This window comes from Onychomys torridus, chromosome 6, assembly GCF_903995425.1.
Source record: "Onychomys torridus chromosome 6, mOncTor1.1, whole genome shotgun sequence".
Lineage (NCBI taxonomy): Eukaryota > Metazoa > Chordata > Mammalia > Rodentia > Cricetidae > Onychomys > Onychomys torridus.
Genome location: NC_050448.1, coordinates 135,167,597 through 135,238,117, shown reverse-complemented (window position 1 = coordinate 135,238,117; position 70,521 = coordinate 135,167,597). Strand labels below are relative to the sequence as shown.

At 35.6% G+C, this 70,521-nt stretch overlaps 1 protein-coding gene across 3 annotated transcripts; it reads right to left on the bottom strand.

The window, feature by feature from the left end:
- Positions 1-23,892: 23,892 nt before the first annotated feature.
- Positions 23,893-53,450, bottom strand: Depdc1 (DEP domain containing 1). 3 transcript variants are annotated; one of them, XM_036191463.1, is made up of 12 exons: positions 53,403-53,450; positions 49,258-49,523; positions 36,926-37,082; positions 35,785-35,906; positions 35,258-35,388; positions 34,472-34,519; positions 31,755-31,895; positions 29,382-30,221; positions 28,789-28,961; positions 26,138-26,314; positions 24,629-24,814; positions 23,893-24,033 (listed from the first exon to the last, which is right to left on the bottom strand). In XM_036191463.1, the coding sequence occupies exons 1-12, from the start codon at positions 53,448-53,450 to the stop codon at positions 23,893-23,895; spliced, it is 2,430 nt and encodes an 809-aa protein (XP_036047356.1). The 3 variants fall into 3 exon arrangements, with proteins under 3 accessions (XP_036047356.1, XP_036047357.1, XP_036047358.1); XM_036191464.1 differs by having other exon boundaries at positions 23,893-24,027; XM_036191465.1 differs by lacking the exon at positions 29,382-30,221.
- Positions 53,451-70,521: the final 17,071 nt, after the last annotated feature.

The following is a 70,521-nucleotide window of genomic DNA, read 5'->3' as shown; positions in this document are numbered from 1 at the left end:
GGGTACTTCAAGGTCGTAGATAGAACAGCTAGGCCCTACAACAAACTTTCTAGGATAATTAAGAAATATAGGTTAATAGTCATCTATAACCATCAAATTTGTAGGCATGTTAGGTATGTTTTCAAGGTCAAACAGAGATATATTTTAGGTAGATATATGGTCTTCAAACACTTCAGAGATCTACAGAATATGGCATTTAAGATGTTTTAATAACATAAGCCTTTTCGTGATGGTGAGACATGGCTGCTTCAAGCAGCATCAAGAAAGGATGATGGACATCAGAGAACCTTCATATGGAGTTTGCTTTCATTTTTGATAAAGCTAGCCATTGAAGAAGAAACTGCCCTTGCCTCAACTGCTGACAGTATGCTAACTGTCATTCTAAGCTTATAGGCTAAAGGTGAATGCCCCAATGTTGCAGAAGTAACTTGGGTGGCTGTCTAGGCAGCCTAATGTCTCTGTAATTTTTATAGTTTTGGAAGTTGTTTATTTAGCCAAAATTATAACCTTCTTGGGTCTCTGATGGAGTTGAAGACTAGATATAGTTACAATTTCTCTGGTTACCAAATTCAGAAAAGAAACTCACAAAATAGCTGTAAACTGTATTAGTTTGAGAGACATGAAGCTTAAATTGTTTCTTTAAGAAAATGTTTTAAAGTTAATAAAGATAGTTTTGAGGTAGTAATACTAGTATGGATGGAAAGTGAATTAGGTACAAAACTTTGGACTCATCAAGATAGGTTAGATGATGGAGTATTCTCTCTGAATTTGCCAAATGAAAATGGATTGGACATTGTGAATGTAATTCTTGTGTGTGTGTGTGTGTGTGTGTGTGTGTGTGTGTGTGTGTGTGTGTAGCTGAGGATTGAACCTAGGGCCTTGCGCTGGCTAGTGAATGTAATTCTTTTTTTAAATTTTTTTTTATTATATTTGTGTTTTAATTTTACACATCATCCATGGGTTCCCCTGTCCTCCCCCCTCCCAGGCCCATGCCCTCCTTTCCCTCATCCCATCCCCTCCCTTCCCATCTCCTCCAGGGCCAAGACTCCCCTGGGGATTCATTTAAACCTGATGGATTCAGTATAGGCAGGTCCAGTCCCCTCTTTCCAAGCTGAGCAAAGTGTCCCTGTGTAAGCCCAAGGTTCCAAACAGCCAGTTCATGCACTAAGGACAGGTCCAGCTCCCACAGCCTGGATGCCTCCCAAACAGTTAAAGCTATCCAATTGTTTCACTTATCCAGAGGGCCTGATCCAGCTGGGGGCTCCACAGCCTTTGGTTCATAATCCATGTGTTTCCATTTGTTTGGCTATTTGTCCCTGTGCCTCTCCAATCTTGGTCTCAACAATTCACGCTCTTACAGTACCTCCTCTTTCTTGACAATTGGACTCTGGGAGCTCCACCTGGGGCCTGGCTGAGGATCTCAGCATCCACTTCCATCAGTTATTGGATGAGAGTTCCAAGATGACTGTTAGGGTGTTTGGCCATATGATTACCAGACTAGGTCAGACCAGGCTTTCTCTCGACCATTGCAAGCAGACTACAGAGGATATATCATTGTGGATTTCTGGGGACCTCTCGAGCACTCTGCCTATTTCTGTTCTCATGTGGTCTTCATTTATCATGGTCTGTTATTCCTCATTCTCCCTTTCTCTTCTTGATCCAGCTGGAGGATCCCCAATTTTCTAAGGAAGCACCATATTGATTTCCAAAGTGGCTGTACAAGCTTGCATTCCCACCAGCAGTGGAGGAGTGTTCCCCTTGCTCCACATCCTCTCCAGCATAAGCTGTCTTCTGTGTTTTTGATCTTAGCCATTCTGACAGGTGTAATGTGGTATCTCAGGGTCATTTTGATTTGCATTTCCCAGATAATTAGGGATGTTGAGCAATTCTTTAAATGTCTTTCAGCCATTTGAGCTTTTTCTGTTGAGAATTCTCTGTTTAACTCTATAGCCCATTTTTAAATTGGACTGTTGTATATTTTGATGTCTAATTTCTTGAATTCTTTATATATTCTGGATATCAGCCCTCTGTCAGATGTGGAGTTGGTGAAGACCTTTTCCCCTTCTGTAGGCAGTTGCTTTGTCTTGTTGACCGTGTCCTTTTCTCTACAAAAGCTTCTCAGTTTCAACAGATCCCATTGATTGATTGTTTCTCTCAGTGTCTGTGCTACTGGTATTATATTTAGAAAGTGATCTCTGGTGCCAATGCATTCAAGACTACTTCCTCCTTTCTCTTTTATCAGGTTCAGAGTAGCTGGATTTATGTTGAGGTCTTTGATCCACTTGGACTTAAGTTTTGTGCATGGTGACAGATATGGATCTATTTGCAGCCTTCTACACATTGACATCCAGTTATGCCAGCACCATTTGTTGAAGATGCTTTATTTTTTCCATTGTACATTTTTGGCTTCTTTCTCAAAAATTATATGTTCATAGGTGTGTGGGTTAATGTCAGGGATTTCAATTCGATTCCATTGGTCCACATGTTGGTTTTTATGCCAGTACCAAGCTGTTTTTATTATGGTAGCTCTATAGTAGAGCTTGAGGTCGGGGATTGTGATGCCTCCAGAGGTTGTTTTATAGTACAGGATTCTTTTGGCTACCCTGGGTTTTTTGTTTTTCCATCTGAAGTTGAGTATTATTCTTTCCAGATCAGCGAAGAATTGTGTTGGTAATTTGATGGGGACTGTGTTTAATCTGTAGATTGCTTTTGGTAAGATTGCCATTTTTACTATGTTAATCCTGCCTAACATTTCCACAGGAGTCCACTCAGCTCTTACACAGCCTTGGGGATATCTATCATTTGGCAATTCCTGCACAGTTACTGGATAAATTAAAGTTGGCTATTTGAAAGCCTTAGGCTGTTCTTCTCTAACCTTATAATGCAGTGCTAATATTGGTTCTTCTTTAAATTTCTCTGTCTGGGTCTGAATATCTCTATGACCTGTTTTAATAAGTTTTTCTAAAACTTGTATCTTGGCACTCATATTAACCAACTTTTTAAATGATGAAACAAAAATGATAAAACAGAAAATATCTGTAATTGACATTGTATTAATCCCATCTAAATTAATTATCCTCTTATCTAATTGCTCCATTTTCAAACTGAGCATCCTGCAATCATACAGAGACCTAATACTTTCCTTGTGACATGTGACAGTGAGATTCATCTGCTTTTTACAGCACCCATTTACTTCAAATATGATGATGGGCAACAAAGGACCTTCATATGGACTTTGCCCAAATGGCTAGCTTTTGCCATAAAGAAAGCAAAGAAACTGCTTTGTCTCAATCGCTGACAGTATACTATCCAAACTAGACCAGTAGTATGCAAAGGAAAGTGCCAAACTTTGCCAAGGCAAGGTAGTACAGTCTTTCAAAATTCCCTACTTCTCAGAAATGTTTGTCAGATATACCAAAACTGTAGGCCAAAGTTGGATGACTAAACAGTACAGAATAACCTAGGGTGACTCTCCAGGCAGTCAAATATTCCTTCCATTAGGTAACATTTCATCCTTTTGGAATCTTTGATGGAGTTACAGAATAATTATAAAGTTTTCTTTAGTTATGATAAAAAGGTAAATTAGACATGAAACTTTAGGCTCATAAAGATAAGATAGATAATAGAATATTTTCTATGATTTTGCCATATACAAAGACTGGATATTGTAACTGTAATTCTTACTTAATAACTGATTTTGTTGTATATAGTTTACTATGTTAAAGTTAAAACATTCCTTTTTATTATTTAGACATAAAGGGGGGCCAGATGGCAGTGGTGCATTCCTTTAATCCCAGCACCTGGGAGACTGAGCCAGGTGGATCTCTGTGGGTTCAAGGCCAGCCTGGTCTACAGAGTGAGATTAAGGACAGGCACCAAAACTACACATAGAAACCCAGTCTTGAAATAAAAGAGGGAGGAAATGCTGTGGAATAATTCTTCTGTACACTGTGTAAATTATGTTGTGCCTGATTTAATAAAGAAGCTGACTGGCCACTAGCTAAACAGGATAAGTTTAGGTGGGAAAACCAGACTAAGTATACTGGGAAGAAGGGCAGAGCCAGAGGAGTTGCTAGTTAGACATGGAAAGGAAACAGGAGGTGCAAGATAAAAGAGAGATTAATGCCACATGGCAGACTATAGATTAATATGAGTTAATTTAAGTTGTAATAGCTAGTTAGGAATAAGCCTGAGCTATCAGCTGAGCATTTATAGTTAATATTGAGTCTCTGTGTTCCTTATTTGGGATCTGGCAGATGTGTTCAGTTGATATCTCTGTTCTGGAGGGAAACAGAGGAGAAATAGACCTGGGGGAGAGGGGAGGTAGGGAGGTCTGGGAGGAGTGGAGGGAGTGGAAACTGTTGTTGGGATATATTATATGAGAGAAGGATATAAAAACAAACAAACAAACAAACACAGGAAAGACAATAGAAATCAATAAAAATCACTTATCATTTTTCTATCAGGAATTTTAAAAATATTTTTTCCTCAACTACTCTTCCTAGGGTCTAATGACCCTAATTTATTAGGAATAAGTTTCTAATTCTTTATGGCCAACAGCTTTGATATGACAAATCAAGGAGACCATATAATACTTGTCTTTCTTTACTTGGATTATTTCATTTTGCAGTGTTACCCATTTTCATCCACATTGTCACAAATGACATAGTGAATACTCTTTGCAAGTGAAAACTTCTCAATTAAGTGTATCTGTTACATTAAAAACATCAGATGTCTACTGAGCTTAAGTTCCAGGAAAACCAGGGCTACAGTGAAACCATCCTAAAAACAAAACAAACAAAAGAAACCCCAAATTATGTGTCTTTGTTTGTATCTGTGTTTGAACACAAAGAAGTATATGCAGGTGTCTGCAGAGAAGAGAAGATATGTCTTCTCAAACTTAGCTGGAGCATGTAACAAGAATCTTACAAGGTCTTATTAATGAATAGAACCCAGAGCCAGTTATTGGGAAGAAAGGTGGAAGATCAGAGACACAGAACAAGCCACCCATGTTCTTACCTCTATGAAATCCTCAGCCTCAAGAGCAAGATTTCCTGTTTACTCACACCCTATATACCTTTCTGTGCCCTGCCATCTTACTTACTTCTTAGTGCTGAAATTAAAAGCATTGTGCTTCCATATACTTGGTAGCAAAGGCATGAGATCTCAAGTGCTGGGATTAAAAGCGTGTGCTACCATGCTGGGCTCTGTTCCCAATGTGGCCTTGAGCTAACAGATCTGGATGGATCTCTGCCTCCTGAATGCTAGGATAAAGGCATGTACTACCACTGCATTTCCTTTATGTTTAATATAGTGAGTGGCTTTGTCCTCTGATCCCCAGGCAAGCTTTATTGGGGTACACAATATAGCACATTTTTTTCCTTTTTTCTCTGAAACAATAAAAGGTTATCAATAATATAAGAAAGCTATATACAATATCATAATAACTATATACAATATATACAGGCAATGCATACATCAACAATGTCTATTCCATTTGCATTTGACAAATTCACCAAAAATACTTAATTATCCATCCTATTTTGGTGAGTCCAAAAATGTACCTAATTCACTTTCTATCCTAACTTGTACTGCCGACTGAAAACTATCTTTTGATGTCTTTCAAACTTATACAATTTACACCTCTTTAGTGAGTTTCTGTTCTGAATTTTATCAAAGAAAAACTATAACTATCTAATCTTCAACTCCTGCAGAGACCTGAGAAGAAAATAATATTACTTGAGTAAGGAGGAAGTGCAAACAAGCAACTTCCAAAAAATGTGAGAAATGACAGAAACAGATGGCTGCCTAGACAGCATATATAATAGACTCATCTGTGAAGCAAGATTTTCTAAAGAGCCTTCTTACCTTGTCTTAACAAGGATCAGCAGTCCTTTCTTTTGTGTCCTGCTTATCCATTTTGGACAACATACTGTTAGTGGTTGAGGCAAGGGAACTTTGTTGCCCAGTGGCTAACTTTTGCCACAATGAAAGTAAATTCCATAAGGAGTTTCTTTGATGCTCATCATCTTCTCTGAGATAGACTGGTGCTGCCAGGAGCAGATATGTCTCAATTTCATAAAAAAAGAAAGAAAGAAATCTGTGCTATTAAAATATCTCAAATGACATATTCTATAAATCTGTAGTGTTTAAAGATGACCTGTATATCTAAGATATAGCTGTTTCATTTTAAAAACATACCTAACATAACTACAAATTGATTGTAATGAATATTAACTTTCATTCCTTTATATACTGAATTATTTTGTGATAATAACTTTCAAGAACTATCATTTTGTATTACATTGTTAAATGGACTGTATAGGTAGAATACCTTGAACAAGATTTTCTAACCAAATCAATTTCAAATTTGTATCAATATACATCATATATACACAAGATACAAAAAATTAAAATTAAAATATTTTAAACTAGTAGTTGCCTTTTAAAAGTAGATCCAATAATCTATCTTTTTACCTTATCATATCTATATCCTCTCTTTTTTTCTTTCCAGAGTAGATTCAATGATCCTATCATGTCTATATCAATTTTTTTTTCAGGGTAGGTTCAATAATCTACCTCTTATCTATATTTTCTTTTTTTCTCAAAACAAGAACCCTGAAACTAATCTCCTTCATAATCAAACACCCTAAACAAAGACTGTAATCCATAACCCATGTAATGACCAAAAAACCACCCACCCCACTTCTTGGGAATGTGGGCATTGTGTTCTTAAAATTACTTCTTGCTTATTGGTGGCAAATGCATCTTTAGGAGATCTTGAAAAGAAAATTTTGGGTTAATTTTAAAGTCCTGGGAGAGGTAGCTGTATCATTTTTTGTCCAATCTCTCTGCATAATGGGAAAGTACAGGGCATGTTTCAAGTCCTTGCTCAAGTAGTCTGTAAGGCTGAATAATATCAACTAGTCATCTCAAAATTGTCCTGAGCAGTTTGTAGTCCAAAGCTGATCTTTGGGTGGTGTTTGTCAGCTTAGTGGTATTATCATCCTGATGAAATCATCATTGTGGGGCCCGATCATCTTTTTGGAGACTTAAAAGTAGCTGTTAAGCAAGGTCATGGTTCTTTGCAGAATACTGATAGCGACTCTAACCTGAAATCAGATACAGGAAGCTAGATGAAGACTTTTTCCTCAGATTAGTTATTACTCTATATGGCCATTATTATCATGACAAAAAGTTATATATATAACTTTTTATATTTTATTATAAAATTCATACCTTAAGAAAAGTTTTAAAGAGTAAAAATAAAACCAAAGAATTATGAGATTAGTGGCAATAGAATAATCCTTAAATTTTGGTTTTGCTTCTGTCCCATATCAGGTGGCTCTTCTGAAGTGATACAGATATTTTGCATTTTCTTTCAACAAGCATTCTGAGGTTTAGAGAAACCTCCAACTTCAAAGACAGCTTTAATTTTTAATTGAACTGCGACTACCTAAAGACCATTTGCACTATGTGTCTGTTGAGAATAGCAGAAACAAACATTTAAGAAAATGTGAAAATTTTTCTGTTATATATGTGATATACCAATAGACCAATTTACCCTTTTCCTTGGGACTTTTTCTCTGAATGATTTGGGTTTTTTTCCTTCAGATCTCTCATTTGTTCAGTGTTCTTCAGACTCCTTAGCCTTTATTCTTCTGAAAGACAAAATCAAAAACATTTCCCCAATCCTAAATTTGGGGAGATTCCCTTTTGGCAAGTTATATCTAAATAAATAGAAAGCATTTGCTAGTGGTATAAATTAATTTAAATTGAATGGTCACACTGGTTGATGAACTATCACCTCTTCTAATTAAGAGGTCTCTCTTGTTCCAATTGAACTTTTGTCAATGCTGATGGTAGCCATAGCTTTTCTTCTCCTATAGAAACAAAACCAAAACCTCATCTCCAAAGTAATACATATCCTGGTTTCCATTCTGAGCTCAGCACATCTTTAAAGTATACAGGCTGATTTAATACTGTAGTTTTTTTTTTTTTCTATTATGCAATGTCTCTGCAGCTGTTGTTCCTTTCTCATTAACATTGAGAAAATTCAAAGTTAATAGAGCATTATGTAATCTTCTTCTTGGGGTTTTTGTTACCCATTTCTGTTTATTTAGCATACCCTTTAGAGTTCAATTTGATTTTTATGTGACTGCTTGGCCTGTAGGATTGTGTGGTATATCTGTAATATGCCTTATATTGTGATAAGCAAAAAATTGTTTCATTTTACCAGAGACATATGCTAGAATATTGTCACTTCTAATTTGTACATTTATGCCCATGATGGCCATAACTACTAGTGAATGTGTGATTATAAAATCAGCCTTTTCAGAACTCAGGGCAGTTGCCCATTAAAATCCTGAATAGGTATCAATCGTGTGTTGTATATGTTTCAGTTTTTCAAATTCTACAAAATGAAATACATCCATCTGCCAGATTTCATTCTTCTGAGTACCCGTTGGGTTTACATCCTGCTGGTAGTGGAGTTTGATTGTAAAAGAACAAGTAGGACTTATCCTTATAATTCCCTTGGCTTGTTGCCAGGTTATGAAAAATCCATTTTTAAATCCTTACTATTGACATGATGTTTTTATGAAACTCTGAGGCCGCTAACATATTTTCTTTCAATAGTTTATCAATCTCATCATTACCTTGTGCTAGAGGGCCTGACAGACACTTATAGGATCAGATGTGAGTTATATATAAGGGATAATTTCTATTCCTGATTATTTCTTGTAACTGAATAAGTAACAAAGTTAGTTATGACTCATCAGGTATAAATTCTGCAGTCAGTAACTATGTTTAGAGGTTCAGAAAAATCCATATCATCAGAATAGAATATATTTCTGATTTTTTAACAGAATTATAAGGACTTTGAACCACTTTACTTAAATTTTCTGATTTTTAACCTGCCTTTCCTTGTGTATTTTCATCTGTATAAAATGTAGGGGCTCCACATATGGGTATTTCCTGTACAATATGAGGTAAAATCCAGTTAGTTCTCTGTATAAGTTTAATTCCATGGCTTTGAGATTTTTGTTGTTAATTTCTCCCAAAAAATTACTGCAAGCTCTTTGCCAAGGTTTACTTTCTGCCCATAATTTGTCAAATCATCTTTAATTAAAGGTACTACAATTTCTGCTATGTCTATTCCTGCTAATTGACAAAGTCTCAATTTTCCTTTTAAAATTAACTCAGTGATATTTTCCACATAAGTTTTAAAATTTTTACTGTGTTTATTTGACAGAAATATCCATTCAAATGTATCTTCCCTTTTATTAAAATTCCTGTAGGAGAATTCTTAGAGGGTAAAATAACCAAAATGTAATCAAGCTTTGGATCCATATGATCCACACATGCTTCCTGTACATTCTTTTCTACTAAGGCCAATTCTCTCTCAGCTTCAGATGATAATTATCTTGTATTATTTAAGTCCTTGTCACCCTCTAAGGTTTTGAACAAATTATTCAGTTCATAATTTTTTAACTCCAAGAATAGTCTGTAGATGGAAAATGTCTTTAAACAATCTTTGAACATCATTAAGAGTCTATAATTGATCCCTCCTAATTTGCACCTTTTGGGATCTAATTTTTTTGTTTTGTTTTTTTCAAACTCAATTAAATTTCAGTTCAGGTAATTTCAAAGCTAATAAAAAATTTCCCTTAAAATACTAAGTTTAATCAGGTTATTTTTTCTTTTCTTTTTTTCATTTTTTTTATTTAGAAATTTTCTACTCACTTTACATACCACCCACAGATTCCTCCTCCTCTATCCTCCCACATTCCAGCCCTCCTCCCAAGCCACCCCACATCACCACATTCCTCAAATCAAGGTCTCCCATGAGGAGTCAGCAGAGCCTGGCACACTGAGCCTAGGCAGGTCCAAGCCCCTCCCCATTGCACCAAGGGTGCACAAAACATCACATCAAAGGCACTGGGTTCCACAAAGCCTGCCCATGCACCAGGGATGGATCCTGATCCTTGGGTTCTAAATTTTTGTAGACCTATTTTATATCCTGAATAATTAATAGAATCTCCTCTTTGTATCTTTTCAGGAGCAATTTTAATCCCCAACAAGGCAAAATTTTCTTTACTTCTTCAAACATTCTTTCTAAAGTATCTACATTTCAATCAGCTAGTAAAATGTCATCCATGTAATGGTAAATTGTAGATTTAAGAAATTGATCATGTATTACTTCCAATGACTGTCATACAAAATATTTGCACAGGGTTGGGGTATTTAACTTTCTCTGTTGTAGAACCATCCATTGATATCTCTTGACTGGCTGGAATTGTTATATGTACTATGAAGGCAAATTTTTCTCTGTCTTTTTCTTGTAAGAGTATTGAAAACAAAACAATCTTTTAAATTGATAACAATAAGAGTCCCTCCTTTGTGTAACAAAGTAGGCAAAGGAATTTCAGATTGTATAGAGCCCATTGACTGAATTACCTTGTTAATTGCTCTTAGACCTGTTACCATTCTCCACCTACCAGATTTCTTTTTAATAACAAATACAGAATTCCAAGGGCTCATTGATTCTTCAATATTTTGAGCATTTAACTGCTCTTCTACCAGCTCTTCTAAAGCCTGGAGTTTTTCTGTTGTTAAAGGTCATTGCTGAACTTATACAGTTTTGTCTGATAACCATTTTAAAGTTAGGGTTGTTGGTGTCTTTGGAAGATCAGCAGCTGTTTTGCCATGTTTTTGTACACTCCAGATGATCAGTGGCTGTTCTTTATAATACCTTCTAATATTTTTCTCAGAATCATATCTTAATTTATGTTTGTTTTTGAATTTTGAAGAATGTTAATCTGGGTATTCTATTTTTGTAATAAATCATAGCCCAATAGATTCATAGCTATATTAGCCACATATGGCTTTAATTTTCCTCTCTGTCCTTCTGGTCCTATATATTCTACCCATCTTGTGCTCTGTTTCACTTGAAATAATGTTCCAATCCCTAAAAGCTGAACATTTACCTCCTGAAAGGGCCCATTTGAAGCCAAGATTCTAGTGCAATTATTGTTATGTCTGCACATGTGTCTACAAGACCTTCAGTGTGAAAGTCATTTATTCATATTTTTAATTTTGGCCTTTGTTCATTTATAGAAGTTTGCCAAAAAATTCCATTATGATTTCTCCTGAATGTTTTTGTTCTCTCTGCTATAGGTCTTTTATCACCCCAAGAGGTATAGTTTTTTACAGTAGGCCTTTGGTTATTTAATTGCTCTGGGAAGAGTTTTCTTTTATGATGGCATTAAAGGGTGGAACTAAATTTGCCACAGGGGTCTACAAGATGCCCCCCCCGGGGAGTTTCCCAATGGCAAAGGCAAATGATTACCCTCTCTGTCCCTTGTTGATCTTCATTCAGTAGTCCAATGTTTGCCTTTACCACATCTTCTGCATAATATAGAAGAGAGGAACATTCTGTTGGGATTATTCCTTGAAAAAACCTTGTTTCTAGGACTGCCCTGTTTACAGTTCCCTTTTAGGTGACCTTGTTTACCACAATCAAAACACCTGGCATTACTATTTATCTTTAAACCTCTGGAAATCACCTCTTCTATTCAAGTATCATCATGGTCATGATATTCAATATTAATTGGATCTAGGATCCATTCCTCCAAGGGTGCTATCTTGCCTTTAATGGCCTAATTATTCTTTCACATTGTGCATTAGCATTTTCAAAGGCCAGAAATGCAATAATTTTCTGTGTAGCTACTGAATTTGGTATCATTATATTTACTGCTGAAGACAGACTTTGTAAGAAATCAGTTAAGGTTTCTTTTAGGCCCTGTATAACTTTTGTAAATGATTCAATTTTCTTTCCTACTTGTTCAATTCTTACCCAAGCATTCAAGGCTGCCATGCAGCATAAAATCAGGGTGTGGTCATCATATAAAGATTGTCTTTGTACATCAGAATAATCGCCTTCTCCCAGAAGTTGATCTTTGGAAATTTCCATACCTCTAGACCTACACCATTGTTTAATTGTCTTAGCCTCATCTTTCCACCAGGTCCTCCATTGTAACTGTGGACCAGCTTCTAGGACTGCTGTAACAAAATCTTTCCAGTCTTGAGGGGTAATTTTATTACAATTTGACCATGAGTTTAATATCTGCTTTACAAATGGGGAATGCATACCAAAATATATTATAGCATCTTTAAATCTCCTCAAATCTGACATTTGCCCAGGAGTCCAGGCAGCTCTTACATAGCCTTGAACATTTGGCAGCTCCTGTAAGGTTAAATGATAGATTAAGTTTGGCTGTTTGAATGAAAGCCTTAAGCTGTTTCTTTCTTTCTTTCTTTTTGGTTTTTCAAGACATGGTTTCTCTGTAGCTTTGGAGCCTGTCCTGGACTAGCTCTGTAGACCAGGCTGGCCTCGAACTCACAGAGATCACCTGCCTCTGCCTCTGCCTCCTGAGTGCTGGGATTACAGGCGAGTGCCACAATCACCCAGCAAGCTGTTTCTCTGTAACCATATAACACAATGCTAAGATTGGTTCATCTTTAAATTCTTCTGTCTTAGTCTGAATTTCTTTATGATTCATTTTAACAAGTTTTTATAACACTTGTATATTGGCATTCATATTATCCAAATTTTTAGTGGTAAAACAAAGATGATCAAACAAATTTATAGTTGATGTTGTATAAATTACATCAACATTAGTTATCCCCTCATTTAATTGTTCCATTTTCAGACTGCCTAATGTGTTATCAAACATAGACCAAATTCCCTCCATTGTAAAAAATGTTTCCCATTTTTTAATGTGGGAAAATCATCTCTTTTATCTAATTTCTCCTTTTAAGATATCTTAATTGACTCACCAAGTTTCCTAACTGTGATGATTCAGATGTGAGGCTGACTGCTTCTCTGTAGAATAGTAGAAGTTTGGGTGGGTTTTGAGGCAGCTACCTACTGTAGTAGCAGCCCAAGTTGGAGATTCAGGGAAAGCCCACAATTCACTAGGAGAGAAGAAGCCAAAGAGACTTTGGCCCAAGTGGGTGCAACTCAACTTTGTGCAGTTCAGGATTGAGCTGGGTCTTGCATGGCCACAGGCTATGGAGATAATGTATTCTCCAATATATTGTGCACTGCAATAAACTTACCTGGGGTCAGAGAACAGAACAGCCACTAGACATAGTGGCCAGAAAATGGTGGCACACACACCTTTAATCCTAGCATTCCAAAGGCAGAGATCCATTTGGATCTCTGTGAGTTCAAAGCCACACTGGTAACAGCCAGGCATGATGACACACACCTTTAATCCCAGGAAGTGATGGCAAGAAGCAGAAAGGTATATAAAGTGTGAGGACTAGCCTGGTTCAGCTTTTAGGTTTTTGAACAGTTCAGCTGAGATACATTCAGATGAGGACACAGAGGCTTCCAGTCTGAGGAAACAGGATCAGCTGAGGAACTGGCAAGGTGAGGTGGCTGTGGCTTTTTCTGCTTCTCTGATCTTCCAGCATTCACCCCAATATCTGGCTCCCATGTTTTTTTTATTAATAAGACCTTTTAAGATTCATGTTACAACAGGCAAGTGACCTTTTTTTGTGAATTTGTGCCACAAAAATGGAGTGCCAGATATAACATGAATCTTAAAAGGTCTTATAAATTAAAACAACAACAACAACAACAACAAAACCATAGCCAGACATTGGGGTGGAAGCTGCAAGTTCAGAGAAACAGAACAAAGCAGCCACATTCTTACCTCCATGAAATCATCCGTCTCAAAAGTGAGACTTCCTGTTTAATCATGCCTTTCATACCTTTCTGTGCCCTGCCATCTTCCTTTCTACTGCTGGGATTAAAGGTATATGGGCTTCCCAAATACTTGGTAGCAAAGGCATGAGATCTCAAGTGCTGGCTTTAAAGGCAAGTGCCACTATGCCTGACTCTGATCCCATTGTGGCCTAGAACTCAGAGATCTGCATAGATCTCTGCCTCCTGAATGCTAGGATTACAGGTATGTGCTAGCACTTCCTGACCTCTATGTTTAATATAGTGCCTGGCTTTGTTCTCTGATCCCCATGCAAGTTTTATTAGGGTACACTATATATCACCACAGAAGCAGGAGTTACAGATGATTGTAAGATGAGAAGCAGACTCTGATCCTCTGTAAGAGTAGAAAGTACTCTAACTTTCCTCTTTGTTTTTTTTTTTTTTCCATGTGGTTCTTATTTAGAAATCATTGCCTACCCCAATGTCATCAGGTTCTTTTTTTCTGTCTTATCATATCAGTTTCATAGTTTTCAATGGGTGTTCCATTTAGCTTCTTGATTCATTTTGACAATAAGAAAGATCTAATTCCATTCTTCTGCTATGACTGTTTTTTTTCTCAGCACATCTTATTGAAGAAACCATCCTTTATTCAATGCCCTTGGAGTCTTTGCCAGAAGTCAACCTGCTGTGCTGGATGCAATAGTCTTGGATACTCAGAAAGCTGAACTTAGAGGGTTATATATGTTCATAAGTTTGAGAAGAGCTAGGGCAAAATAGGGATCTCTGAGAAAACACAACAAAATAAAGCACACATGGGCTATAAATACATGTTTTCTGAAAATTTTCCTCCATTCCTTTGATTTTAATGTCTGTTTTTATGCCATCATTATACTATAATGATTACTGTAGTTTGCCTATGTGTTTGGAAACCTAGTATTTGATCTCAAATATTTACCTCAGGATTGCTGTTCTTATTTTAGGTACTCTATGGTTCCTATGAATTTATTTGCCTTTTCTCTAGAAAATGTCATTAGCATTTTGATGGGAAATATATGGAATATGTAAATAGCTTTGAGGAGTGTAGATATTAAAAATACCAATTATTTTAACCTATAAGCATGGATATCTTTCTATTTCTTATGAACTCCATAATTTCTTCCATTTTTTTGTAGATGTTTTTCACTTCCTGGCTTAAATTGACTCACAACTAATTTATTTTATTGTGTGTGTATATTGTGAATGGTGCCTGTTTTTTAAAATTTCTCATCCAGTTAGTTGGTATATAAAAGTATTTTTATGTTGATTTTGTTTATTGAAACTCCAGACATTGTTAATAGATTTGGGGTTCTCTACACAGAAGACAGATTTTGGAGCATTGGCTAGCCTATTGTATTATTATTTTTTTCTGTGTTTTTACTGGGAAGACTTTCAAGATTTATAACTAGTTTTTGGTGACATGGCTCTAGGTGCTGTGGTATGGTTGTATTTTGCTTGAGGTTACCTGAGGTTCTGTGGGCTTATGTCCTTTCTTGCATTAAAAAACAAAAGCCATACTTTTGCAAAGTATTTTTTGAATAACTCCTTCCCAATGTCAACCTACCCTCACCTCATTAACCATCTTTGTGTCTTTTACATAGCTTATTGAGGTGTTCATTTGTTTTATTTTTCTGTTTTGTAATGCTGGTTTCAAATTCAGACCTCTCTTCTTTTCTGCTGTATCTAATTTTCTTTCCCTCATTCTACACATTGAGCATGCTGTATATTTTAGCTCTAGAATTTGTACTTGTATCTTTATGTATGTGTACTTAGATCTTTATATCTTCTCTACTATATTTTATTTTCTTATTTGAGTATATGTATGTTCATAATAACTTCTAAAATTTGTTTTTCTAATAATTCCATTATCTCATTTATTTCTAAGTATGCCATTTTGATTAATTTTTTGTGCTGGTTATAGTTTTTTTTTTTTTTGATTGGACATTTGACATTTTCTTTTCTATACTGTTAAGAATTAAGCATAGACTTGTTAAGATATAAATAATGCCACAGCATGGAGCTTAAATATTCTTTCATGTGTGTTGGACTTATTGAAAGTGTCCTCTGGAGAGGTTGTGGGAACATTAAGAAGTGGGGTTTAATGGCAGTGGTTGGGTCTTCAGGTCATCAAAGGAATATATTTGAAATTGATATTGGGTCTCCAGCCTCTTCATTTTTCTCTCTGGCCAGGAGCTGAGGAGTTTTGCTCTACCATGTGCTCTGGCCATATTCTGCCCTACTACTGGCTGAAAAGCAATGTGGGGCCTATTGGTCACAGATTGAAGGTTCTACATTATTTCAGATATTTGTTACATTAATGGAACCCTAACACAAACTCACTGATTTTTAAATTTTTTCCTTTGTATGATCAGGAGTTTTGCCTGAATATATTTCTGTGCACTATGTGCATGCAGTGCCCACAAAGGCCAGAAGAGGGCAACAGATACCCTGGGGCTGGAGATGCAGATGGTTACCAGGCCCTGTATAGTTGCTGGGATTCAAACCTGCATCCTCTGGAAGATCAACTAGTGCCCTTAACTGTTGAGCCATCTCTTCAGCACACTCCACCCCATTACCTTCTTAAAAACTACACTTATTTCTGAGGTGTTCTGTTGTGTGACAAACTTTCCCTGGAGAGAAACACACTTTACTCATCTACAGAAAGGAAACCCATGATAACCAAAGTAACAATTGTACCAAAGTCCAACTTGGAGAACCAGTGAGATTCTTCTTTTTTGTTATTACTAAGAATACAGTGAGGAATTACTTACAGGAGCAGGAATGACTCAAAAGCAGCTGCATCACCAGTAACATGAGTGACCACTCACAAAAGCTGCAACCATAAAAGTTTCTATACAGCTTGCACAGAGCTGGTCATCTAAGAATCCTTCCTCTCTGAATCTTGCCTGCTCAATCTCTTCCCCTAGCAGTTATTTACTCCTTTTTGAACTGCTGGGGCAGGGATGGGTAGGTCCATGGAGAATCTTCCAGGTTTCTTTTTCCTACACCTATAACCTTTTGTTTAACTCATGAGTCTCATGAGCCTCTCTTCTCCTCTCTTAGAGGTGTGGTAGTATTGTGTTCCCCAAAATATTGTGCAGGCTAATAAACTTATCTGGGGTCAGAGAACAGGATGGCCACAATATTAAACATGAGGATAGGCAGTGGTAGAACACACCTTTAATCCTAGCATTCCAGAGACAGAAATCCCTGTGGATCTCTGTGAGTTCAAGGCCACATAGGAAACAGCCAGGCATGGTGACACACGCCTTTAATCCCAGGGAGTGATGACAGAAAGAGAAAGGCATGAAGACCAGAAACAAGTAGCATTTGGCTGGTTAAGTATTTGGCTGGTTAAGTATTTGGCTGGTTAAGCATTCAGGCTTTGGAGCAGGAGAGTTCAGCTGAGATTCATTTGGATGAGGACTCAAAAGCTTGCAGTGTGAGGAAACAAGACCAGCTGAGGAACTGGTGAGGTGAGGTAGCTGTGGCTTGTTCTGCCTCTCTGATCTTCTCCAGCATTCACCTCAATAACTGGCCTCAGGTTTGATTTTATTAATAAGTTCCTTTAAGATTCCTGCTACATAGAAGTAATGTTTTAATTCCAAGGAAACTGTCATAACTTACCCACATTTTTATCCACATTGTATAGATGAAGATACTCAGTTTCCCAAAGACAAAAAGGTAGTCAGTGGAAATCCCATACAATTTCCACAACTAAATGCAATACCAATCTCTGGACAGTGGAAGGATAGTAGATCATTATATGGTACCAATTAACAGAGGGATTAGGGATAATGGTGGCAATTACTTCTAGGATCAAAACTGTATAAATTGATCAGACATCTTTTGATCTGATGAAACCTATGCATGTCAATGTTTTTTAAAACGAGTATTTCATATATCTTTTTAGAGCAGATACTCAATCTACCTCTACTTTATCCCTGGAAGTTTGACTTTGATTCTTAGGTCAAGAAAAAGCAAATATAAATAAAAGAGAATTTCTATCTATAACTAAGTTCAAATTCTAGAAGTCAACCTATCTATAGCTCAACTTAAAGACTGTACCCATGAGATCCCTTCATGCTGCAGTGGCTTTAGGCTGTAATTGTGCATGAGACCTCATCAGCTTTTTGAGTCTAGAATATTGTTTTGAAAATATACATTCTTTTCTTTCCTCATCATATTTTTCTGCTCTACCAGATTAAAAATATCCAATAAGTATACATAATTAAAATCTTAGTGCCATGTAGTGGGTAGCTGTTCGAGCTTTGACCTGAAAGTACTACCTTGTGAGGTTTCTGGTAAATGGCATGCCTACCTATGACCTGCCCCTAGTGTGGAGCAAAGATGGGAGCCCTTAATAATCGAGATCCAGACATACTTGCTCTCTTGGTTCCTTGTGATCCTGGATGCTGGATGGTAGACCAAACAGAGTTCTCTAGAGAACACTGCTGGACTGCACTTCACCTCTCCCAGATCCTGTAACCAACCCCTTTACTGGCTGTAAGTTACTCCAAAATAAGCCTCCTTTTTAACTATATGGAGTTGCCTTAATAAATCCCCATAATAGTGCCAGCACTTAAAAAATAGTAACAATTGTTCATAATTTTGTTTTAATTTGTCAACCCAAAGTATCTGAACAGCTACAGTTGAATATCTTCTAATGTTGTAATTCTAGCAATAATAGCTAATAATTTAAAGTGCTTATTTGATGTCACTGTAAAACACTTTGATAATAGTCCCAAAGGAGGCACTATTATAATATTTATTGATCCAAGGGAACTGGAGCTTGAAGAAGTTAGTAACATATCTGAAATTATTAGCTTGTAAGTAACAGAATACTTTCAATCTGGAAGTTTTAGCATGCAAATAATTTCTATTACATCTAATTAATTTATAGACATGTTTTCTGAGCTGAAGATGTATATTTATCACTTTTTGTCTAAATACAAGATGAAACATAGTAGTGTTAAAGGGGACATTATCATTATTCATATCAATAGTGTAAAACCACATTGTAAAATAAGAATATTCATTAAACATCAAGAGTCTATTGCCTGTATTATATCTATTTTTATACTTAAGGGACTAGGTATTAAACATTTATTGAAAAAGAAAATGGAGAAACAATCGCTACTGATTGTACCAAGTCAATCTCTGGAAAACCTGTGCTAAATAGCATTGACACTGGGTATTTTCTTATAGTGATAGTATTTTTAGTGTGCTACCATTCTGACATTCAAACTTTTGTAAAAAAAAAAAAAAAAGTTTAGAATACTGATTCTCAATGTTAACTAAACAGTGTAATGATCTATAGAGTTTAAAAGCATAAATGTCTACCCATTAGTGGTGGCATATGCTTGTAAATGCAGCACTTGGAGGCTTAGGCAAGATGACAAGGTTAGATCAGTCTAAGCTATATAGTGAGGCTTTGTCTCAAAAATCCTTAAGTGTATTGTCTTAGGGTTTCTATTGCTGTGAAGAGACACCATGACCACAACAACTCTTATAAAGGAAAACATTTAATTGAGGCTAGCTTACAGTTCAGAGGTTTAGTCCATTATTGTCAGGGCAGGAAGCATGGCAGTACACAGGCAGATGTGCTGGAGAAGGAAATGAGAGCTAATACATCTTGATCCACAGTGAGCAAAAGGGTATGTGCCACAATGGGCATAGCTTGAGAATATAACAACACAAAGCCCACCCCCACAGTGACACACTTCATCTACCAAGACCACACCTACTCCATCAAGGCCACTTCTCCCAATAGTGCCACTCCCTATGGGCCAAGCATTCAAACCTGAGTCTAAAGGGATTACACCTATTCAAAACAACACAAGTACCAATGTCTTTGTAACATCTCTAAACTATAGACTTGACTGGCTTACCAGGACTTGGTAATTCCAATGTACTCCAGCTTAAAAACATTAGCTTAAAGAATTGTTCTCAGAACATCACCCTTTACAAGAGCCACAAATAATATAAAATACCATGGGGTAATTCTAACTAAGAAAGTGAAAGACCTGTATGTAGTTGGAGAGTTTCTCTCCAGGTGCCACCAAGCCCCCACGGTCCCTCAACCCATGTATAAAATAATCACACAGACACTTATATTATTTAAACTGCTTGGCCATACTCAGGCCTACCATTGTCTAGCTCTTAGCCTTATATTTAGCCCATTTCTATTAATCTATACTTTGCCATGTGGCTTGTGGCTTACCAGTACCTTACATCTTCCTTGTTATGGCGGCAGCTGGCAGTATCTCTCTACCCAGCCTTCCACTTCTCACAATTCTCCTCCTCCTTGTCCCGCCTACCCTATCCTTCCTGCCTGGCTACTGGCCAATTAGCACATTATTTATTTTAACCAATCAGCAACACATTTGGCATACAGAACATCCCACAGAAGCTGGAGAGAAGGTCTCCAACTACACCTGTATAATAAGAACTTTAAGTCTCTGAAGAAAGAAATTGAAGAAGATATCAGAAAATGGAAAGATCTCCCATACTCATGGATAGGTAGAATCAACATAGTAAAAATGACAATCTTACCAAAAGCAATATACAGATTCAAAGCAATCCCCATCAAAATCCCAACACAATTCTTCACAGACTTGGAAAGTACAATACTTAACTCTATATGGAAAAACAAAAAAACCTAGGATAGCTGAAACAATCCTGTATAATAAAGCAACCTCTGGAGGGATCATGATCCCTGACCTCAAGCTCTACTCTAGAGCTATAGTAATAAAAAATAGTTCGGCACTGGCATAAAAACCAACATATGGACCAATAAAATCAAATTGAAGATGCTGATATTAAACCACACACCTATGAACATAAGATTTTTGACAAAAATCCAAAACTGTACAATGGAAAACAGAAAGCATCTTCAACAAATGTTGCTGGCATAACTGGATCTCAACATATTGAAGATTGCAAATAGATCCAAATCTGTCACCATGTACAAAACTCAAGTCCAAGTAGATCAAAGACCTCAACCTAAATCCAGTTACACTGAACTTGATAGAAGAGAAAGTAGGAAGTAGTCTGGAATGAAATGGCATAGGAGACCACTTCCTAAATATAACACCAGTAGCACAGACACTGAGAGTGACAATTAGCAAATGGGACCTCCTGAAACTGAGAAGCTTTTGTAGAGCAAAGGACATGGTCAACAAGACAAAATGACGGCCTACAGAATGGGAAAAGATATTCACCAACTGCACATCTGACAGAGGGCTGATCTCCAAAATACATAAAGAACTCAAAAAGCTAGACATCAAAATACTGAACAATCCAATTTAAAAAAACGGGCCACAGAGCTTAACAGAGAATTCTCAACAGAAGTATCTCAAATGGCTGAAAGACATTCAAGGAATTGCTCAAGATCCTAAGTCATTAGGGGAATGCAAATCAAAATGACTGAGATACCATCTTACACCTGTCAGAATGGGTAAGATCAAAAACACTGAAGACAGCTTATGTTGGAGAGGATGTGAAGCAAGGGGAACACTCCTCCACTGCTGGTGGGAATGCAAACTTGTACAGCCACTCTGGAAATCAGTATGGCGGTTTCTCAGAAAATTGGGAATAATTCTTCCTCAAGACTCAGTTATACCACTCTTGGGCATATACCCAAGGAATGCTCAATCTTACCACAATGACACATGTTGAACTATGTTCATATCAGCATTTATTCATAATTGCAAGAACCTGGAAAAAAACCTAGATGCCCCTTAATTGAAGAATGGATATAGAAAATGTGGCGGGTTGGGGATTTAGCTCAGTGGTAGAGTGCTTGCTTAGCAAGTGCAAGGCCCTGGGTTTGATCCTCAGCTCCCCCCCCCAAAAAAAAAAGAGAAAAAAGAAAGAAAATATGGCACATATACACAACAGAGTACTACTCAGATGTAAAAAAAAAAAAAAAACAAAAAAACAAAGATATCATGAAATTTGCAGGCAAATGGATGGAACTAGAAAATATCATCTTGAGTGAGGTAACCCAGACTCAGAAGGACAAACAGTATGTACCTACTCATAAGTGGATATTAAATGTGTGGGAAGGGATGGCCAGACTGCAATCTACAACTCCAAAGAGGCTAGCTAACAGGGAAAGACCCTAAGAGGGACACATGGATAACCCTATGAAGAAGTGGATGAGATCTACATGGGTGGACTGCGTGTGGAGGGGTGGCAGAGGGCAAGGAGTGGGGGATGAGAATATAGGGAAATGGGAGGGTCAAGCTGGAACAGGGACAGAGTGGGAGGGGAGAGAGGAAGATACCATGATAGATGAGGACATCATGGGAGTGGGAGGAGGTAGGGTGCTGGGGAGGTTCTCAGGAATCCACAAGGATGACCCCATCTTGGTCTGCTGGCAGTGGTCCAGAGGGTGCCTGGACCAATCTACTCTGGTGACCAGTCTAACAAATAATCTAGCTGTCATCATAGAGCCTTTGTCCAATGACTGTTGGAGGCAGATGCAGAAAACCACAGCCAGGCATCAGGCTGAGTTCTGGGAATCCAATTGATGAAAGAAAGGAGAGATTCTGTAGGTAAGGGAGATGGATATCATGATGGGAGGATGTGCAGAGATGACTGGCCATACTAGTGGAAGACCATGAATTGTGGAATGCTGGCTATGGAGTCCCCTTGGGACTGGACTAGGCCCTCTGGATATGGAAGACAGTTGTTTGGCTCAAACTGTATGGGGGGGCATCCAAGCAGGGGGATCAGGATCTTTCCCTAGTTTATGGGCAGGCTTCTGGAATCTGGTGTCTGTGGTGTGACACCTTGCACAGCCTTGGTGCAGCAGGAAGGGGCTTGGACCTGCCTAGGCTCAGTGTGCTGGGCTCTTCTGACTCTCCATGGGTGACCTCAATTTAGGGGATGTGGGGATGGGAGGTGGCTTGGGAAAGAGGGCTGGGATGTGAAAGGAGGGAGGAGGAGGGATCTGTGGATAGTATGTAGAGTGAGTAGAAAATTTCTTTTCTGTCTTTTTTTTTTTTAAAGATTTATTTATTTAGTAGACAGAAGAGGGCGCCAGATCTCATTACAGATGGTTGTGAGCCACCATGTGGTTGCTGGGTATTGAACTCAGGACCTCTGGAAGAACAGTCAGTGCTCTTAACTTCTGAACCATCTCTCCAGCCCAAAAACTTTCTTAATAAAGAAAAATGAAAAAAAAAAAAAAAGAATTGTTCTCAGAGTCTTCAAATGAAGGAATCCCTATACCTCGATGTCAGCAAATACGTTATTTCTTTAAGGGCTTGAAAAATGTAGTTCCCTTGATTGAAAAAAAATAAATGTCTAAAGAGAAGAAATTTTGCCTTACTTATCATGGTCACCACATTTAAGAAACAATGAAAGGCACATTGTTGTTGCTAAATAACTATTATACATCTCTTTCAGTATTAGAATAGATGATAAATGTAAAGATTCAAAAGATATTTCTGGAAAAAAAGACTGAAGTAGTTGAGATAATGTTTAAGGGAAAACAAAACTACTACACAAAGATTTAAGAAAAATAAATACATATAAGCCAGGAATAGTGGTACACACGTGGATTCCTAATACTCAGGACTATAATGCAGGAGAAATGAGTTTGAGGAGTCAGAATGCAGTATGTAAGTGAGACTTTATCTCTAAAACTAACCCCCTTTGGTTCCCAATAAACCAAATTCCAATAAACTAAAACCAAGCTACAAGTGTGTGTTTATATACATTTAAATAGATCACAAGTATAAAAAGATTATACAAAAGAGTACAATATTCTTCATGTTCTGATACTTAAAAATAAAGAAGCAATCCTAAACCAGTTCTCTAGCTAATATCCATAAGCACACATATAGACACAGGTACATTTTCTTTCAAAACAGCACCACAATTTCATCTGCATAATATATTAAAAATATTGTTTCTAATTAAGATATTTGGTATAGGCTTTTGTTAGGTATTCTTAGCTGAGATCCAGTAGCTTTTGCAGCCTTGCATGGATAAAAAGACTATTTTGCCAACTCCTTATATAAGGTCCTTATAAGGGAAACAAAATTTTAATAGATTTACTTTTAAGTAGAAACATTCTCATGTATGACTTCATTTATTGAAGTTTTAAGTCAGTATCGCAGACTGTGAAGCTTTCGGTTCCTTAAATTCAGCACTGGTGGCTTGACTGTAGGCTTGTCATCCAAAAGTGCTGCTTCACTCTCAGTGGTCGGGAATCTTTTCTGATATATCAAGGGGTATTCCTTCTGGAACTTAAAAATGAGGGAGGGGAATATTAGAAGTTCTTGAATATTATTTCCCTAGATGAAGCTTGTCAAGTATCCTTTCATCTGACTCTTGCTTCTTTCTTCACATTTGTGAAGGGGACACCATAAGAGCCTTCGACTCCTGTCCATATTATAATTCCAGGATTTTTTTCTGTTAATTCTCACCCTAAAGTCAAATCTCTCATGTAGTCAAATCAAATCATGTAGTTATTGAGCTGTAGAGCTGAGAGTTCTAAACATTGGTAGAGATGAGTCATTCAGAGATAGGTATTATAATGAAGATTTTACATATGCTTTCCCAGGTAAATTCAAAGTTTAATTATACAATATATCAGTGAAATAAAAGAAAATAAATTAATATTACTGTAATTATTATAAATTTAAGATGGAATAAAAACAAATATATATTAATTCACATACTTTAAGTATATAATGAAGAACAATATATATTTATATATTTAAATTTATTGTTAAAATATTTAAAAGTTAAATTTCTATCTCAAAATGTCACAAGAAATAGCTATCACTGATCACACACTAGAAAAAAAGTGTAAGATGGAGAAGTTGTGCATTCTTGTACCTGTTTCAGTTTTCTTCTTTTCTCCTTTATAGGCAAGCTTTTACTTCTAAGAATATTCTCCAAAAGTTCTTCAATTGCAGCTTGAGAAGCTGAAATTTTCTGCTCATTAAATTCTTGAGTACTAATCTGCTTACAGTAAGAAAATGTTGGCAAAGGAACAACTTGCCCATCTCCAGAATTTTTAACCTGTCAGCAAAGAACCAAGACAGCGAAAATCTGTATGTTCTAGTCATATTTTTCCTGTGGAGAGCATTTTTGGTGGAATCTAATATCTATCATTTTGGCCTTAATAAAACATTCACCGTGTTAAGAAAACTGAATATTATACAGTAGAGGTAAGTGAGCAGGATCTAAATCCAAGCCTCACAGCCTACTATTTTATAGCATCAAATTAACTTCTGGTCTGTTTCCTCATCATTAAAATGAAGATTGCATGGGAAAATGTATATGAAAGCACTAAATGTAGCTATTATTCTCACTCTGAACCACGGATTTTATTATTTGAAGTATAAAACATAACAATTTAAATAATGTTTTAATTCAGTTTAAAACACCAATATTTTGACTTAGTAATGAAGTATTGACTTATTGTTTTTGAGAATCAGAACACTACCAGAGCCCATATATTTTAATAATGAAGTTTAAGGTATAGTAATAGTATTCAGGAGAAAAAGCACAAACAAAATGTGTTTATCAGCTAACACCGGAATATAGTAGATATCTGGTCCTTAGTGTTTTTTCCCCGTTTTCCTAGCAACTTTTTTCTATTCTATGTATTCTAACCTTTTTTTTTTTTTTTTTTAAAGAACAAATTCTATTTTAACTATATAGAATGTATTGGAATAAGACTCTATCAAACTTACTCTCTGACTTTCAAAAAATGGACATAGGACAAGAAAATCAAGAGTCCATATGTAGGGACTGGGGAGATGGCTTAATGGGTAAGATGTTTCCCAAGTAGGCATGAGGACTTGAGTTTGGATCCTCAGTACCTATGTAAAAACTGGGCACAGAAGGATGCTTTTGTAACCCTAGAGCTGACAGTAGATTCCTGGAGTTTTGTCTAGCCAAATTAACCAACTCCAAGTTTATAGAGAGACCCTATTTCAAAGTCAAGTTAGAGAATAATGGAGGAAGATAACTTAAGTTGATCTCTGGCCTCCACATGCACATGCACATGCACAGAGTCCATTATCAGAATTTTTTCCAATTGGAGGTTAAGGGATTGCTGTTTTCACTTTGGATTTCAAAAAACCCAATGCTGTGACACAGCAACTTCAATTATCATATTCCTCATAATGTAAAGAAAGCATTTGTCAACATATGACTGCAAAAGGGGAAAGGCCAAGAAGAGTCCCAGTGCTGTGAGTCTCCAGGCTCTATATATTCCTGATTTAGAGAATGTTTACATGATCTAATAAATGTTCATTTTTTTATGGGTTTACTTTAAGATGAATTTACTACTTGTGAATAACAAGTGCAGAGATTTTTAAGGCTCAAAATACCTACGTGGTCCTTTCTAATGTAGTCAAGATGTTCCTCCACTGCAGTCTGTAAATAAGTGGGTACTTGAAGAATTTCCTGATGATGATCCATTAGGAAAGAAACTAATCTTGAAGCTAGAAGCTCATCAAGATCCACTTCCTCAGCACAACACAGCACACACCGAGAAAAAGTATGTATCATCTACAAAAATATGGCAACTTATGAACCTAAGATTTCATATAAATGACAATGTCAATCATTTCCAATTTGCATTGTATGATGTGTGGGGATAAAGTAATAAGCAGACTTCAGTTTAGAACACATGGAAATAATTCATTATAGTTAGGAAGGTAAGAATTCTATTATAGTATAGTACTTTAATAAGCATTTGTTACGTATTTTTGTTAACGAAGTTCCAATAGAGTATATTTAATGGGTTCTTCTTTAATTTTTTATAGTTTTATTAATAAATACCTATTAATTAGGTATTCTATTAATATAGAGATTTAATCCTTAAGCCAAAAGCTGTTAGAGAACAAAGACTTATTAAACAAATTCCACAAAACCATAAACCAGGAGAATATACAACATATGGAACACATAAACAGCAGAAGTTGTAAAGTTGGCAGTATTTATCTTTTGAAACTTTGGGAAACAGCTGTTAGTGACTACTAGTGTTTAGATAGTGAGTTAATGCAAACATCGCCATTTCCATCATAAGGATTTTATAACTCTGGGAGAATTCTTGCTTCAAAACTCATTACTCTCATAGTCATATAATCCATATCTATAATACACAATAATTAGGATATTTGAATTCTATCTTAAATATTTGCACATAGTACATGAAGAACATATTTATTGATCTGAAATATTCTCTTTTAGTTCCAAGGCTCATTTCTCAGCTTTTTGTTCTTTGTCTATATTCTTCTTCTCATAGAACCCTTTTTACATTTGTTACTATTATCTTAATGCAGATGACTAAAAAAACTATCTTTTGCCCTGATTTTGCTTCACAAGGCTCATATTTCCAAAATTCAGTTGGATAAATTTTATTTAGATGCCCTAATAACTTTAAAACCAAAGTAGAAAACTAAAATTATCACCTTTTCAAACATCATCCCTTACTAATTTCTTATGCTTTTCAAAAATGACATAATTATTCAAGAATATTTTTCTTTTTTATCTGTTCTATCATTGTTACTGAACTGTCCCAGTGATGAGCAAAACAACTGAATAGAGCTGCCAGGCTCCTCATTGTAAGAATCTTTTATAGATTTTAGCTGGAGTCTAAAAAGTGACTATTTTTAAGAGAAACGAGAGACAGCGAGGGAATTTAAAAGATTTATTTATTTTTATCAATATCTGCATATAAATCCTTCTACCCTAATTCTCCAAGGATCCTGAATGGCAACATGCAAGGGACTGCTTGGCAACAGGTTGTTGTTGTTTTGTTTTTTGTTTTACACTTCTTGTCCACAATGATTTATTCTCATAAATCATCAGATACAATTTCCCCACTGCCATAGTCTCTGAAATTCTTTGCCATATTATACATTGATTGCTTACTCACTCTCTACTTCAGAGTTGTAGTATTTTTAGGTTTGAACAGTACCTACAAATCCTCTTCCCACTTCATCAGACAGAACTGATGATACTAGGTGATATAATATAGACTGACTGACTAGCTCAGTCACTGTGAGGTGTACAAAATGGTCAAGAAGGCAAAGGGTTCTAAGATTAATACAAGGTCAAAGTATAGTAGCCCAAGAACAAATAATTTGTGTAACACTATTTTCTCCTAGAAAAGGTCAAGTTTTTAGGGTTGTTTAGTTTTTAAATTTAACTAACTTTTAAATACAAATACTTGAAATAAAATAAAACAATGAACTGACCAATCATACAAAACAAATAAAAACTAAGAACTTAACCTTGGTAGAACACTGTGGAACTACTAAACTCTATATTGTTTTTTGGATACATGGCTTTACTTTTCTGGGGCTGCTTTGTTTTCTTTAAAGTGATTTAAAAATATTTTATGTATTATTTTATTTTTGAAAACTTTTCTAAGTCAAGTATTATAAGATAAAAATTAACATATGTAGTACTTTCAAATAGCTTGATCTTCTTTTAGTTGATAAATCAGGGCTTACTCTTTCCATTGTAAAAAATACTCCCTCCCCACCCCCAGCCTCAACACTGCTGTCACACATACACACCAAGATTCAGGGAACATTATGGAAGAGGCAGAGGTCAGGGGGAATTTGAATGAAACAGGGTCTGCTGGATATGGCAGAACTAATAACTTCATAAACTCACAGCATTGGTTGCCTGCACAAGACCAAACAAATCAACATTCCAGTAAAGTGGAGGGATTTACAAGCACCATTCAGAATTGAAGAGCTACTGGCAGCTGATGACTATTAGGGAAGGAAGATTCAGTTTTCTTTAGGTTCCAGCTAGGCCAATGATGCTCCAGTGAATAGCCCTATAGCCACGTATATATGGGCAACATAATTGGGCTCAATGAGTTATTTAAAAATGAGTATATAAAGTAGGGAGGAAGGGTGAGGAATAGGGGGTGAATATGGCCAAAATACATTGTATACATATATGAAATTCTTGAATAATATATAATAGATTATATAATAATATGATATTAAAAATCAACTTACCAATGTTCTTGTACCTACTTCTTCATGAAGTTTGGGCATATCAACATTTTGACTCATTCGAGAAATCATGCGCATTAAGAGTTGAAGCTTTCTACGATTTGATGGGGGAAGTAACAAGCAACATAACTGTAGAGCATTGATGGCAACTCTCTCTAAATGAGGTTGCAGTAAACCTAGAAGGCAAAGCCACCCCCATCCCCAAAAGCTCATCAGTGATAATAGTTCTCAAATGAATAAAATACACAATTATATAAAGAGGGTAATATAATATCTTAGCATTTTCCTTTTAATTAAGAGTTACAAATCTCCACAAACCTTAATAGTATAGTAAGATACTCTATTGTTTTACCACTTATTTTTAAGTAATAAAATCCTTCATTTATAAAGTGACATAGAATAAGTGATATTAGGGGAAAAGACATTACATGCTTTAAGTAGGGTAGAATAAAAGTTGCTTATTCCATGACTAAAGTCTTTTATAATAATTTCGTTTCAAGAAATAAAAAATCAATTCAGACAAGAAAAGCCAAGAATATAAAGCAGAGTTAGTAAACATTAAAAGTTAATACTGCATGCATTGAAAACAGCCTTACTTTGTGTGCCAGTCAACACAGAAGCAGCTGGAAGTAAAGAATTCTCTGAAAGTTCTACTGAGCTTTTGCACAGTCTTTTATTGATTGTGGTACTAGACTCTCCAAGCTCACTTCGTACACTTGTACTGCCTTGTCCAACATTTGGTTTCATTATAATTTCAGCCACAGGTGTATTGATATATCTATTCTGTCTTATACTACTTCTTAAAAGCAAACTCTGAGATCTACAAAGCTGTTTTGAATTATATTTTCCTTTACATAACTCCCCTTGGTCTTGAAGAGTCAAAGCGGAGGTTCTTTTAAAACCAACACAGTATGGTTGTTGAATATTTTCTTCTGAGTGAAGATTAAATAGAGATTTCTGTTTGGGCATTGGCACTAAAGATTGATTACTATTTTGTTCTTCTATGTTCAGAAAAGACTGGTAGAAGATACTGGACACCTTTTTATTTGAATTCCCTGGCATATCTATAATTCCTTCCAAAGAGGAGCACTTTGGTTTGATGTTAGAGGACAGGGCATGTGTATTACTTAAGCCTATTAAATTATGACAGCTTCCTCCCATTATGTCATTAGCACTAGCGCTTCTGTTTCTTAAATTAACTAGCTGCATTTTCTTGGCACATCTTTCTTGAAATCCTTGATCACTTCTTTGCAGTCTCTCAGTAGAATCCAATTCTTCACTGCCTTTGTCTTTGTGAAGCAGACTGAGAAGAAGACACTCAGTTGATTTGAAGGAATTCAAATTACTTAAACGATGGATTTTTGAAGACCGTGGATCATCATGGATTTTATGTATCGCACTCGTTCTATCTGAAACTGTGATGTAGCCACAAAGAACTACCAGAAAATGAAACAAAAATTAAGATGCAACTGCAAGACAGTGGACAAAAATAAAAAAATAAGTTAAAAAATAAAGCATCACTATAATATACACTGTTAGTAGAGAACACATGGAAATTGCTTAATTTGGAAGCCACTTCAATAGGACACATGCAACATTCTGTTATAAACATGCAAGACTGACTAGTGGTATTTCCACTTGTGACATAAATCATTTAAAAATTAATTTAGCTACCTAATTAGAAGGATTTAATCAGGGCACACTTAAAAATATTTGTTTTTAATACTACAAGTACTTGAAACCTTCCAATTAAAGACAACTGTATATAGAAGCACAGATATAGTCATCTTTGTATTAATGGGAAGACTGGTTCCAGGGATGTACATGGACAAAATCTGCAGATTTTAGTCTCCTATATAAAATGGTGTACCATGCACATACATATAACCTAGGAATTTATCAAAAAACTAAAATCATTCAATCAAACAAATAAACAACAACAAAAAAAAATCCTCAGGATTACTTATATAAGTAACACAAAGTAAGCATTATGTACATATTTATTGTTTAGAGAATAATGACAAGAAAAAAAACCCAGAAAATTCTATATAGCTACATTAAAAACAAAATATTTTTGATTGTGGATTGGTTGCACCCAGGGGTACATAAATAGCTCATGAAGACCAGTGACAATTGTACCTATATTTGGTTTCAGTTCTTGGTTACTGGCATAGAACTCCTAAAATGCTTGGAATTTCCTGAGTGATCAGTCTTGTTATTCATGAGGAGCTATTTCAACATACATGAGTTTGTGCTAATGTAGCTCATGGCTAGCCACAAATCAGCATTACCTCCAACCTTTTGGGAAGGGAAGGGGGATGGAGATTGAGTTCAATAGCGTAAAAATGAAAACTTAATCAATCATACCTAACTAAAAAAACTACTTAAAATTCTGAAACAGTGAAGCCAAGGCAGCTTTGGGTTGATAAACATACAGATGTTCAGGGTGTCTTTCCTGAGATAGTACAGAGACTCTCTGTCATCGTCATCCACCACGCCTTCCATGTGCATCTCTTCTCTTTGTCTGTCACACCCGAGTTCTATCCTTTTTAAAACAAAATAACAAACATACTTTCCAAGACTTCAGGAGTGAATCAGAGGGTTCAAATGAACCTTTTAATTGGTAGTTGGCTAAGCACAATTGTGGGAGCAAAGGGAACTTACTTGTTGTCAGTACCAGAAGTAAGGATAGTCCTGTGGATATAAGCCTTTCTCTTGTAGGATCAGTGCTAACTCTAGAGAGCTGTGTCAGAACTACACAGAACTATATGACAGTCAATTTCAGGGCAACTGGTATTAAAACATATTTGAACCATTTGAATTAGTATAACTATAGTATTTCTAAATTTGGAAATAGTTTATAGTTTACTTACCACATGCATATTTAACATGTATTTAGACCTTTAATCTTAAGGAAACTTAAAATTTTAATAGAATAAATTTAAATAATAAGTACAATTCATACATACCCAAAATGTTCACAAATAATTTATAATATTCATATGTAAGTAGAGGTTCAGGGAGATCTAGAAAATAATCTGCAATTGTTCTGAATACATCACGTTCAAATCCAACATAAGTTGGATTATTGGTGTCATTGCTTCTTGGCCCTAAGAAGCAGAAGGCAAAAGAAATGGGAAAAATGTATTTCAATTTAAAAACAGTTAAAAGTACACATAAGTTTAAACTTGTATTTCATGAGGGAGCTATAGTTAATAATTCATGTTAAAATATATGCAATTCACCAACTCATGTCTCATCCTTTCACTGAAAATCACTGTAAGCAGTCTCTGGTTAGTATTTTGTTTTAATATTATTTTAATATATGAAGAACTGTAACAAGGCAAAATTTATGGTGTTTTTTAAAAGCATCAATTATTTTAGTGAGATTTCATTGTAATTTATTTTGTGAAGACAAGAATAATAGAATACAAATAATTCTTCTAAACCATATTTTATATGTCAATACTTCCATGAATAAATTTATCCTTTAAAAATTCTTAATGATTTCAATATTTTGTCATCATTATTTTTAGACTTAATACTATTGAAAGAGTCATGACTATTAATAATTGTTGATTTATTGAAAATATACACAGGCTACAATCTACCAAGGGGAAGTTAGGGACTTACTGCCCTAGAATTATTTCCTCTGGGGTCTCTAAGTTAGTGTCTCTAAACTCTAACCTGGTACTCTTCCTTATAAACTGCATTGGAGTCTTGGAAACATCTCCCTAGTGAATGAACTTATATTTTAGAGTTATTATTACCAAAAACCTTTTTTCCTGAACCAAATAAAGTTTTTTTTCCTGTTTCCAAATTTTTGTATGGCTATACAAGTTGTAAGCATACACACTACAACATAATTAAAGAAAAAGCAAACCACATACATATATAATAGTTTAAAAGCTAATATTGATTTTTAAAAAGTATTTTTCTAAAGCAGACATAAGAAATATTTTAATATATACAAAAATAATCATTAGTAAGTTTTCTAATGTAGAAAACACAGGTTCACTAGAAAGAAAAACAAAGAATTGATAGTTAATTTGGGTTTGAGTTCTAGGTCTTTTGCATTAACAGAAGGTCCTGATAATTCTGATTTTCAACTTTGGAAAAAAAGTTGTTGGCAGTATTCTTCAGACTAATTCTCAAGATTATTCTTTCTATAGACCAGTGGTTCTCAACCTTCTTAATGCTGTGACCCTTTAATACAGTTCCTCATATTGTGATGACCCCCAACCATAAAATTATTTTAATTGCTACTTAAAGACCCTAATTTTGATGTTATAAATTATAATGTTAATATTTTGGGAGACAGAGGTTTGACAGAGGGGCTGCAACCCACAGGTTGATAACCACTGTTATAGATGCTAGTTAAATACATTACAATGAACTGAAATCCAATAAGTTATATATTTGTTATCATTTAGGTATAATATGAACTGGGAAGAGAGGGAAAACACAAATCCCAAAGGATGGAAGATAAATGCCTCTGAGGATACTTATCTGTGTTGTTAACCATGAGTCATAGGAGAGTAGGACAGTTGAGCAGAGAAGATATTCAAAATGCTTAACCTTAGGCTTTTTATCTTAATTCCTTGAATAAAATGTTTCTGTAACTTGTTTATATAATTGCTATTTATTTTGCTATTCTGTCATTCTGACATACAATAAGGAATATAATCATCAACATTTACAAACTCCCATTAAATTTTCAAAAATACTAACTTTAAAAGAACTAGAAAATGAATCTATCACTAGAATTTCTAAAATATATTTTAACTTTTGACAACTTAAAAGTGTGTAATATTTTGATTTCATTCTGAAAATAAAGTTTGCATTTTGTCAGAGTACAGAGCTAGCCATTAGCTGACCAAAATTAACCATAGAGGTTGGAGGACTATGGGCAGATAGGGGACAGGAAGTAGTAAGGTGGGGCTGAGAGAGGATCTCAGCCCTTTGGGATGGAGGAACAGAAGAAATAGGAAGTTATTGGTGGCTGCTCTGCAGCTTCTCTGATCTTTCAGGTTCCTTACTCCGATATCTGACTCCTGATTTTTATTGGTAAAGAATAATTAGATAAACGATTCATAAAAGCATATACCTCTGCCAATTTTTAAATTTTATTTTGAAATTAGTAAGATTTTTGTAAACCAGCCACTTTTTACTGAGAAAAAGGTTGAACAATAAAATGCTTAACACTGGTTTGTAGATTACAAACAATAGCTTTTTCTATTAACATATCCTATGAAGTAACCTGTCATGGAAAAGGAGGGACATGGGCTTTATGAAACTTTGTTTCTGATTTAATCTCTTCCAGTCCTGCTGTTTTATTTCTAAGCTGCCACCAATTAGCCTATAGGCCTCATTGTGTGCAGTCACTGTAGTTTAGATTTTACCTGAGTCCTTTCAATTCATATAAGCCTATGAGTTTATGATTTATAAATGACAGGTTATAATTAAAAAATCAGTTTTACACAGAAAATAGAGGTCATAATCAATTCTCCTTGACTGTCATTTGACTCATAATTTAAAATATTTTCTTCATTCTTGTTAAATACTTTCAATATAATACACCACACACACACACACACACACACACACACACACACACACACACACACGCACACACACGCACACACGCACACATGCACACACACATACTATTTGTGGTTTAACTTACAGTTTGCTAGGCACTTCATAGCAGATAATACCCAGTGTGGAAGATCCTCTAGATACAAAAATACAAAGAATGTATGTTAAGTCATACAGTTTTTATAATAGTATTTTTTCCAAAAAAATGTCATAGTTGGCTTCGCACCAAGGGCTTTTACCACCTGAGCTAACTACTATTTCAGGACAGATCAATATCTTAAAATACAAAAAAATTAAATTATAAATATCTAGAGTTTGATTCTGTCTATAATACATAAAACAAGTAGTACCCCAAGAATTAATTATATGGGAAGGGGTGATTTGGATATAAACTAATGCTCTATTTGCTCCACTACTTCTCTTTTACCCCACTTTAGTTCTATTGCTATGCTATGTGACTATTACTGATTTAGATGAAGCCTCTGACCAAAATTAACTATGTCTGAATATCAGAGTACTTTTACACGAAGGCTTGCTTAAAATATTTAAATTGGTACCATATCCAGCTTGCTCAATCATAAATCTTTAGCGAAATATCTGGCACATTGTAGGCCCTTAACACAAGTGTTGTTAATAAATTTTTGTCTACATTTTGGATGCTTATCCTTGTCATTTTTCTAAAGTCACATATTAACTCATATTAGCAACTAAATAATTTATGATAGCATGAATAATGTTTATTCCATTGTTATTACTAAGTGAATGTGGCCTTGGAAAGGGTTCTACTTTTATATCTAGGTCCCTACATTTCTCTATAAAGACAACTTTGGTTATCAAGTTTGAAAAGATTCCAAATTCTTTTCTAAATGCTTACCTGATTTATCTTGTAGCATAACCACTCCATGCTTATTTGTGTTAGCCATGTTATACATTACATATTGAGGGATTACTTGGTTTGGGTTTATGAGTTCTTCTATGGATGGTACACCTAAAATGGTTTGCAGGCTAAAAAGAAGAGTATGAATAATTTTTCCTTATAAAATAAAAGGAATAGAATATAAATGTAAGCATGACTTGTAAGAAACAAAACCACCAGAGTACTTTATTGTTTTTCTTAACAATTCAAGGATTATATTTACTGTCTACTTTTACATATATACTTAACAAAATTCAGAAGAATCCAATAGAAATATGAATCTACAGTGATGACTTTAATTTAAAGGGTGAAACTTTCCTTATAGTATACTGGATCTGCACCAAAATTAATTACCTGAAAACATACAAGCTTATTTAAATTCTAAGTTTTTAAAAGTAATGTTCTTATTCATTTACATATTTGGATGAAAAAAATCAGTAATCCACATACTTCAGAATCTTAACTATAGCTTAATTTTGTCTTACTAGATCATAATAATATATCTCCAAACTTCTTCAACATCTTCCTGGTTTATTTCTCTGTTGTCAGCTGAGTTTTCTTGGTCTTCATTGATTATCCTCTCATGATTTATGTTTTCTGTATTTTCCTTAAGGAAAAAAAAAAAGGTTTGTTTCAGCCTATACTCAAACTAAAGCAATGTTGAACACTTTTTAACACAGGATTTTTTCGTTTGTTTGGTTTGGGTTTTTTCTTTCTTTTTTTGTGAGTGTAGAACTGAAATTGACATTAGCTGTCTTCCTTGAATGATCTCTAATTTATTTATTGAGGCAGGATTTTTCATACTTAGTAGTTTTATTAGTTAAAGTCTACTGTGGCATTACAAAGTGTCTGAAAAGTAATGGGACACATAGCAATTGTTTTCAGTTTTGCACCTTTCCTAACACGTCCAAATCAACTTCATGTCTAGGTACTTTATAGTTTGGTTGTCATTATAAAAGACTAGGGACAGAGACAAGTTGAAGAGTTACATAATTATGCAGCTACTGTTTACATAATGAATATACTCAAATCACCCATATTGAAGTCTTAGTCTCTAACCTAGTCCTACTAGCTGGTGCCACCTTTAAGAGGCAGGGCCTGGTGCAAAGAAGTTGGATCATAGGCAACAGGTTTTTGGGGCAGCTATTAGTATCCCAGTTCAGGGTCCTTTTCCTCCTTTTACTGTCCAGTTTCCATAAGTAGCTTCCTCCCACACATGCTCTTATTATGATTGCAGTTTCTTGTCATAAGACCAAAAAAGTAACAGAGACTAGAGAATATGGACTGAAACTTCAGAAATCTAAGGTCTAACTTGCCTACTTGGAGATTGATTCTCCAAGATTGTTTTATCACTGTGGTGGATATCTGATTAACATTCCAAATAGGAATAATAACAAATGACAAATATTAAATTACAACAATCATTTTCATTTTTACCTCATTACTGTATTCAATACTGTTTCTGCAGGTTCCAAACACATTCACACTTAATTTTATTTTAGATTGTAATATAGGAGATTTCAGTTTTGGCTTCAAATATTAAAGCATCATTTACTTTTAACAATCTTATTGTCAAACACATAGTAATGCTATTTAAAACTACTGGTTAATAAAAGGATATTTTACCTGAGAGAAATGTAATCCACGCTTTTTAGGAGTTTTACAAGATAAATTTCGTAATTTAAAAATACTGTCTTTATCTTTGGAAAAGTACTCTTTGCTTGTTTTCCTGATTTCTGTATGTCTTTGTGGAAGAGTTTTAAGTGGAGAACTTGCAGGAAATCTGGTTAAAAAAATAATATGGAGTTAAATAGAATGTGATAAAATAAGCTTGTAGTGTATATTTGAAAAGTCACTCAAAGAATCTGATTTACTTTATCAAGTTTTGAAGATTCTAGATAAATCAATATCACCATTAAACCTTTAAAGTATTTTAATAGTTTCTTGCTTTCTTTAATATACACATTTCAGTTTTGCTTATGTACAATGCAGAGCTACAGTAAGGATTAATTTGGTTGAAGAAGTAATGCTTACATATAATAGCTCTGGAATACTGTTCTGTAAATCTCTTGAAAAAACAAACAAACAAAATCACAGCTTGGCAGTGGTGGCACACACCTTTAATCCCAGCACTCAGGAGGCAGAGGCAGGTCTGTGGGTACAGAGCAAGTTTCATGACAGCGAGGGCTACACAGAGGAAAATGTCTCAAAAAGCCAAAAAAGAAAAAAAAAAAAAAGGAAAAAAAATCATAGTTTGGATATATTTCCAGCCTTTTCGCCTTTTGATAGTTTGTTCCAATTTTAGAATTTGGAACTCAGTATCCTGCTTCTTTTGACTATGATGCATTTTATTTTTCATTTTAATATGAAATATTCCAATGATACAAATAAGAACAGACTATATACCAACACATATATATTTAGCCATTAAGCAACATAATTGTTGATTATTTTACCAAATAGTTGTCCTGTTTTTAAGTACAAGAAAGTCCTTGCCCATTTAAATTCTTACCCTTTCCTAAGGGAAATCACGAACTTATCTTTTTATTTAATGTGTTTAGACTTTCAGTAAATATATGTAAATGACATAGCCTTATATATTTTTCTGTTTTGGTATTTTTAATCACACACTAAATTTATATTTAATATTTTAGTTGCATTAGAAGCTCTTTACTACAATATTTTTAGATTATCTTATTAGATTTTTATTTTTCATAATGAAGTATTTAAAACAGGTATGTTTTGTTGTGAAAATATTTAATTTTAATTATGTATCATGCAAGTGTAGGTGCCTTCAGAGGCCACAGGCATTAGATTCACCTTCAGCTGGGAACTGAAATCAGATCCTCTGAAAGCATAGTTTGTGCTTGTAAGTGCTGCACTATCTCTCCAGCTGCAACCCACCTTTGAGGAACTGCCCCCAGGAGACCCTGCTGTAAGGCACTTTCTGATTTAGTGATTAAAAGGGTGGTGCTATCCTTGGGCTGGTGGTCCTTGATTACATAAGAAAGAAGACTGGGCAAGCCAGGGGAAGCAAGTCAATAAGCAGCTCCCTTCCATGGCCTCTGCATCCATTCCTGCCTCCAGGATCCTTCCCTATTTGAGTTCCTCTCCTGACTTCCTTCAGTGATGAACAATAATGCTGAACTGTAAACCAAGTAAGTCGTTTCCACTCCAACTTGCTTTTTTGGTCATGGTGTTTCATTACAGCAATAGGAACCCTAACTAAGACAATCATTGAAAGTCTAGAGGCAGTGAGATTAGTTGATAAGCTATAAAAATTCCAGTGAAGGGTGCTGGCTCAGTGGTTAAGAGCACTAGTTGAATGTCTAAAGAGCCTGGGTCTGATTCCCAGCACCCACATGGTGGCTTACAATCTAAGGGGATCCCATGCCCTTCTCTGGTTTTTGTCATCTCTGTACACATTTGGTATACAGGCATACATTCAGAAAAAACACCCATACACATAAAATACAATTTTAAAATTCAAGTAAGAAAAAAAAATCTAATAAAGGATATTCATATTGGAGGAAGAAATATACAGATCAGAGTACTAGGTAGTATAACAGAGTTTAATAATTACACCATATTTAAAGTGGAGAAGAGACTGAATGAAGGAAGGCAACTATAGGGAAGAAACAGAACATAAGAAGACAAAAACTTAGGTTAAAGATGATAGTGATTTTTATATGCTATATTTAAGTGTATATCTAATAGGAAATTTAAAAAATGACTCCAAAGCTTATGGTACACTTATTTTAGAAGTTTGATACCTACAGGAAAGCAAGACATGACATGAGACATTGAAGAAACAAGCCAAAAGTAAGGATAGGTCCCATACTGCAAAACTACTATGCTATAACTAAGAGGGGAAAAGAATGCCACACAATTGGTCCATTAATATGCTTGTTACTGAAATTCACTTGTATGTTGAAAATTCTTTGATACAAAGGTATTATATTGTGTCCCATCTGAAAGTCATGTGAAGTTGTATCCCTAGGGATAGTGGGGCCTTTAAGATGGATTAATGCTTCTTTTGAGGGAGTTCTGGATCCAGTATGACTCAAACACTACTACCAGAACATAAGCACCTTTTATGTTTGTTTTTTTTTTTTTTTGCATTATCTGTCCTTCTGCTTTTCTGCCAGGCTAACATGTAGCACAAGATGGAGCCAAGATCAGAGATTTGGAAGTTTATTAATATGATAAGTGTATACAGTACTTTAAGGAGAAAAAACTTTCAGAAAGATAAAGCGACATTTGTCAAAGTATGGTCTCAATATTCTCATTTGTAAATAGGGCTTAATTCATTCCTGATCAGCTTTCTTAGGGATTAAACTGGGAAGCACGTAATTAAGCAGTTTCAGGTACATGATTCTGTATCCTGTGGTTGATTTCCTGTTGTTTGTGTGTATCTGTGTGTGTGTGTGTGTATGAGTGTGTGTGTGTGTGTGTGTGTGTGTGTGTGTGTGTGTGTGTGTGTGTGTGTTGTGTTGGACCAAACCCAGGGCCTTGGGAATAGAGGACATGGAGGATAAGCACTCTACCAACGCCAGCACTAGGATTTGTTACATAAAATACTCTTATAATTTTATTATGTTATTATAATAATTATATATTATTTAAAGGCAAGGATCCATGAATTTGTTTTACAATTAGAGAATTTATGAAACTTAAGATAAATGATGTCATTGAAACGTTATGACTTCATAACATGCAAAATTACTAGTATATTTTATCCTTCCGACTTCCTACTTTATTGTATACTATTTAACACTCAAAAATTTTGAACTTTGTAGCTCACAACTTTCAACCATACAGTTTTTCTAGTTTTAAATTACTTAAGAGCAACAATACTTGGCAATCTCTAGACCTTCACTCTGCCTCTTCTCTTTCAAATCTAATCCCCTAGTCAAATCTTGAGCTCTGTAGTAAACCACCTATTTTGCCATTTCACCTTCCTCTCTGCTCCCATCTTTAGATCATGATCTTCTACATCTGCCCACCCCATCCCACACCTTTGTCTCAGCCTGTAGCTTCCATAGGCACTCCCTGGGAAGCAAATAAGCCAGGAAAGTAGGTAGGTAATCTTTAGATCTTCATTCTACCTCCTCTCCTTCAAACTCAACCCTCCTGTCTCATTCCCAACTCTGTAGCAGATCACCTTCTGTATGTAGCCTCTCATTCCTCTCTGCCCCAATTCCCACAGGTCTGAGCAGATACTGGTTGTACACCCTGCTTTTATTCCTCCTGTGGTTCCCCTCAGCATTCCTCATTTCTAGCACATCTCCATCTCGTAAGTATTAAGCTCCCAATACCAATAAAACACACTCTACCCAGAACCCTCAGTGGCTATACCTGGCAGGATCTCAGGAGGATTCCTATGAGGCAACTCATAGCCATCACATTGTCCTAAGAACCAGAGAACAATAGAAACCAAGGAATAGAACACCCACCCAACAAAGACAAGCCCAGATATCAGCACCTAGAATTATGATCATCCTAAATCCAAATGTCTAGACACAGCATAAAAACACAATCAAAATAGCCAGAACAATATTTCTCCACTAAAGCCAAGCAACCATACTACAATAGGCCCTGAGAAGTGCAATATAGCTGAAGCACAAGGAAAGGACTTCAAAATAGCCTTTATGAATATGTAAATATGTAGGAGGTCCTTAAAGAATAAATAAATTTCCCTTAAAAATCCATGAAAACACAAAACATTTGAGTGAAATGAAGAAAAAATTGAAGATTTGCAAGTAGAAATAGAATCATTAAAGAAAATCCAAATTGAGGGACAATTGGAAATGAAAAATTTAGGCACTCAGATGAAAAACTCATATGAAGGCCTCAACAACAGAATATAACAGATGGAAGAGACAGCCTCAGTTGTTGAAGGCAAAACAATAGAAGAAATGGATACCTTAGTCAACGAAAATGTTAAATCTTTGAAAATCCAGACACAAAGCATTCAGGAAATCTGGGACACCACAGAAAGACCAAATCAAATAGGAACAGAGGAAGGAAAAGAAACCCAGGTCAAAGGCACAGAAAATATTTTTTAAAAAATCATAGAAGAAAAATTACCCAACCTAAAGAAGGATGTACCTATCAAAGTACAAGGAGGATATAGAACACCAAATTTCCAGTATCACAGAATAATCAAGACATTAAATACAAGAACAAAGAAAGAATATTAAGAGCTGCAAGGGGAAAAGACAAAATACATATAAAAGCAGACCTTTTAGAAAAACACCTGGCTTTCCAATGGAGACTACAAAAGCCAGAAGGACCTTGAGAAATGTTCTACAAACTGTAGGTAGGAGACCACACATTTCAGTCCAGACTATTATACCATGCAAAACTTCCTATTACATTGGATGGAATAAGACATTCCATGATAAAACCAAATTTAAGCAGTGTCTATTTATAAATTCAGCTCTACAGAAGGTGCTAGAAGGAAAAACTCAAACTGAAGACTCTAACCCATACCGAAGAAAACATGAAGAATAAATATTAAACCAACAAATTAAGAAGGATGTGGAGGGGCATACCTTGACAACAAATACTGCTCATTGATAATGCAACATCAGGACTCAACTCTGGAAAAAAAAATACCAATGGATTCCAAAACAGAATCCGTTCTTCTGCTACATTCATAAAATACACCTTACTATTAAAGATAGATATCACCTCAGGGTAAAAGGATAGAAAAGATATTCAAAGGAATCTGGTGTAGCAATTTTAATATCTGACAAAACAGACCTCAAACTGAAACTAATCAGAAGTGTTAGGGAAGGACATCAAAGAAAAAATCTACCAAGAGAATATTACAATTTTTTTTTTTCGAGACAGGGTTTCTCTGTGTAGCTTTGTGCCTTTACTGGAACTCACTTGGTAACCCAGGCTAGCCTCGAACTCACAGAGATCAGCCTAGCTGTGCCTCCCGAGTACTAGGATTAAAGGCGTGAGCCACCACCGCCTGGCTACAATTGTTAACATCTATACATCAAACACAAGGAAACCATCTTAGGGTTTCTATTGCTGCAATGAAACACCATGACCAAAAAGCTAGTTGGGAAAGAAAAGGGTTTATTTGGCTTATACTTCCACAATGTTGTTCATCACTGAAGGTAGAACAGGGACTGAAACATGGCAGGATCCTGGAGATAGGAGCAGATGCAGAGGCCATGGAAGAGTTCTTACTGGCTTGCCCAGCCTGCTTTTTCATAGAACCCAGGATCACCAGCCCAGGGATGGTACCATCTACCATGGGCTATGCCCTCCCCTATTGATCACTAATTGAGAAAATGCCTTACAGCTGGGTCTCATGGAGGCCTTTCTTCAACTGAGGCTTCTTCCTCCCTGATGACTCTACCTTGTGTCAAGTTGACACACAAAACCAGCCAAAACAGAACCCAAATTCATAAAAGCACTACTACAGCTTAAATCACATATTGACCCTCACACAGTATTGGTGGGTAACTTCAAAACTCCACTCTTTTCCCAAACCAATTGACAGCTCATCCAGACAAAACTAAAGAGAGAAATGCTGGCACTAAGTGACATCATAAACCAGTTGGACCAAACAGATATGTATAGGACATTTTACTCAAACAAAAAAGAATGTACATTCTTCTCAGTAACTCATGAACAATTCTCCAAAACAGCACAGACTCAGACATAGCAAGTCTCAACAGATATAAGAAAACTGAAATAATACTCTCCATCCTATCTGACTATCGAAGATTAAAGCTGGCTATCACCAACAGAAACTACAGAAAGCTTACAAACTCATGGAAACTGAAACACTCTCTACTGAATTAAAAATGGGTCAAGGTGGAAATTAAGAAAGAAATTAAAAACTTTCTATAATCAAATGAAAATGAAAACACAACCTACCCAAACCTATGGAACACAATGAAGGCAATTCTAAGAGACAAGTTCATAGCACTAAGTGCCTACATATAAAACAAAAACAAAAACAAAAAACAACAACAAAAAAAAGAAAAACCAGAGAGATCACATACTAACAACAGCACACTTGAAAGCTCTAGAACAAAAAGAAGAAATAATACCCAGAAAGAATAGATGGCAAGAAAAATAAGGGCTGAAATAAAAACAGCAACAAAACAAAACACCAGTACAGACTCAATGAAACAAAGAGTTGGTTCTTTGAGGAGAGAAGATCCAAATTAAGTAATTAGAGACAAAAAGGGGGACATTAACAGACACCAAGGAAATACAAAGAATCACAAGAGAATACTTTAAATAGCTGTACACCACCAAATTGGAAAATCTAAAAGAAACAGATAGTTTTATTGTTATACACCACTTACCAAAGTTAAATCAAGATCAGATAAACAATTTAAACAGACCTATAATCTCTAATGAAATAGAAGCAGTAATTAAAATTTCCTAACCAAAATAAATTGAAGAGTCAGAAGGTTTTAGTATAAAATTTAGTAAACTTTCAAAGACTTAGCCCCAATACTCCTTGAATTATTTCAAAAAATAGAAACAGAAAAAATATTGCCCAATTCTTTTTATGAGGCCACAATTGCTGATAGTTAAATCCCATAAAGACCCACAAAAGAATTAAGGACCAATCTCCCTTATGAACATTGCTTCAAAAGTTCTCCATAAAATTCTTGCAAGCCAAATACAAGAATACATCAAAAAGATCACCACTAGGATTAAATAACGAGGCAGGGATGGTTCAACATATGTAAATCAATAAATGTAATACACCATATAAACAGACTAAAAACAAAAACTACATCATCTCATATGATGCAGAAAAGATATTTGAAAATTCAATGCCACTTCATGATAAAAGTCTTAGAGAGTTTAGGGATACAAAGGACACCCTTCAACATAATAAAGGCAATTTACAGCACATATATATATATATATATATATATATATATATATATATATATAAAACTATTTAAATATAGAGAAGCTCAAAGCATTTCAACTAAAATCAGGAACAAGACAAGGCTGTCCACTCTCTTCACACCTGTTCTAGATACTACTTGAAGTCTTAGCTAGAGCAATACAACTTGGAAAGAAAGAAAAGGTAACTTTTATTGCAGATGAAATGACAGTATACGTAAGTGATCCTAAAACTTACACTGGGGAGCTCCTAAGGCAAAGCAGCTGGATACAAAATTAACTCACAGAAATCAGTAACTTTCCTATATACAAATGACAAGTAGAATAACAAAGAAATCAGGGAAATAACACCTTTCATAATAGCCTCAAATAACAAAATCCCTTGGGGTAAATCTAACCAAGCAAGTGAAAGACTCGTATGATTAAAAAATTAAGTCTCTGAAGAAAGAAATTAAATAAAACATTAAAGGATCAAAATATCTCCCATGCTTGTGGATTGACAGGATTAACATAGTAAAAATGGCCACTCTACCAAAAGCAGTCTACAGATTCAATGCAATCCCCATCAAAATTCCAACACAATTCTTCATAGAAATTGAAAGAGCAATTTTCAGCCTTACACAGAAACTAAAAAAACCCAGGATAGCTAAAACACTCCTGAATGATAAAAGAACTGCTGGGAGTATCATCACCCCTGATCCTAAGTTGTACTACAGAGGTATAAAAAATTAAATTAAAAAACATGGTATTGGCACAAGAACAGGTATGTTGATGGATGGATTAGAATTGAAGACCTCAAAAAATCCACACATCTATGGACACTTGGTTTTTGATAAAGAAGCTAGAAATGTACAATGAAAAAAAGGGGACCATCTTTAATAAAAGTTGCTAATCAAACTGGATGGCATGTAGATGAATCCAAATAGATCCATACTAATCACACTGCACAAAAATCAACTCCAAATGTACCAAAGACCTCAACATATGGCCAGATACACTGAATCTCATAGAAGAAAAAGTAGGGAATAGTCTTGAACTCATTGACATAAGAAAAGTCTTTCAGAAGAGAACATCAGTGACAAAGGCACTATAAGCAATAATTAATACATGAAACTGAAAGCTTCTGTATAGCAAAGAACACCATTATCCTGACAAAGTAGCAGGCTGCAGAATGGGAAAAGATTTTTACCAACTCTACAAATAGAGGGCTAATATCCAAAATATATAAAAAACTCAAAATACTATACATGAAGAAGACAAATAGCCCAATTAAAAAATGGGATACAGCTCTAAACAAAGAATTCTCAATAGAAGAAACTCAAATGGCTGAGAAGCACTTAAAGAAATGTTCGATATTCTTAGTCATCAGGAAAATAGAAATCAAAATGACTTTGAGATTTCATATAATACCATCACAATGGCCAAAATCAATAAAACATAAGAGAGATTATGTTGGAAGGGAAACACTCAACCATTTCTGGAGGAAGTGCAAAACTGTACAGCCAGTATGGAAATCAGTTTAGTGGTACATCAGAAAGACGGTAATAGACCTATTTCAAGATTCAAATACATACCTAAAGAATGTTTTTCCTACTACAGAGACACTTGATCAACCATGTTCATTGTTGCTCTATTCATAATAGCCAGAAATTATAAACAACCTAAATGTCCATCATGACATGGACAACGAAAATGTGGTACATTTATACACTGGAATATTACTCAGAAGTTTAAAAAGTCCTCATCAGAGACTGAGGCAGCATGCACAGGGCCTGCACCAGTCTGTACCAGGTCCTCTACATATATTATGGCTTCCAGAGTAGTGTTTTTATGGGACTCCTGAGTTGCGAACAAGAGATTTCTGATTCTTGTGTCTTCTCCAGGGCTCTATACTTTGTTTGTCCTGTCCAACTCCAATTTGTTAGATTTTTATCTCATTATATTATGTTTTGTTATTATTCCTTAGAAGCCTCTCTCATCTGTTTTCAAACAAGAGACAGAAAGGGAATAGACAATAAGGGACTAGTGGGCAGGGATAGATCTCTCAAGGAAAGATAAATAAAACAGATAGTTACACAACCAGATACACCAAATCTAATAGAAGTGAAAGTGGGAGAATAGTCTCGAAATCTTTGGCACAGGAAAAGACTTTCTGAAAAGAACACTAACAGCACATGCACTAAGATCAAAAATTAATAGACAGAACTTCATAAAACTTGAGATCTTTTGTATCGCAAAGGACACCACCATTCAGACAAAGCAGAAAGCTACAGAATAGAAAAATTTTTTTCAACTACAAATCCAACACAGGGCCAACATGCAAAATGTATAAAGAACTCAAAAAACTGGGAACCAAGTAAATAAATAACCCATTTAAAAATGAGATACCGCTCTAAACAGCATTCTCAAAAGAGGAAACTCAAATGGCTGAGAAGCACTTAGAGAAATGTTCAAGATCCTTAATCATCATAGAAATGCATAAGATTTCATCTTACACCAGTCAGAATGACCACAATCAAAAAAAACAAGTGACAGCCCATGCTGATGAGAATGTGGTTGCTGGTGGGAATGCAACTTTTACAACTACTATGGATATCATTGTGGCAGTTCCCTGGGAAGATAGAAATCAATCTACCTCAAGATACAGCTATACCACTGTTGGCATATATCCAAAGGTCACTTCATCCTACTACAGAGGCACTTGCTCAACAATGTTCATTGCTGGTCTATTTATAATAGCCAGAAACTGGAAATAACCTAGATGTCTGTCAATGGATGAATGGATAAAGAAAATGTGATATATTTACTCAGCTGTTTAAAAAAAGTGGGATTATGAAATTCACAGATAAATGAGTGAAGTTAGAAAAAAGAATCATCTTGAGTGAGGTAACCCAGACCCAGAAAGACAAATATGGTATGTATTCACTTACACGTGGATGTTAGATGTTAAGTCATTGATAATCAAGCTACAACCCATAGAGCTTGAAAACAAGGGACCAGGGTGGAGGGATAGATCTCCCAAAGAAATAGAAATGGAATAGATAGCTATAGATGGACAAATGTGTATGTGTGGAGGGGGAAGAGGGAAGCAAGCAAGGGAATATGGGGAGGAACATCTAAAACTAAAGGCCACTTGAAGGGTCATATGGAAATATAATAGAAACTTCCTACAATATATACAAATATGAAGGCAAACTAAATAAAATCACCAAATAACCAGGGAGACAGCGGCCCAACTGGACATCTCTCATTAACAAGTAAGACTTCCAGTACTAGGAATGGGTTAGATCTAACCAAGTTGTTGGCCAAAGGGAACCAATAAGAATCTCCAAACAATTTGGATAATTGTCAAGACTATTGGTAGCTCTCCACAAACTGATGGTAAAATCCTGTTACTGAAGCAACACCCACACAACTCATTGAACATGGAAAGGCTGAGTTGATACCTACACAGAGCCTTCACCCCCATGTTCTAGCATCTTTAGTAAATGAAGGTACTCTGTGCAGTATCAAAAGAGAAACGTAAACACCAACCTAGCCACAAACTCTTTGATCTATGATGGTGTTCTGCCTACAATATATGCTAGCAATGGTGGCACAAAGCTTGTGGGAGTAACCAATAAAATCTGAGACTAGACAAGCCAGAGAAAACAGAACAAAACAAACAAAAGTATAACAATAAAATGACTTCTAATAACATTCTGCTATACTCAAAGATCAGTGCCAACCTCAGCCATCAAGAGAAACTTCCTCCTGCAGCAGATAGGAACAAATACAGAGACTCACACAGTCAGACATTATGCAGAGAGTAAGACATTGGAATGCTCAGTCGTAAATGGAATGTCTTTGTCAAATTCCTCCCCTCACGGTGCAGAGAACTCTGAGGAAGAGGATGTGAAGAGTATAAGAGCCAGAGGAATGGAGGGTAGCAAGGAATCAAGGCCTTCTAGACACAACAGGACCGGCACACATATGAATTCACAAAGACTGTGGCAAAATGCATAGGATCTATACATGTCTGCACCAGATGGGGTCCTACAGCTGAAAAGAGAATTAGACATATATCCATCCCTAGCCCAGAAGCTATTTCCAATTGATAGCCACTTGAAAATGAAAACTTAGATTTATCCAAGGGGGCCTTCCTGGGGAAACAAAACACTCTTAAGGGTAGGCTCTGTGCCCAGCAGTACATGGCTAACACAAAATGAACTCAATGGCATCTTTGAACTTTCATCGTTTCATAATGTTAAGTTAGGACATTGTTTTGTTTTTCTACATTACAGGTCCTTTCCATATATATTATGGCTTCCAATTTTAAGTTTCTATGGGATTCCTGAGGTGTGAATGTCTTTCTCTGCAACTATATGCATTTCTTATACTTTTCCCTTTGGCTCTTTTCCTTGTTTGGTTGTTTTTTTTTTTTTAATCACATTCTGATTGATTTGTTTATTTACCTTGTTTTATTATATTTCTATTCCTTAGATACCTTTTGTTTTCTAAGAAGAGAAGAAAGGGTGTGGATCTGGGTGTAAGTGGAGGTGGGGAGGAACTGGGAGGAGTGGGGGAGAGGAAACTTTAATCAGAATATGTTGTATGAAAAAAATCTATTTTCAATAAAAGAGGGAAAAAAGAGCAGTAGTACCTTTATAAAAGAAACATTACTTCTCTGAAAGAAGCTGCTATTGCTATAAAAATGCAACAAATGCAGAACTACAATTTCATTGTAATATCAGGTTTTTGTCTTATTTATTTTTTTTCATTTTTGAAATAAAAATATTATTACATGATTTCATCCTATTCTTTCCTTTCTCCAACCCTTCCCATGTATCCCTCCTTGCTCTCTCAAATTCATGTGTATATTGTGTATGACTAGTCTAAATTTATAAATGCAGCCTGCTCAGTTCATATGAATTTACTTGTTTTGTATGATTTCAGGGAGGACCATTTGGTACTGGATAACTATTTTGGGGTTTCTTTACCAGGGAAGACTATGTATCTTAAGTGAAATGCTGGGATCAGAAGTAATTAGATTTTATAATGAAATATCTATTCAGTACCTGAATAGTTGATTGTTGTCATCAAGGTTTTCCGATCCCCATCTACCTTTGATATCTTCAATCACATGATTCTTAAGAAATTTTCTCAATAATTGAACAGTCTGTTGTCTTGTAACTTCAGGACCAAAATTATTATTACTTCTTAATAGATCATAAAGCCAATCTACTGCTTCTCCTGCAGTGAAGCAATTGCTATATTTTTTTAAATGTTGTCTATGTTTTCTTAAAGGCATTCCTACTCGAAAGGATGTGGTTACTTCATTCCACTGTGAAGAGAAGGAAAATACTGTTAAAAAAAATCATAGCAAAAAATGAAATCTCATTGATTCGGGTATGTAGTCAGTTGTAGGCTAGTTTGGGCTACATGAGGCCCTATCTCAAAATAACCAAAAGGAATAAAGAAAATCATTAGACAAAGAAAATTCATTATTTCTCAGCTGATCATACTGTAAACATTTTTGATGAAATCATCTTACCTGTGCTATATAAAATCTTATATCTCACTAATTTATTATTAGTTCTAGTGCCAAAATGTAGCATGAATCTTACAAAGTCTTATTAATAAAATCAAACCTGAGGCCAGTTATTGGGGTGAATACTGGAAGATCAGAGAGACAGAACAAGCCACAGCTTCTTTACCTCGCCAGTTCCTCAGCTGGTCTTGTTTCCTCAGACTGCAAGCTTCTGAGTCCTCATCCAAATCGATCTCAGCTGAACTTTGCTGCTCCAAAGCCTAAAAGCTTAACCAGCCAAATGCTGCTAGTTTCTGGTCTTCACAGCTTATATATCTTTCTCTTTCTGCCATCATTCCCTAGAATTAAAGGCTTGCTTTCTGGGTTTAAAGGCGCGTGTCTCCATGCTGGCTGTATCCTTGAACACACAGAGATCTGCCTAGCTCTGCCTCCCAAGTGCTGGGATTAAAGGCATGCACCACTACCGCTCAGCTTCTGCTATGGCTTGATCTGACCCATTTTCTAGCCACTATTTTTGGGTCTGTATCTAGTGGCTGTCTGTTCCCTGACCCCAGATAAATTTATTAGGGTGCACAATATTTTGGGGAACACAATACCACCACACCAAAATAATATCTTTTTTAACTATACATTCATTGGGCATTTCACATAGGAAACTTAGAAATGAAAATAACTGTAATGTACCTGTTTCTTAATCCTTGATAAAGCATTTACTATTAGGTTGTTTACTTTAACTAATATTACTGATATGCTTTATATTCATTTTTAACTGTAAATATCGGTCTTATGAAGTTACTTGTAGGACGAAGTATTAAATGGTCTTATTAATAAAAACATGGAGCCAAATATTGGGGTAAAAAGCCAAGAGATCAGAAAAGCAGAAAGAAGCCAGCCACGTCCTTACCACTTCGAGATCCTCTGCCAAAGAGACCTACTTCCTGTATACCTATGTCTATATGCCTTTCTATTCTGCCATCTCATTTCCTCTCTCTACCCAGCTACATCACTTCCTCTTCCTGCCCAGCTCTGTCACTTCCTGTCTGTCTGTCCAGACCTCCAGACCTTTCTGGTTAACTACTGTTGGAATTTAAGGTGTGTGCCACCATGCCTGGCTCTGTTCCCAGTATGGCCTTGAACTCACAAATATCCAGACTGATTCCTGCCTCCTGAATGCTAGGATTAAAGGTGTGCTACCATTGCCCTGACTTCTATGTTTAATATAGTGGCTGGCTTCAGATAAACTTTATTGAGGGACACAAATAAAATATCACCACAGTTATTATTATAGAAGGAAAAGGAAGCACAGATTGATAACTTTACCAGGATCATATATCTAAATCAGTGGTTCTCAACCTTACTAATGCTGTTATCCTTTAATACAGTTCCTCCTGTGGTGAATCCCAACAATAAAATATTTCATTGCTACTTCATAACTATAATTTACTACTGTTATGAATTATAATGTAAATATCTGATATACAGGATATATGATATGTGACCCATAAAGGGGTCACAACCCACAGTTTGAGAATTACTGATCTAAATGATTAACATAAGCATTCAAATCTCGGCTTAGGTGGGCCTGGTGAGGCAAGCCTGCAATTTCAGAGGCTGAGGCATGATGTTTGTTCTGTTCAGGTCCTAGATGGGCTACATAGTGAATTAAAAGCCAGCCTGCACAACTTAGTGAAACCCTGTACAAAAATTAAAAGTAGAACTGATGCTATAGGTTCTTATCACAAAATAAAATCTGAACAAACAATAGTAACAAAAGACCAGGTTTAACCAACTTTGTCTAGAATCTGTATTCAATTATTGTACTAGCCAAATAAAACCTCTGGCATGCAACAGTTACAATAGGAAAGTGCTTTCAATGCCAGGTATTTAGTACAGTATCTCTTATGAGGATCCCTAGAGTGCTGGGCATGGTGGCAAAGGCTGGTGGATCTCTGGGAGTTTAAGGCCAGCCAGGACCACATAGAAAGACCTATCTCAAAATAAATAAGTAAACAAATATGTAAATAAATGGATAACTATAATGAACATAGAATATGTAAAATGGTACAATAAATTAGCAAAGTGAATTCATTGCACATTTAATGAACTTATGCATTAAAAAAACACTTCTTTTCTGAACTAACCTCAATCAGTCAAATGTCTAGATTTGAGACATTAAAACTAGAATGTAAAGTAGGTAGTATACAATGAATACATAACTTTTTTTTAATAGAAAAAAGTCATACATTAGAAATCAGATCATTAACCTGATATGAGACTATTAATTATATTACTGCTGTGTCATATGTCTGACCCTGACATCACAACACTGAACTTACTGCTGAAAAACAGTAACTGCATTTCTTTTCTTCCCACATATCTCCATGGCTTACATTCAAGAAACTTTATTGAACTGTTTTACTACCCACTGTCCTGAGTACACAGTAGTAAAGGACATGTGACTTTGCACTCAAAGACATCACAGAATAGTTCTGAAAGGCAGTGTATTTATAAAGTCCGAGAGGATTTGTTTCATCTTTACTTCTTGTTTATGAATCTTCGTTCTTTCCTTCTCTATCCTTATATTAATACCTACCTTGTGGTAACAAAAAGACTTACTTTATGTAAAGTATTAGTAAGTACTTGGTGAATTTTTTTAAGTGTGCTTGTGTTACTTTCATCTAAGATAGTAAATTTTTAGTATGGCAAGACTACCTCATTAAAGTACCTTTCAGCACTAAATTCTATCCTTTATATTGATAAATATAACAACCAACTACTTGTTGAGTAGTAGAATATATGTCCAGATCACCATGCCAGAACGAGGTGCATTTTCCAGTTCTTCCGTTTACCATTTATGTGTCTTCAGGACAGTCCCTTCTTTGAGCCTTGGCTTCCACACTGGTAAAGTAGGACAGGTATTTGTGAGAGAATAACTTACTTATTGTTCTGTATACTACAACACAGTATATTTTTTAGAAAATCTCTTAAAGTATGTATGTACTACAGGCCCATTGTACCAATATGGAAACTGAGGTTAGGTGACTTTCTTAATGTCATATAACCAGAAGTACACTACTCTATAGGATAGGAAATCCAAATGCACAGCCCTGGTGACCAAACTCAGTGGTTACTAAAAGTATTCTGGGTTTAGTTTCAACAGTTCTTTCCTAGTGTTACTTAGCATACACATCCTACAACAAATTTTATAGAGCCAGCAAGCCAAATTGCCATGCCTGGGCTTCCAATTTGAAACTTTAATTTCTAATTCTGAGAGGCAGCAAATAAAACATGACAAGTGGCTAACAGTGGTATTTGAGAATCAGGGAAAAGAAGACACCAGAGAAGTTGTCCTGCAGAGTCAGAAAGTGGTGCTGCTTTGGGGCACTGCACTTTTTGGATCTGAAGCAGAGAGAGACCAGAGTGGAGTGCAACTCAGAGAAGGGAACAGGAGTTGTGCCTTTACTGACTACATTCCCTCAGTACCTGTCTCAGAAATCTAGGTGCCTTGGGTCCCTCAGGATATCAGATCCTTGGCTCATCATAAATCCAACAGTTCTAAGTGCCCTCAGGAAACCTAAGTCCCTCATACACCTATATCCTCAGGATCTCTGGGTCCCTGAGGAAACCTTAGTCCCTGGTCCCTTTCCCCCAGCAGCTCGTCCACGCTCTTACCAGCTTGGTGGCCCGGTAAGGCCCAAGAGGAGCGTTCTGATCCTCCATGTCAGCGCCAGGCAGAGTCCATGGAGGCAGCTGAAACAGCCCGTAGCTGAAAGCCGTCCGGTTTAAGTGTCAGAACAACTGCCGCGCTGCTGATTTGAATATCTCAGAGCGAAGCTGATAGGTGGTGCCATTGAGTCACGTGATGTAGCAACCCCTATGGGGAGCCGGGTGGAGCACGGGGAGGCGCTCTGACGCTCAGCCTGTGTAGCTGGTACAGGATTTGCCAGGTCAGTTACTATGTTGTTTAAAGGAACTGTGCACATTAGACCCAAAGGGATTGTGTACCTCATGAACAGCACAGCAGCAAAACGATTCTCTCTTCCTGATTCTAGGGGCTCTTCAGCAATACCAATATAAACCAGGCGGGGCTTTGCCGGGACACCGCACCTAAAAGGCTGGCTTCTGTATGTGTTTGTTTCCCTTCAGCTTCCCTTCCTGTCTTTCTTTCTCTCTCATACACACTTTAGTAAGAGCCACGGTTAGAGTCTAAGTGAAATAAATGTCGGTTCTAGTTCGTCTTCCTCCATGAGTGGAATGGAGTATAAGCAGATCTACCTATAAAACTTGCCTTCCTTAAGAAAATCTACCGTGATATCCTTAGAAGACGCCTGGCTATGCTTAAACCATGACCACACACTTAAATCATTACTGGGATCTTTAAAAATATATCTGCAACAAACATCATTTGTCAAATGACAAAAACTAAGATGAACGAAGAGTTGGAGAGATTTGCATAAAGTCTCAGAACCCTTTGCCGATTTCAGACTTTCTTTAATAAACAATAAAAAGGCTGTTACCATTCTCTAATTGCTCAGCACAGTGACTGAGAACTTGGTTTCTGTTAACCTATCCTGAGCCAAATTGCTGCATCTTGTTAAAACCATCAGATGTGCCTGCTTTCAAAAGATCACCACTACTGGACTTCTTGTTGACATTCCCTCAGAAAAGAAATGGGTGGGGAGGATCATTGGATCTTAACTGGAGTATCTAGTCACTCTTCCCAGCTAGTTGCATGCAGTTCTGTCCTAATTGTCCTAACTTAACTTCAAGTTTCAGGGAGAGAACAGAGCATATAGGCTTTGGAAAACTTAAGGAAGGGAGGGACCTATACCTATGAAGCCATGGGGAAGCTTTGACCTATGTTGGGTGCAGACCTTCCAGTATTTTAAGTTCATCCATGCTCATGCCCATAATCTCTCACCCATGTTCTGTATCTACACCTAAGAAACTTAGTCATCTGAGCAACTTTGTGGAATTGAACTTTTGTTTGTCATTGGAACATATGAAGAAAGAATGGACAGTTCTCAGTTCTACACATGGAGAAAAATTCTCCCAACAGTCTATGAATTCATTATACTTTGTCATATCACACTGGCAATGTCTGTAGATACAAAAATAGCTAAAGGCCAGATTTTTACAAAAGTTGCATTTTGGAGTTTCATTTATATTAACTGCATATCTCTGTTTTTATGAATTACCTATTTATTGTTTTGATGGTTAAACTTTGATTTTCAGTTTGACTGAACTGACATGCCTGTGAAATTAGTCAAACACAATTCTAATTTTTGTCTTGTGGGTTTTTCCAGAGATTGATACATGGAACAGTAACTCAGAAAGGAAGACAAGTCTGGAATGTGGGCAGTACCCTCCAGTAGGTTGTGTTTCCTCCATTTACATTATTTCTATTAGGAATTTATAGTGATGAAAACCTAACTTGCTCTAATTGAATAGCTTGAATCATTGTATTAATTTTATTTCTATTACTTCATTTTACTTTTAGTCACACATACTTTCTCTCATTCCCATTCATAAGGATTTCTCAGAATGAGTTATAGACTATTTGTATCAGGACCATTGGAATATATTATTCCTGGAATCTTCCAAACAATATTTGAGGAAGGGAAGTATGAAGAGCAGAGGATATTCCTTAGGATTCAGGATCTTACAACTTTAACAATCTTGCAGAGCTGAGCTAAGCTTCTTTAATGCCCACATGCTATTTTACTGTAGACTAAGTTAGAAAGAAATACAAGCCTCTATAACTTACTCTTATAACTGAACCCAGGCCTCCCCCACCTCATGTATACACACAATGGACATCAGCTTATCATCTATTAAATAAGACAGAGTATAATGTTTTTCTACTTAGAAATGATTTTAGTTGGCATTCTTTATTTTGCCTTTGGACTTTTGTTTATTCTTACTAAAATATCAGATCTAATGCAGAGAATTTAACCAGTGTATTCACTGCTGTATTTTGATGTTCTAACCAGCACATAATAATAATTTAATAAATATTTGGTGACTGGGTGAATATTTTTTTTTTGCACTAGAAAAAAATCTTTAAGTGATACAACTCAATTGTCTAACTTTCCTAATTAACTTTTAATAAAGTATTTTTGTACGATTCATTTATCTTTAAAACTTAAGGCTTAGTCATTCTGCAATATAATGTCTAGTTTTAAATTTTATTTCGCTAATATTATCTAGTATTTATCTTGCCTGAGAAAATTTCCTATTTTTCTTTTTAGTTGTGGTAGTTGGTTTTCCTTCATGTTTCTGAAGTTGTCACTATTTAATGTCCTAGATCTTTTTAGTTTTTCTGATTTCCATCTGTAATTTTGATTTTCTTATTTTTCCTCTCAGACTATGAGATTATCCACACTAGCTGAATTTCTAACTCACTATTTTCAAGTCTCTCCCCATTTTTTCCCAACATTGCCTCTCATTCATCTCCAAGAAAGCTTTTCCTTTTCTTTAGATTCTTTGATTGATCTTATTTCTATATAGCCTTCATTTGATTTATGCTTGGGAAAGCAAATCACTAATTTAAGTTTAATTACTTTTCCCTTGTGTTTTATGATAGCTCACTATAAAATGATCAAAGATGACCCTCTTTGAACTGTTGTTTTTCTCGTTATAGGTATTGTGTATTATTTACTTTTGCATTGCTGTAGCCAAAATACCTGAAGAAACAACTTAAAGGAAAAAATACTTGCTTTGGATTACTGTTTCAGAATTGTCAGTCTGTAATGGCAGAAAGAGCATGTTAGATGCCTTTCCCAGAGTTGTACTTTCCTAATCTAGGTATTGATTAATCTAGTCAACTTGATAAGAGTAACCATTACACATTAACTTAAAAAGTCATGTTTTTATAAAATATATTAAAACAATTAACATCAGTAACTTAGTTCCAGTAAATATTTGGTATATTTATTTAAATATTTTCCAAATAACTACTTTATATATTTAATGTTCCTACAAATACAGCATTTTGAAATGTTAAGACAGCTACTGTAGAATTTAGGTTTGAAAGTATAGTTAACATGCATTGTTTGGCTTGGCAGTAAGCTTTCATTTTCTTTGGAAAAAAATATACCTCGTCATTTGGGGAAATACTTGTATGTTAACATATTCTGCATGAACTCTTCTGTGTTCCTTGCTCTCAGAGGTTACCTAAGAATGAACACTTGAGCCTACTGACTCATAGTTTTCTCTTCCAATGAATTCATGGTATGGTCATATTATTCAAGGAAATCAGTTAAGGCTCTCTAAGATGTCTTTCAGATTGAATTAAGGATGAAAACTTATCTCCTTCTGATATATAAGCTGAGAGGATATGATCCAGGAGTCAAATTGGCTATAATTAAACAAGTCCAACTGCATCAGACATGAACTCTTTCCTGAGGAGCAGACCTCTGTGAACACAAGTGATTACTTCCTTAAGAGTCAAGTCACTATTGCAACAATGGGCAAAATATTTGCTAGATGTTTGGTATTATAGTATGCAAAGTCCACAATGGGGTAAAACTATTGATGACTTTTCTCTCTAGCCTCCTACATAGCAAATTGCAACTCCATGAATGCTAACCAGTATGGAACAAGCTCCTAGCTCAGTTCCAGTATGATTTCTCAACATCCTACATCCAAAGTAATATGGTTTCTTCAGCAACAGAGTGTTACTAATTCCAGTGAGCAACTAAAAGCAATGACAATAACCTTTATCATCCTGGAGCCTTCCTAGAAAACAATTTAATGGAGTATCTCATACCTAGCATTTAGATTTTTATTTAATAATCCATAGCTTCTGGGACTGTAATTAGCTGCTATTATGAAGGACTATCCTCTGAGCCAAACTGCCACCATCTTCAGGAGTTTGACTGAGACTGTTGGCAAAGATCATCATAGCTGGGCTTGTTGGGTTATTGACCTTTACTCTTGGAAGGAGGGGTAGGACAGTTCTTGGAAACCCTCCTATCCAATTATATGCAATTCTGATCTAATTTGTGTACCAGTCAAGGTCTCTGAGAAGGGCCAGAGGATATAAGTGGGGTAGGATTAGGAAAGGAGACTTTATCTGCATACCCATGGGTGGGAGAGGGGCTCATTCATGCTGGATGCAAACCTTCCAGTATGGCTGTTTTAAAGTCATCCATGCTTCTGCCTGAAACTCCTCATCCATTGTTCTGTAGGTAAACCTAGTAAATGTATTGGTTCTCCAGAGTAAACTGGTGAAATCCTACTATAGTTAGAACCTTATGAGAAGTGAGTAGACATCTATGTCTCCCCAAGAGAACGAATTTTAGGAACATTTGCAATACTTTATAATTGACAAAACTTTATTATTTTTAAGTTATAGCCAAATTGAAGAAATACCTTGGAGAAAGTGTGAGATAATCTAAGTGCATGCTATTATGTACATATTCCAGCTGTCCCTCTGCTTGAAATGACTTACACCTCCAGTATCAGATATAATAGGAGCTGCCACTGAGATCAGAAACTTATTGAGACAATGTAGTTTGTTCTTTACAAACTACTATAAATGAAACAGTTGTCATTGTTATCCTCATTTTATAAAGTAATTGAGATAAAAATATTCTAAATAATTGTATCCCAAAATTATTGTAAAGTGCAGGATTCCATCAGGCATATTGTTATGATTGTGATGAGTGTATTTCTGACATGATATCCATGCCACAGCATAGTGCTTACCTGGGCAATCTGAAAAATTAGCAAGATAACCCAGCACATTCTTGTCTACTCTTTCAGATCTCTCTCAATAATAATCTAAGTGGTTTCTAAAAATGTACACAAAATAAAAGCAAATATTTAAGATATGCCATATATGGGAAAGAGTTATGGTCTAAGGAGACAGCATCACTTCCCATGCTCTTAAGTCTGACAATCTTTTATAATGCTCTTTCTTATCTTTAAATAAGAGACAATAAACATCCACTTTGAATCTTAATTTTTTATGAGTGATACTATAGAGCAGAGCACATAACGTACACGGAAAGAATAAAACTCCAACTGTAGGCTTCTAGACATGAGTGAATATATTTATTTGGACTGAGCTTCTTTGGAAATACATAAATGATTTCAAACAGATACTTGGATACTCTGAGCCTTAAGGTTATTTCAGGTCAAATATCTTATCAAAAGAAGCAAATTGTACTCACAAAATGAAAACATAAAACCAGGCTTACTTCAAAAATTCAGTGGATGATAAAATATTACATTAGTACCACAAACTTTAAACCAGCTCCTCATTACACTACTGCAAACTCCACCTACTAAATCAGCCTCCACTCAGCACTTCCTTCCTATTTTCAATCCCACTTTGGAAAATTAATTCAGTTTCAAGATTTATTCTCCTCCCAATCTCATTTTCAAGTTAGAATGATCTTGAAATCCAGAAGACATCATTTTTCCCCATAAAAATCTAGCATTTCTTTCACCTTATGGAAGCCCAACCCCTAAACTAAAGGCTGTAAGCCCAAGTTCTTTCAAGAGCTACCATAAGGTTCCCTATCTCAACACAGCCCAGAATGACAGTTGTTGCTGCAAAACCACCCTTTCTAAGGTCCATGCTTTTTCTTGTTTCCTTATTCTCTCTTTTCCCACAGATAATTTCCACTAATTCTTGGGGTTGAATAGACATCTTGTCTCCTAAAAAAGCCTTCCTTGACTGGTTTAGATGCTTTTCCCTGGCATGCCCATAGCAATCTGTGTGGCATTTTCCCACTTCCATCCTAAAGAGATTTTCTGCTATTTGCTGGTTTGTCCTCTATGTTGGATTCTAAGTCATGAGAGGGGCAGGCTGTTGATTTCTATGTTCACAATGTCCAAAAGAACATAATTTTAGCAGAAGCCTTACAGGTGGCTGAGCACATCACCTATGCATGTGCAAACTGATATTGCTTTCTCTAAACAAACTAGTTGCTTAGGATAAGCATAGCTGTCTATGATACTCAGATCAAAGGAAGTCTCCTTGATTATATGAGAAAAGGCACTAACACCATGGCTACTGTAAGCTGTAGCTACTGGTCTGTTGGGGGAATACATTCCATTCAACCAATGGCTTTTGAGGTTTTTAACTCTATGGGTATGGTCTTGTCTGCATACATCATTGCTTAATAGGAGAGGGGGGTCATACTCTCTCTTGGGGTGAGTTTCTATCTCAGAAGAGACACCTGATATGGGACAGTAAAAAAATCATAAATAGAGGGACTATTGTCACAATTCTCTTTCTCTCCATACATATTCTTGATTCTTTGGAACTTTTCTTTGAATACAGTACTATCTTAAAGTTTAAACTTTCCATTTTGATATTAATAATGTTTAAGTTTTCCACAGTGAAAAATAAATTTTTCTAACAGAGATATCTGAAGTTTCCAGAAGGAAGATGGGGCCTCACAAGAATGATTCTACCTGGTTCATAATGATGCCAATAAACATCACTCAGCTATCAGCTTTGGACTCCAAACTTCTGAGGAGAGTTCCAAGATGGCTAGCTGAGATGATCCAACATCTTATACCACTTTAGCCAGAACTTATGATAAGCTTTACCCATTACTCTGAGACTGGCTACAACAAATGCTACAGCTAGTCCTGATGTGACTTACCACTTTTCTAGTTTTTTACAGGATCTCACAGAGATACCATCACCCCCTAAACAGCAGGAAGCAATTCTAATAAATAAATAAATAGATAAATAAATAAATAAATAAAACACAATGCTTCCTCTCCCAACATGATTTTGTTTTCCCAGGATTATGGATAATTGTCATCTGTTAGGAGCTGGTTATAAATTATTGTAGGGTTGGAATAGAATGATAAAGCTTAGACTCAGGAATCTCTTTTGGAATAGAAAAAAGAGGGTAGATGGCATAGGATAATAAGGTAGATTTTTGTATCTACTACTAAATTAAATTAGCAACTATCAGTTTTAGATAATTTGCATTAGTATGGATTCTTGTATATTGATACAAATATATAATTTTTTTCTATTCTTGTTTGATACAAATTCAACACATATTTTTCATATTGTACATGTTTCTATCTCTGTTTAAAACATTTTAGTATATTGATACAAATGTAAAATTGTATTTGTCCCACTGTATGTATGTTCTACTTCTGTTTAGGATATTTTGTTACAAATTGATACAAATTAAGGATAATGTTGTCATATAGCACTCTACTTTATTATCTCTGATTAAGATATTTTTGTATATTGTCACTAATTCAAGATCATTTTCCTTATACTGTATATATGTTTACAGATTGTTTAATTTTATTATGTGAATCCTTAGTCTTTAAACTATATAGGTTGATAAGAGTTACAAGTTAGTAGTCTCCCTTGTTTGTCAAACTTATATTCATATTACCTAGGCTTTCTAGATGAACAGAGATATATGTCAGATGGATAGGTAATCTGCAAATACTTCACAGACCTGGAGAACATGACATTTAAATGTTTTAATAACTTAGAATTCTGTTGATGTGATACACAATTGCTCCTGGCAGCACTGTCCTACTCCCAAGAGGATGTTAAGCATTGAAGATACTCCATATATGGAATTTGTCTTCCTTTTGACATGAGTAGCCTTTTGGGCAAAGAACTGCCCTTTCCTTGACTGCTGACAGTAAGTACATTGTCCAATCCAGATGAGCAGGACATGAGAAAAAGTGACTGCTGAACCTTGCCAAGGCAGGGTAGGACAATCTTTCCAATTTTCCTCCTTCTGAAAATGGTTTGTCATATATTCTATGCATATAGCCAAAAGTGGAAGCCCCAAAGTTACAGTGAAACATTGGGTGACTGTCCTGGCAGCCAGCTATTTCTACCATTCCTTGCATGTTTCAGAAGTTGCTTGCTTGCACTTCCTGCTTACTCAGGTCTTTGATGAAATTGCTGTAAAGATTTTCTCTTCTAGGGAAGAACATTCATGGTCCCGAGAGACAGACATTTATCAGACTGTGATTACTCCAAACCACAGAGGAGGCACAAAAAAAAAAAAAAAAAAAAAGAAGGGAACCATGATCATGCCTAACAGTGACTTTGAAACCTTCAAAAGGATGATGGGACTCCACAATGATGATGCCACATGGAATATGGTAAAGCCATTAACACCATGGAAAGATCGACTCTGGACTACAAACCGCTCAGGACAATTTCGAGATGACTGGCTGAGATGATCCAGCCTGACAGACTACCTGAACAAGAACTTGAAACAAGACCTGCACTTTCTCACTATGCAGTGGTAGGACACATGCTACAGAACTTGACAATTAACCTCAAAATTTTCTTTTCAGGATCCCCTAAAGATGGAAGTAATTTTAAGAAGACGACGCCCACATCCCCAAAAGGTGGGATGGGAGGTTTTTGGTCGTTTAATGAGTTTTGGATATTGTCATTGTTTATGATGATTGGTTACAAGTTGTTAATTGTTAATGGTCAGGAAAAAAGCTGAACACGGAGATTAGATTCAGAGGTTTTGTTTAAAAAGAAAAAAGAATATAGATATGAGGTAGATCACTGAATCTACTCTAAAAAGAAAAAGGAGAAGATATAAAAATGACAAAAGGTAGACTACTGAATCTATTATGAAAAGAAAAGATGGGATAATGAAAAATTTTTGTCTGATTTTATCAAATGTTACTGGACTGGACATTGTTAATATATATAATGGAGTTTTTATCTGAATTTGTCAAATGTTAATGGACTAGACATTGTTAATGTAATTCTTGACTGTATATTGTATATACTTATTGGATATGATTTTTCTTGTATTAATTATAAGCTTTTTTAAATTTTAGACAAAAACAGGGGAAATGTGGTGGGTATTGTGTTTCCTGAAATATTGTGTGTTCCCCGAAATAAACATATCTGGGGGCAGAGAACAGACAGCCACTAGAACAGAGCCAGAAATGGTGGCTAGAAAATGGGAAGAGTAAGCTATAGCAGAAGTTGGGCGGTGGTGGTACACACCTTTAATCCCAGCACTTGGGAGGCAGAGCTAGCTGGATCTCTGAGTTCAAGACCACTTTAGAAACAGCTAAGCATGGTGACCCATGCCTTTAATCCCAGAAACCCAACCTTTAATCCCAGGGAGGGGAGGCAGAAAGAGAAAAGTATATAAGGCCTGAGGACCAGGAATTAGGGAAGAAAAAAGCATGTAGTGAGTAAAGCATTTGGTTGGTTAAGTGTTCAGGCTTTGGAGCAACACAGTTCAGTAGAGAGCTTTTGGGATGAGGACACAGAAGCTTGCAGTCTGAGGAAACAAGACCAGCTGAGGAACTGGTGAGGTGAGAAAACTGTGGCTTGTTCTGCTTCTCTGATCTTCCAGCAATCACCCCAATAACTGGCCTCGGGTTTGATTTCATTAATAAGAACCTTTTAAGATTCATGCTACAGATGGGGTTGAAGAATAGTTAGTTACAATCTTCTCATGACTTAGCTAAGAACATATCAGGTACTATATTTAGATTCTTCAAGATAGGACAGCTAATGGAATAATCTCTGTATCTTCCCAATTACCTTTGGCCTGGACATTTAGTATACTTTTCTTGCTTGATGTTGTTCTTGTTGGTTGTAGTTCCATTTTTGTTTATGTTATTACATTTACATTCTTCTAGACAATACTCGATAATTGTTCTTATTGTACATAACTTTGTATTAGGTTTATAACCATCTTATTTAGACAAAAAAGGGAGAAACATAGGAATTAATTCCATTCAACCAATGGCTTTTGAGGTATCAGACTATGGCCATGGTCCTGTCTGCATACATGATCACTTAAGAGATGAATTTCTCACTCTCTCTTGGGGTGAGGAGACTGAGTCAGGTGGTGGAAAGCAGCTTGCAGTTGGTACCCATCAACTTTGAGGAGAACAGAAGCTGGATTAGCAGCAGATCAGGAGCACATCTACCTTGCTTTGTATTAGTGAGTCTATTTCCCTATTGCATCTCTTAATAAATTGATATATACCTCTATGAGTCTCTCTTCACTATTCTTTAAATTATTGAAGTAAAAGAAATTTGACTTCATGACTAAGTTAAAGTTTTGAATAGTTTTAGATAATGATGATCACTATAGCACACTTCCCTACATAAAGTTCACAAGCTGAATTACAGATTTCTTTTTTTTTTCTGGTTTTTCAAGACAGGGTTTTTCTGTGTAGCTTTGTGCCTTTCCTAGAACTCACTTGGTAGCCCAGGCTGGCCTCAAACTCACAGAGATCCACTGGCTCTGCCTCCAGAGTGCTGGGATTAAAGGTGTGCACCACCACCACCACCACCACCACCACCACCACTACTTAGCTCCTTTTTTTTTTTTTTTTGAATTGAGGATTGAACCCAGGACCTTGAGGTTGCTAGGCAAGTGCTCTACCACTGAGCTAAATCCCCAAGCCCAGATTTCTTAAACTATGCATAAACAGAATATTTTAAACAGAACTTTTCTCCAATGTGACAATATTGTAGAACCAAATTTCTTTTCTGTGATATACACAAATGCTATACATAATATATAAAGAAAAATTCATTAATATGAAAATGTATTATGAGATCAGTAAAATATGAATATTATTAAATTTAAATATTTTTAAGTTTGTTACATAATGAAATGATTTTTCTCCAAATTAAGTTACATACACACAAACACAGCAAATATTAGTCAAGGTCTTATGTAGCTCAGGCTAGTCTTGAGCTCTTGACCTTGCTATATTGCTGAGGATGACCTTGAACTTCTGATCACTCTGCTTCCATCTCCCTAGGGCTAGATTACAAATACTTACCAATAAATGAGTTTATGAGGTGTTGGTGATTCAACCCTGACTTTTATCTAAGCAAATACTCTGTAAGCACAGCTGTATCCACAATTCCTAGTTAGATGCCCTTAATTTTAAATATCAAATTAAAACTAGTTCCCTTTTATCTTCAAAAACTTCACTCAAAAATAGCAATTATTAGTTGATCTTTTTCTTTCTGTGTCAAAAGTAAATGACTTAAGTCATTCGAGGTTTTGTTAGGTTTCTTGGACTTTGTTAAATTTTAAACATTTTTTTTTTTGGAAATCATACAAAGTAATGCATTTCCTTACATATCTGTCATTGTACCATGTTCTTATGAATTACCCTTCCCCATTTGGCTACTTCCCTTCATTCCCCTTGATACCTTTTTTGGTGATTTTTCATCACACGTTCTCTCTGTTTCAACTCTTGCTTAAGATCTATTCCTTCATTCTATGATTTATATTTACAATATATAGATGAATTTCTAAGTGGTCTTACTAAATATAAAACACAGAGCTAAACATAGAGATGAAAGCCTTAGAGAGATTAGGCAGACAGCTGCCAAATGCCATGACTTATTGTTTACCCATGTCTATATGCCTTGTGTTCTGCCATCTCATTTGCTCTCTTCATTCAGCTATATCTCTACCTCTTCCTACCCAGCTCTGTCACTTTCTGTCTGTACAGACGTCCAGACCTCCATGATTAACTAGTTTTGGAATTTAAGGCATGTGCCACCACACCTGGCTCTGTTTCCAGTGTGGCCTTGAATACACAGAGATCTTGCCTATCAAGTGACAGGATTAAGGCCATGTGCTACCATTGCCTGACTTCTTTGTTTACTTAAAATGGCTTGCCATTTCCTCTGATCTCCAGGCAAGCTTTATTTATTAAAGCACAAATAACATATCACCACATTTCAGAACAAATAAAGTATCACTACATTTTCCCTTTTTTGTCTAATAAAAATAAATAATAAAGTTATAACTAATATAAGAAAAACTATACACAATAATTACAATATATGTAGTGTATACAAGCAATAAATATATCAAGAGTGTCTAATCCATTTGCATTTGACAAATTCAGAGAAAACATTCTGTTATCTATTCTATTTTGGTGAGTCCAAAATGTACCTAATTCATTTTCTATCCTAACTTGTATTACCAATAGAAAACTATCTTATAATGTCATTCAAATTTACACACTTAACACCTCTTAGTGAGTTTCTTTTCTGAATTTCTTAAGGAAAACTGTAACCATAACCATCTGATCTTTAACTCCCTCAGAGACTGGAGAAGAAAATATTACCTAGTAAAACAGGAAGTGAAAACAAGTGACTTCCAAAACACATAAGTTATGACAGAAACAGCCAGCTTCCTGGACAATCACTTGAGATTTCTCTGCAATGCTGGGGCATCATCCTCTGCCTACAGGCTTAGCATACTGCACAGACTCATTTGTGAAGCAGGATGTATTCAAGGCCAACAGCTCAACCACTCATTTGGTGCAAGTATTCCATGTACCAGATAAACTTGAATTCTGCCAAAGTCATGTCATGTTTCAGGATTTTAAATTCTGGAAATTGTTGATATTTTTGTGTAGCACAAATCTTAAATGGTCTTATTAATAAAAAAAAAATCTGGAGCCAGGTATTGGGTTAAAGCTGTAAGATCAGAGAAGTAGAACAAGCCACACCTTCTTCACTGTGACAGTTCTTCAGCTGATCCTGATTCCTCAGACTGGAATGGGTTCTCTGTCCTCATCTGAATGGGTCTCAGCTGAAATGCTGCTCAAAAGCCTCAAGCTTAACCAGCTCTAGTTCCTGGTTCTCATGTCTTATATACCTTTTTGCTTTCTGCTATCACTTCCTGGGATTAAAGGCGTGAGTCACCATTCCTGGCTGTTTCCAGTGTGGCCTTGAACTCATAGAGATCTGGATGGATCTCTGCCTTCCAAGTGATAGGAATAAAGGCATGTGTGCCACCATTTTCTGGCTTCTGTATCTAGTGGTTGTTTTGCACAATATTTTGGGGAAAACAATATCACCACATTCAACTTCCCATTCTTTTTGGCTTGGGGGTGGCTTCATCTCTATTATTAAATGAGAGGCCAGACTCCATCAGCCTAGTTACTCCTCCAAGAATAACTGTTCCAGCTAATATTCCATTGCAGACCAGGAAACATCTGGTCCACTGTCTGTTTAGCTGCCTTTGAAGAAAGGGGCACTGCATATTCTCCAGATCACAAAACCATTTCAGTGATGGCATCATATCATCCTGGCCTCAGAGGACATCTGTTGTCAAAGTTGCAACCACACTTGTCTTGACAAGGATTGGCAGTACTTTATAATTTTTTATCCTACTTGTCCATTTTTTGACAGCATACTGTCAGCAGTCAATGTGAGGGTACTTTCTTGCCTAGTCTCTAACTTTTGCCATAATGAAAATTAACTCCATATGCAGTTTTTTCAATGCCCATATCTTTTTTGAAGTAGATTGGCGCTGCCAGGAGCAGACATGCCTCATAGTCATAAAAAAGAAAAAAAAATCAGTGTTATTAAAACATCATAAATACCATATTCTGTAGATCTCTGAAGGGGTTGAAGATGACCTATCTATCTAATATATATCTCTACTTGACCTTGAAAACATACCTAATATGACTATAAGTTCCATTGTAATGTCTAATTACTAACTTTCATTTCTTTATACATAATAGTTGGTAATAACATTCAAAGATTAGTAAATTGCATTACATTGTTAAATGAACTATATAGATACAATATTTTGAACAAGATTAGAAATATATGTATAATATGTCAATCTCAAATTGGTATCAATATACATAATTTGTATTCAATATAGAAAAATCCAATCTAATGTAAGATACTTTAAACTGGTAGTGGCTTTCTAAAAGTAGATTCAATAAACTACCTTTTTACTTATATCCTATTTATATCCTCTCTTTTTTCTTTTCAGAGTAGATTCAAAAATATATCCCTTATTCTATCATATCTATATCTTTTTATTCCAAGTATATTCTTATCTATACTGTCTTTTTTTCTTTTTCTTTTTTTGTTTCTTTTTTCAAACAAGAATTTTAAATCTAATCTCCTTTGTTTAGCCTGTTTCATGACCATTAACAGTAACAACTGTAACAAACTATCCTAAACAACGACAATAATCTCAAACCCAAAACCCACTGAAAGACCATAAACCACCTACTCCTCCTCTTGGGAACATGGGTGCCATGTTCTTAAAATTGCTTTCTGCTGTTTTTGGCCAAAAGCATCTTTATAGGATCTTGAAAGGAAAAATTTGGGCTTAATTGTCAAGTTACAGGAGAGGTAGCTGTATCATTTGTTGTCTAGTCATTGCATGATGTGAAAGTGAGGGCTTATCTCAAGTCTTCACTTAGTTTGTGAGGCTGGATCATCTCAATTAGTCATCTCAAAATTGACTTGAGCAGTTTGTAGTCCAAAGCTTATCTTTGGTCGATATTTATCAGCTTAGTGGTATTATTATTGTCCAAGAGAAATTGTCATTGTGGGGCCCCATCATCTTTCTGGAGATTTCATATTTGCTATTAGATCTGGTCAGGATTCAGTGCAGAAAACTTACAGAGACTATAACACAAAAACATCTATAGGCAGCTAAATGAAGCCTTTATTCTATAACTAGTTATTACTCTCTATGACCATTAATATCATAACAAAAGTTTTATATATATGTGTGTGTGTGTCTTATAAATTTTGATATAAAATTCATACCTTAATAAAAGATCAAAGAATCAAAATAGAACCAAAGAATTGAGATTAGAGGCAACAGAATAGTCCCTTAATTGTGGTTTTCTTCTGTCCCATATAAGATGACTTTACTGACATGATACAGAAATTTTGCATTTTCCTTTTAACAAACATACTTGAGTTTAGAATAGGAGAGAACCATTCTCCAACTCCAAAGCCAGCTTTATTTTTCAATTGAACTGGGACTACATAAAGACAATTTGTGTTAAGTGTCTGTAGAGAAGCGTAGAAACAAACATTTAGGAAAGACTTACAAAATTTTATAAGTGATATATCACTAGGCCAATTTACTCTTTTTTTTAAGGACACTTATTTTGGATTATTTGTCTGTTTTCTTCAGATGTCTCATTTGTCCAGTGTTCTTCTGATTCAGTAGCCTTCATTCTCCTGAAAGATAAAAACCAAAGCCTTCCTCAAGCCTGTTTTTGGGGAGGATCCCTTTAGCAAGTTATATCTGATCACATAAAAGGAATTTGTTAGTGGTATAAGTTAGTTTTAAATTGGATGGTCAGGCTGGTTGATGAACTATCACCTATTCTAATTAAGAGGTCTCTCTTGTTCAAATCAAACCTTTATCAATTTTGATGGTATCCATAGCTTTTTTTTTTCTCCTGTAGAAAGAAAAGCAGAACCTCATCCCCAATTTAACACATATCCTGGTTTCCATTCTGAGGTCAGCACATCTTTAAAGTATACAGGATGATTTAATTCTGTAGTTGTTTTCTATTATCCAATGTCTCTCTGCAGTTGTTGTTCCTTTCTCATTAGCATTGAGAAAATTCAAAGTTAATAGAGCATTATGTAATCTGTTTCTGGAGTTTTGTTACCTCATTCTATTTACTTAGCATATCCTTTAGAGTATGATTTGAACTTTCTATAACTGTTTGACCTATAGGATTATATGATATACCTGTAATGTGCTTTATATTGTAATAAGCAAAAATCTCTTTCATTTTGCCAGAGACATATGGTGGAGCATTGTCAGTTTTAAATTGTGCAAGTATACCCATGATGGCCACAACTTCTAGCAAATATGTGATTACTGAATCAGCTTTTTCAGAACTCAGAGCAGTTGTCCATTGGAATCCTGAATAAGTATCAATAGTACAGTGTATATATTTCAATTTTCTAAATTTTGCAAAAGTGAAACACATTCATCTGTCAGATTTTATTCCTCTGAGTACCCTTTGGGTTATATCCTGCTGGTAATAGAGTCTGATTGTAAAAACAACAAGTAGGATATTTCCTTACAATTTCCTTAGCTTGTTGCCAGGTTATGAGAAAATCCTTTTTTAAACCTTTACTATTGACTTGAATTTTTTTTTAGGAAATTATGAGACCTCCAGCACATTTCCTATCAATAGTTTATCAATATCATCATTACCTTGTACTATAGGGCTTGGCAGACCTGTATGGGATCAGGTATGAGTTATACATAAGGGATGCTTCCTATTCCTGATTATATCTTGTAACTGAATAAATAAGAAAGTTAATTCTGACTCATCAGGGATAAATTCTCCAGTCTCAATATGTAATACCACTCTTTCAGTATACTGAGAGTCAGTAACTATGTTGAGAGGTTCTGAAAAACCCATTAATACCGACAGAATAGCATACAATTCCAATTTTTGAACTGAATTATAAGGACTTTAAACCATTTTTAAGGACTTCTCTGGTTTGTAACTTGCCTTTCCTTGTTTATTTGCATCTGCATAAAATGTACAGGCTCTAGATATTGCTTTTTCCCATACAATTTGGGGCAGAATCCAATATGCTCTCTTTATAAATTGAATTCTATCACTCAGGATATTTACTGTTAATTTCTCCCAAAAAGTTACTGCAGTCTCTTTGCCAAGGTTCACTTTATGCCCATAATTTGTTAGTTTCATCTTTAGTGAAATGTACTACAATTTTTGCTGGGTATATTCCTGCTAATTGACAAAGTCTCAATTTTCCTTTTAAAATCAAGTCAGAGATCTTTTCTGCATAGGTTTTTAAATGTTTACTCTGTTTATTTAGTAGAAACATCCATTCAAATATAATATCTTCCCTCTGCATTAAAATTCCTGTAGGAGAATGCTTAGAGGGTAAAAATAACCAAAATACAGTCAAGCTTTGGATCTACATGATCCACATGTCCTTCCTGTACTTTCTTTTCTACCAAGGCCAATTCTCTCTCAGCTTCAG

Coding starts and splice junctions, on each gene's coding strand:
- Depdc1 (XM_036191463.1), bottom strand. CDS start 53,450: ATGGAGGATCAGAACGCTCCTCTTGGGCCTTACCGGGCCACCAAGCTG. Junction 34,520..35,257: donor TATGCTACAAGATAAATCAG/GTAAGCATTTAG, acceptor TTTTGTATCTAG/AGGATCTTCCACACTGGGTA. Junction 28,962..29,381: donor TGTGTTGACTGGCACACAAA/GTAAGGCTGTTT, acceptor TTTGCCTTCTAG/GTTTACTGCAACCTCATTTA.